The sequence below is a fragment of the Leucopleurus acutus genome (assembly GCF_964270905.1).
Source record: "Leucopleurus acutus genome assembly, chromosome: 2".
Taxonomy (NCBI): Eukaryota; Metazoa; Chordata; class Mammalia; order Artiodactyla; family Delphinidae; genus Leucopleurus; species Leucopleurus acutus.
This window is the reverse complement of record NC_139143.1, coordinates 78,941,064-79,011,965: the sequence shown is the minus strand read 5'-3', so window position 1 is coordinate 79,011,965 and position 70,902 is coordinate 78,941,064. Positions and strand designations below refer to the sequence as shown.

The window sequence follows — 70,902 nt, the reverse complement described above, 5'->3', positions numbered from 1 at the left end:
TACCCACAATCCTGACTCTTCTCTTTGCTATTTAATACTTAGCAGCTTCATAGTTCATTTCCCCCTGTCTTCCCTAGTCTGAACTCAGCCATGTAGAGACAGAAAAGGCCTTGGAGAAATGGTTTCTCCTCCCCTCATTACTTGGGTACTGTTCCTCCTACTTTTTCAATCTCTGACTAAATACTGGCTTAAAGTCTCAGGAAGCGGGGTCATATTTCTCAGTAGATCTTCCCTTACTCAACTGAATTTTGAAAAAGTCAAAAGTTTATGTGAGGGATTTAGAAGGGGTTTGGTGGAAAGAAATATCCAAGCTTCCTATGAGATGAAAAAGAAATGGTTGAAGAATCAAGGGTAGTATACTTGGTTTGCTCTGTTGGCTTTGGTTTTCCTGGGACCCAGCTCTGCTCATTCTTCATCTCTTGTGTAAAGAAAAAAGTGTTGCCTGCCATTCCAGTTCTACAATGATCAAGCTATTAGCCATTGTGGTTCCCCACAGACAGTGTACTCTGAGGAATTCAGGATGAAGAAAGACAGGAAACTTTCTGGGCTTTGGATATATTGGACCTTAGACAGTTAAGATGCATATCTAAGGGAAAGTTTCAAATGACCCCAGATTGTTGCATCTTCCCATACAGAGAAAGGCACTAAAATCGGTGAGATTTCTCTTCTTTGTGATTAGCAGTAATCTTTTGATGCTTGACTACATGTTTTACAAGCAAAAAGTTTATATATATCCTGGCTCCTCCCTTACCTCTTCAGAGCAGTTCCTCAGAGCTATCTGAGAGGCTGTCTTCTGGGCTATAGTCTTCAATAATTTCCCCAAATAAAACTTAACTCAGATTTCACATTGTGCAGTTTTCTTTCAGTCAATAGTTTCGGTGACCACAAAGGGACCCAGAGCAGACTTCACTCCTTTGCCTGAGGATCAGGAGCCTTGGTACCAGCAAGAGCCTCTTGTGCCCATTTGCCTCTTCCATGAGTTTAGACAAATTTGGGTGAGTCTCTCCTGGTTCTCAGATCTCACAATTATTATTATTATTATTTTGGTTTAAGGCCCATGTTCATCATGTCCTTTATTATATCATCCATGCATATTAAGACTACAAATGACTTTCAGCTACTTAAACATATAATCATGATATAATGTCCATGGCTTTATAGAGTCCCAGCATAATGTTTCATATATTCTTTTTTTTAACATCTTTGTTAGAGTATAATTGCTTTACAGTGGTGTGTTAGTTTCTGCTTTATAACAAAGTGAATCAGTTATACATATCCATATGTCCCTATATCTCTTCCCTCTTGCATCTCCCTCCCACCCTCCTTATCCCACCCCTCTAGGTGGTCACAAAGCACTGAGCTGATCTCCCTGTGCTATGCGGCTGCTTCCCACTAGCTATCTATTTTATGTTTGCTAGTGTATATATGTCCATGCCACTCTCACACTTTGTCCCAGCTTACCCTTCCCCCTCCCTGTATCCTCAAGTCCATTCTCTAGTAGGTCTGCATCTTTATTCCCGTCTTGCCCCTAAGTTCTTCTGACTATTTTTTTTTCTTTTTTTTTTTAGATTCCATATATATGTGTTAGCATATGGTATTTGTTTTTCTCTTTCTGACTTACTTCACTCTGTATGACAGTCTCTAGGTCCATCCACCTCACTACAAATAACTCAGTTTTGTTCCTTTTTATGGCTGAGTAATATTCCATTGTATATATGTGCCACATCTTCTTTATCCATTCATCTGTTGATGGGCACTTAGGTTGCTTCCATGCCCTGGCTATTGTAAATAGAGCTGCAATGAACATTTTTGGTACATGACTCTTTGAATTATGGTTTTCTCAGGGTATATGCCCAGTAGTGGGATTGCTGGGTCATATGGTAGTTCTATTTGTAGTTTTTTAAGGAACCTCCATACTGTTCTCCATAGTGGCTGTATCAATTTACATTCCCACCAACAGTGCAAGAGGGTTCCCTTTTCTCCACACCCTCTCCAGCATTTATTGTTTGTAGGATCTCCCAATTATTGGTTGATGATCCTGAGTTAGTTCTATTTTGTGGTGTATAATAGGGATTTGTCTCCCCTCCCCCTGAGCCAGGAGATAGATGGACCCCAGGTTAAACATTTACAACTGGCCTCCCATTTACATTTCATGAGGGAGGAAAACATGGGCTTCGGGCTGGACACTTACAGCTAGACTCCCGTTTGCATTTCCTGGGACAGGAGATAGATGGCCTCCAGGTTAGACATTGAAAATCAGTCTCCTGTTTGCTCTCCGAAATGGAAGCAATGACAGAGACAGTGTAAATAGCCAGGTTTCATCTCCTGTGGACACCTTCAAAAGCTGAGGGGTGATCTGACAAGCCCAACCACACGCCGCCCGGGCTGGGAGTCTCCACTCTGTGTTCAGTTCTGTTCATGTGTACATGTGTGCAAGTGTGTTTGTGTGTGCACGTGTATGCATGCAGGGTGTGTACAGCTGAATAACAGGAGAGGATCTGCTGGGTTCCAGCATCCTGTGTCCCCCTCCCTGGCTGCCCTTGCTCAGGGCCACCTTAAGATAACAGTCATGGCTGGAACAGAGAGGGGCTAAACCTTGTTTGAGTAAAGGGTCAAGAGGTCACATATTTCCCCTTCTTGGGGCAAGGGACACATTGCACATGGGCAGAAAGTCTCCTTGAGGGTCAAAAAGGAGGGCTCACCACCCCATAATATGTGATGCTAAGGCCACCCCATAAGCCTTTGGGCTGAAATCCAACTTGGAAAAAAGTTGCACACACATGTTGGGGAGGGTCTTAGGGCAGGTCAGGTGTGGAAAAAGAAGCCAGATAATTGGCCAAAGGTAAACAAAGACCCGGAAGAACTGCCCTATATAAACGACTTAACTGCCTCTTTATCGCTCTTCTTCTCCTTAGGAGGATGCCCACACCCTTTCTCTCGGGGCATGCATCTCTGCCTTGCTAAACAAACTGTTTCTCTGTGTTGTCTCCCACTTGTGCTATGTCTCTAATAATAAACTTTGTACCTGTTTTTACAGTTTTTACCTCCATGAGAAATGCATTTTTCACTGGGGGCAAGAGCCATGGGGTGTGGTGGCTATGATTCCTGGTTTTCATCCAGGCTACCCGGGTTCAATTCCTGGGCAGGGAATTAAGATCTCGCTTCATGCCACCACTCACTTCTGCCTCTCCAAAATCACCTCCACCCTAGTTTAAAGATACTGGGGGAGCCTGGTTAAAAGATACAAGGATTTATTCAGTTGAAAGACACTGAGCCTCTGGGCTGGGTAAAATGAAGGGCATCAGAAAGCGAGCCTCCAACTAACACTCCAGCCATGTTTATGTACATATGGAATTTATACTTACAAATATTGAATACTTGTTTAATTGGGAATTAAAGGAAATCTTGCCCTAAAATGGCCAAGATAGGGTTCTTTTGACATTCTAAAAATGATTAGAAGAAAGCCAGCTTGATAAAACATCTTTTCAAAATTTTGACCTTAAAGGAACAAAAGCCCTTCTAGGAAGAACTTGCATTTCTCTCCCTGTGCTTTTGAGATGTAAATGTTATATCTGATCTTAGGCATTTTATTCCGTGTTTCGAGAGCTTGGTCTTTGCCATCCAGAAGGTACACATATGGTGTACATTTGGCAGCCAGCTGAATAGATTGGGATTCCAAGCAGTCATCTTCTCTGGCTATGCCAGCTCTCAGGAAAATTTGTTATAAGGAGTCCCAGCCCATAAGGGGCCTTGTCATCTCAACCTTTGTTGTGTCTATCTGCACAAAAAAGACCTTTAGTTTCTTAGACTATTATGGGGAGTAAACTTTCTGTATTTTAAGAAGGCTGCATTCTTTGCACTGTCTTGTGGGGTTGCCTCTTGCGTCTTATTGGTTTGAGTTGCTATTAAGATACTATTCATCAATGGCCAGACATTGGATTTTTAAATTGGAGAAACTTCTAAATTGCTAAATTTTTAGAGAGCTCTCATTTTAAACAGCTGTTTTATTGGTGCCTATGAAAATACCAAATTAAAAGGTAGATGCAAAATATATATATACATACATAAGTAAAACAGGTAACCTTAAAAACTCCCTTAGTTTAAGGGCTTCCCTGGTGACGCAGTGGTTGAGAGTCCGCCTGCCGATGCAGGGAACGCGGGTTCGTGCCCCGGTCGGGGAAGATCCCACATGCCGCGGAGTGGCTGGGCCCGTGAGCCATGGCCGCTGAGCCTGCGCGCCCAGAGCCTGTGCTCCGCAATGGGAGAGGCCACAACAGTGAGAGGCCCGCGTACTGCAAAAAAAACAAAACAAAACAAAACAAAAATACAAAACAAAAAAAAACCTCCCTTAGTTTAAAACTAACAAATAAAAACTGTTTTAGGAAGCCTTATTTGTGGTCTCAGCTTCCCTTCAATGGTTCTTGCAGATGCTAATAAAAACATTAGCTTAATTAATGTTAATTAGGTTGATTAACAGGAGAATAAGAAGAAACTGAGGGGAAAGTCAAGAGACTTCTTCCCAACAAAGTGAAAAATTTAAAGGGACTTATCCCAACAGAATGGAAATCTTTAGATGATTATTAGGAAATGGGATAAATAAAATGGATTTTGATAGGATTAAAACAAAAGTTTTGACTACCTGGGGTTGGATAGACCAAAGAGACCCCCCAATTAGTCCCCCCAACATTAAAGTGCACTCTATTAACCCCTATTTTGAAACAAAATTTAAAGGCTGGAAGAAAATTACACTGAGATACCTGACTAGCATTTGCTTGGGACAACAGTGAGATCAATTAATGAAGTTAAGATTGACAAAAGGGCCTGTGTCCCTTGGCTTGACCCCTCACTGGGGACCCCAAAGCTTTTTATACAAAAATGGATAAAATGGCCAGGGGATAAAAAGGAAAGTTTCTGGACTCCTTGTAAGACCAAGACTTGTTGATGGGGTCCTAATGGAGGCTTAAGTTAAAGGTACAAGAGTTATAAATTTGAAATAAAATCTTATAAAAACTGGTGTATTTGAATGGGATTTATATAAGATGGTTACATCTCTTTTGTCTAATTGTACTGTGGGATAGACATTACATCTCTATGAGGAATGCTTCCCCTGACTGGTATTATAAGACACGGCATATAAATCTGCCCCTTAGGCAGTATTAATTAAACATACTAAAAGAAACCAATAGGGACTTCCCAGGTGACACAGTGGTTAAGAATCCGCCTTCCAATGCAGGGGAAATGAGTTCGATCCCTGGTCAGGGAACTAGATCTCACATGCATGCTGCAACTAAGAGTTTGCATGCCACAACTAAGGAGCTGGAGAGCTGCAACTAAGACTCGGTGCAACCAAAATAAATAATTAATTTAATTAAAAGTTGATTTTTTTAAAAAAAGAAAGAAACCAATATAGTTACCTGTGCCCACATAGTATAAAGTAAAAACTGGGCCCCAACATTCAGGGACTAATAAAGGCAATAATAAATAGTTTTTGCCCCTAGGGTAAATTGCTCTGTTTAATTTGTGCATGCACAAAGAGGGTCTTTGTAGAATACCTTGTGCATAAATTTTTGAAGGCATGATAAATTGAATCCCAAAGTTCTAGAACATATAACTCTTGATTTCCAGTTTAGTGGAAAATCTTCTTGCTGATATTAAAAAAGCAAATGAAAGAAAATGTAATTGGGCAAATCAATCTTTTAATATCATTTAGGCAGCAGACCAGTTCTTTGGGGAATTAAAAGCAACTGTCTTTGTCTTGCCAATCTACAAATCAGAAATGTAAATACAGCCCACAGTGACCTGAGACTGAGCCTAATTAGCTCAATCAGGTTGAACCTGAAGCTGAAGAGGGAAAAAAGGAAAAAAGAGGCCTTTTATCAATAAAACTCAAACTGTTGGTGCTCTTGCCTTCTGAGATGGCCCACATTCTGTCTGTGGTGTGTGTTTCTCCCAGGGCCATCTTGCCTTTTGAGACGCGAATAGCATTCTGCCTATGGAAAGTGTATCTCTCTAAATAAACTCAGCCATAAAAAGGAATGAAACTGGGTCATTTGTAGACACGTGGATGGACCTAGAGAGTGTCATACACAGTGAAGTAAGTGAAAAAGAGAAAAACAAATACCGTATATTAATGCATATATGTGGGATCTAGAAAAATTGTATAGATTATCTTATTTGCAAAGAAGAGAGACGTAGAGAACAAATGTATGGATACCAAGGGGGAAAGGGGTGGGGGTGGGAGGAATTGGGAGATTGGGATTGACACATACACACTACTGACGCTATGTATAAAATAGACAACTAATGAGAACATACTGTATAGCACAGGGACTCTACTTAATGCACTGTGGTGACCTAAATGGGAAGGAAATCCAAAAAAGAGGGGATATATGTATGTGTATAGCTGATTCACTTTGCTGTACAATAGAAACTAACACAACATTGTAAATCAACTATACTCCAATAAAAATTAATCAAAAAAAATAAAAGTAAATAAATAAATCCACTTCTTACCTGTCTAAAAAATAAATAAATAAATAAAAACTAAACAAGGAACGAGGGGAAGATGGTGGAAGAGTAAGACGCGGAGATCACCTTCCTCCCCACAGATACACCAGAAATACATCTACATGTGGAACAACTCCTACAGAACACCTACTGAACGCTGGCAGAAGACCTTAGACCTCCCAAAAGGCAAGAGAGTCCCCACGTACCTGGGTAAGGCAAAAGAAAAAAGAATAAACAGAGACAAAAGGATAGGGACGGGACCTGCGCCAGTGGGAGGGAGCTGTGAGGGAGGAAAGGTTTCCACACACTAGGAAGCCCCTTCGCGGACGGAGACTGCGGGTGACGGAGGGGGAAAGCTTCAGAGCCGCGGAGGAGAGCACAGCAACAGGGTTGCGAAGGGCAAAGCAGAGATTCCCACACAGAGAATCGGTGCCGACCAGCACTCATCAGCCCAAGAGGCTTGTCTGCTCACCCGCTGGGGCGGGCGGGGCTGCGAGCTGAGGCTCCGGCTTTGGTCGAAGCGCAGGGAGAGGACTGGGGTTGGCGGTGTGAACACAGCCTGCAGGGGGTTAGTGCACCACGGCTAGCTGGGAGGGAGTCTGGGGAAAAGTCTGGACCTGCCGAAGAGGCAAGAAACTTTTCCTTTCCTCTTTGTTTCCTGGTGCGTGAGGAGAGGGGATTAAGAGCGCTGCTTAAAGGAGCTCCAGAGACTGGCCCGGGCCTTGGCTAAAAGCGCGGAACCCAGAGACGGGCATGAGACGCTAACGCTGCTGCTGCCGCCACCAAGAAGCCTGTGTGCGAGCACAGGTCACTATCCACACCTCTCTTCCGGGGAGCCTGTGCAGCCCGCCACTGCCAGGGCCCCGGGATCCAGGGACAACTTCCCCAGGAGAACGCACGGCGCGCCTCAGGCTGGTGCAATGTCATGTCGGCCTCTGACGCTGCAGGCTCGCCCCGCACTCCATGCCCCTCCATTCCCCCGGCCTGAGTGAGCCAGAGCCCCCGAATCAGTGGCTCCTTTAACCCCGTCCTGTCTGAGCGAAAAACAGACGCCCTCCAGCGACCTACACACAGAGGCGGGGCCAAATCCAAAGCTGAGCCCCTGGGAGCTGTGAGAACAAAAAAGAGAAAGGGAAATCTCTCCCAGCAGCCTCAGAAGCAGCGGATTAAAGCTCCACAATCAACTTTATGTACCCTGCATCTGTGGAATACATGAATAGACAACGAATCATCTCAAATTGAGGAGGTGGACTTTGAGAGCAAAATTTATTATTTTTTCCCCTTTTCCTCTTTTTGTGAGTGTGTATGTGTATGCTTCTGTGTGAGATTTTGCCTGTATAGCTTTGCTTCCACCATTTGTCCTAAGGTTCTATCTGTCCGTTTTTTTTTCTTCTTCTTCTTCTTTTTAAAAAAGAAAAATTTTTTTCTTAATAATTATTTTTTATTTTAATAATTTTATTTTATCTTTATTTTATTTTATCTTCTTTCTTTCCTTTGTTCCCTCCTTCCCTCCTTCCTTCTTTCCTCCTTCCCTCCCTTCCTCCTTTCTTTTTTTTCTTCCTTCCTTCTTTCCTTCCTTTCTTTCTTTCTTTCTTTCTTTCTTCCTTTCTTTCTACTTTTTCTCCTTTTTAATCTGAGCTGTGTGGATGAAAGGCTCTTGGTGCTGCAGCCAGGAGTCAGTGCTGTGTCTCAGAGGTGGGAGAGACAACTTCAGGACACTAGTCCACAAGAGAACTCCAAGCTCCACAAAATATCAAACAGCAAAAATCTCCCAGAGATCTCCATCTCAACACCAGCACCCAGCTTCACTCAACAACCAGCAAGCTACAATGCTGGACACCCTATGCCAAACAACTAGCAAAACAGGAACACAACCTCACCCATTAGCAGAGAGATTGCCTAAAATCATAATAAGTCCACAGACACCCCAAAACACACCACCAGACGTGGACCTGCCCACCAGAAAGACAAGATCCAACCTCATCCACCAGAACACAGGCATTAGCCCCCTCCATGAGGAAGCTTACACAACCCACTGAACCAACCTTAGCCACTGGGGACAGACACCAAAAAACACGGGAACTACGAACCTGTGGCCTACAAAAAGGAGACCCCAAACACAGTAAGATAAGCAAAATGAGAAGACAGAAAAACACACAGCAGATGAAGGAGCAAGATAAAAACCCACCAGACCTAACAAATGAAGAGGAAATAGGCAGTCTACCTGAAAAAGAATTCAGAATAATGTTAGTAAAGATGATACAAAATCTTGGAAATAGAATGGACAAAATGCAAGAAACATTTAACAAAGACCTAGAAGAACTAAAGATGAAACAAACAATGATGAACAACACAATAAATGAAATGAAAAATACTCTAGATGGGATCAATAGCAGAATAACTAAGGCAGAAGAACGGATAAGTGACCTGGAAGATAAAATAGTGGAAATAACTACTGCAGAGTAGAATAAAGAAAAAAGAATGAAAAGAACTGAGGAAAGTCTCAGAAACCTCTGGGACAACATTAAACACACCAACATTCGAATTATAGGGGTTCCAGAAGAAGAGGAGAAAAAGAAAGGGACTGAGAAAACATTTGAAGAGATTGTAGTTGAAAATTCCCTAATATGGAAAAGGAAATAGTTAATCAAATCCAGGAAGCACAGAGAGTCCCATACAGGATAAATACGCCAAGACACATATTAATCAAACTGTCAAAAATTAAATACAAAGAAAACATATTAAAAGTAGCAAGGGAAAAGCAACAAATAACACACAAGGGAATCCCCATAAGGTTAACAGCTGATCTTTCAGCAGAAACTCTGCAAGTCAGAAGGGACTGGCAGGACATATTTAAAGTGATGAAGGAGAAAAACCTGCAACCAAGATTACTCTACCCAGCAAAGATCTCATTCAGATTTGATGGAGAAATAAAAACCTTTACAGACAAGCAAAAGCTGAGAGAGTTCAGCACCACCAAACCAGCTTTGCAACAAATGAGAAAGGAACTTTTCTAGGCAAGAAACACAAGAGAAGAAAAGACCTACAATAACAAACCCAAAACAATTAAGAAAATGGGAATAGGGACATACATACTGATAATTACCTTAAATGTAAATGGACTAAATGCTCCCACCAAAAGACACAGATTGGCTGAATGGATACAAAAACAAGACCCATATATATGCTGTCTACAAGAGACCCACTTCAGATCTAGAGACACATACAGACTGAAAGTAAGGGGATGGAAAAATATATTTCATACAAATGGAAACCAAAAGAAAGCTGGAGTAGCAATTCTCATATCAGACAAATTGACTTTTAAATAAAGACTATTAGAAGAGACAAAGAAGGACACTACATAATGATCAAGGGATCGATCCAAGAAGAAGATATAACAATTGTAAATATTTATGCACCCAACATAGGAGCACCTCAATACATAAGGCAAATACTAACAGCCATAAAAGGGGAAATCGACAGTAACACATTCATAGTAGGGAACTTTAACACCCCACTTTCACCAATGAACAGATCATCCAAAATGAAAATAAATAAGGAAACACAAGCTTTAAATTATACATTATCCAAGATGGACTTAACTGATATTTATAGGACATTCCATCCAAAAACAACAGAATACACATTTTTCTCAAGTGCTAATGGAACACTCTCCAGGACTCATATCTTGGGTCACAAATCAAGCCTTGGTAAATTTAAGAAAATTGAAATTGTATCAAGTGTCTTTTCCGACCACAACACTATGAGACTAGATATCAATTACAGGAAAAGATCTGTAAAAAATACAAACACATGGAGGCTAAACAATACACTACTTAATAACGAAGTGATCATTGAAGAAATCAAAGAGGAAATAAAAAACTACCTAGAAACAAATAACAATGGAGACACGACGACCAAAAACCTATGAGATGCAGCAAAAGCAGTTCTAAGAGGGAATTTTATAGCAATACAATCCTACCTTAAGAAACAGGAAACATCTAGAATAAACAACCTAACCTTGCACCTAAAACAATTAGAGAAAGAAGGACAAAAAAAACCCCAAAGTTAGCAGAAGGAAAGAAATCATAAAAATCAGATCAGAAATAAATGAAAAAGAAATGAAGGAAACGATAACAAAGAACAATAAAACTAAAAGCTGGTTCTTTGAGAAGATAAACAAAATTGATAAACCATTAGCCAGACTCATCAAGAAAAAAAGGGAGAAGACTCAAATCAATAGAATTAGAAATGAAAAAGGAGAAGTAACAACTGACACTGCAGAAATACAAAAGATCATGAGAGATTACTACAAGCAACTCTATGCCAATAAAATGGACAACCTGATAGAAATGGACAAATTCTTAGAAATGCACAACCTGCCAAGACTGAATCAGGAGGAAATAGAAAATATGAACAGACCAATCACAAGCACTGAAATTGAAAGTGTGATTAAAAATCTTCCAACAGGGCTTCCCTGCTGGCTCAGTGGTTGGGAGTCTGCCTGCTGATCCAGGGGATGCGGTTTCATGCCCCAGTCCAGGAGGATCCCACATGCCGTGGAGCAGCTGGGCCCGTGAGCCATGGCCACTGAACCTGTGCGTCCGGAGCCTGTGCTCCACAGTGGGAGAGGCCACAACAGTGAGGCCCACATACCACAAAAAAAAAAAAAAAAAAATCTTCCAGCAAACAAAAGCCCAGGACCAGATGGCTTCACAGGCGAATTCTATCAAACATTTAGAGAAGAGCTAACACCTATCCTTCTCAAACTCCTACAAAAAATAGCAGGGGGAGGAATACTCCCAAACTCATTCTACGAGACCACCATCACCCTGATACCAAAACCAGACAAGGATGTCACAAAGAAAGAAAACTACAGGTCAATAGCACTGATAAACATAGATGCAAAAATCCTCAACAAAATACTAGCAATCAGAATCCAACAGCACATTAAAAGGATAATGCACCATGATCAAGTGGGGTTTATTCCAGGAATGCAAGGATTCTTCAATATATGCAAATCAATCAACGTGATACACCATATTAGCTAATTGAAGGAGAAAAACCATATGATCATCTCAATAGATGCTAGAAAGCTTTTGACAAAATTCAACACCCATTTATGATAAAAACCCTGCAGAAAGTAGGCAAGGAGGGAACTTTCCTCAACATAATAAAGACCATATATGACATACACACAGCCAACATCATCCTCAATGGTGAAAAACTGAAAGCATTTCCACTAAGATCAGGAAAAAGACAAGGTTGCCCACTCTCACCACTTTTATTCAACATAGTTTTGGAAGTTTTAGCTACAGCAATCAGAGAAGAAAACGAAATAAAAGGAATCCAAATCGGAAAAGAAGAAGTAAAGCTGTCACTGTTTGCAGATGACATGATACTATACATAGAGGATCCTAAAGATGCTACCAGAAAACTACTAGAGCTAATCAATGAATTTGGTAAAGTAGCAGGATACAAAATTAATGCACAGAAATCTCTGGTATTCCTATACACTAAGGATGAAAAATCTGAAAGTGAAATCAAGAAAACACTCCCATTTACCATTGCAAAAAAAAGAATAAAATACCTAGGAATAAACCTACCTAAGGAGACAAAAGACCTGTATGCAGAAAATTATAAGACACTGATGAAAGAAATTAAAGATGATACAAATAGATGGAGAGATATACCATGTTCTTGGATTGGAAGAATCAACATTGTGAAAATGACTCTACTACCCAAAGCAATCTCCAGATTCAATGCAATCCCTATCAAACTACCACTGGCATTTTTCACAGAACTAGAACAAAAAATTTCACAATTTGTATGGAAACACAAAAGACCCCGAATAGCCAAAGCAATCTTGAGAACGAAAAACGGAGCTGGAGGAATCAGGCTTCCTGACTTCAGACTATACTACAAAGCTACACTAATCAAGACAGTATGGTACTGGCACAAAAACAGAAAGATAGATCAATGGAACAGGATAGAAAGCCCAGAGATAAACCCACACACATATGGTCACCTTATCTTTGATAAAGGAGGCAGGAATGTACAGTGGAGAAAGGACAGCCTCTTCAATAAGTGGTGCTGGGAAAACTGGACAGCTACATGTAAAAGTATGAGATTAGATCACTCCCTAACACCATACACAAAAATAAGCTCAAAATGGATTAAAGACCTAAATGTAAGGCCAGAAACTATCAAACTCTTAGAGGAAAACATAGGCAGGACACTCTATGACATAAATCACAGCAAGATCCTTTCTGACCCACCTCCTAGAGAAATGGAAATAAAAACAAAAATAAACAAATGGGACCTAATGAAACTTAAAAGCTTTTACGCAGCAAAGGAAGCCATAAAGAAGACCAAAAGACAACCCTCAGAATGGGAGAAAATATTTGCAAATGAAGCAACTGACAAAGGATTAATCTCCAAAATTTATAAGCAGCTCATGCAGCTTAATAACAAAAGAACAAACAACCCAATCCAAAAATGGGCAGAAGACCTAAATAGACATTTCTCCAAAGAAGATATACAGAGTGCCAACAAACACATGAAAGAATGCTCAACATCACTAATCATTAGAGAAATGCAAATCAAAACTACAATGAGATATCATCTCACACCAGTCAGAATGGCCATCATCAAAAAATCTAGAAACAATAAATGCTGGAGAGGGTGTGGAGAAAAGGGAACCCTCTTACACTTTTGGTGGGAATGTAAATTGATACAGCCACTGTGGAGAACAGTATGGAGGTTCCTTAAAAAACTACAAATAGAACTACCATATGACCCAGCAATCCCACTACTGGGCATATACCCTGAGAAAACCATAATTCAAAAAGAGTCATGTACCAAAATGTTCATTGCAGCTCTATTTACAATAGCCCAGAGATGGAAACAACCTACGTGTCCATCATCGGATGAATGGATAAAGAAGATGTGGCACATATATACAATGGAATATTACTCAGCCATAAAAAGAAACGAAATTGAGCTATTTGTAATGAGGTGGATAGACCTAGAGTCTATCATACAGAGTGAAGTAAGTCAGAAAGAGAGAGACAAATACCATATGCTAACACATATATATGGAATTTAAGAAAAAAAAATGTCATGAAAAACCTAGGGGTGAAACAGGAATAAAGACACAGACTTACTAGAGAATGGACTTGAGGCTATGGAGAGGGGGAAGGGTAAAAGATGACAAAGCGAGAGAGAGGCATGGACATATATACACTACCAAACATAAGGTAGATAACTAGTGGGAAGCAGCCACATAGCACAGGGAGATCAGCTCGGTGCTTTGTGACCGCCTGGAGGGGTGGGATAGGGAATGTGGGAGGGAGGGAGACGCAAGCGGGAAGAGATATGGGAACATATGTATATATATCTGATTCATTTTGTTGTGAAGCTGAAACTAACATACCATTGTAAAGCAATTATACTCCAATAAAGATGTTAAAAAAAAAAGATACTGAAATATTAATTACTGAATATATGCTTCATTTTGCAGAGAAACTAAAGATATTTCGAACTATTAATGAAAATGTTTGATGCCACACTAAAAAATAGTCTATAAAAAAACACATACTTTTAGAAATCATAAATAATATTTGTAAGTTTGCCGATCCACAGAATGCTAATGTAAAAGACAGTGCATCGTTTCTTACTTCTTAGCTTTTACTAGAAATTACAGTACTTAAACATTAAGAATTCTAATTAATATACATAATTAAAACTACTAAAACTAATAAGGGTAACAACTTTGCATGAAAGGAAAAGGACATGAAGAATGAACATTTTGTTATGGGAAAAGAGAGTCATTTTGTTCTGGAGAGAAAAAAAGGAAGAAAAAGCACTGGACTAAATCTGAAAGTAAAAAAGACAGTTACAGAAAGTTTGTGGGAAAGGAACCCTGAGAAAAGAGTTTTGTGTATGGTCAGGACTGGCTAAAATTAAAATAAAATTTAATTGAGTAAATAAGTTTAAATATTAAAAGTAAGCTGGTACAAAACTAGAATTTGGTTTTCTCTCCAAGTTTAGAGAACAAAGTTTTCTTGGAATATTGATCTGCTTTTGATAACAGATTGTAACGTTTCTTTACCTTTTAAATAATTTGTTGTAGCTTCCTGTATTTGCCTTTAAAATCTTTAATGTCACGTTGGTTGAGTGAATAAGTATTGTTTCACACTGACCTATGATCCTATTTGACCAAGTGTTTTAAAAACCTTTTGATATCTTTGACAAACTTCCCAAGGCAAATTCCAAATGAATTCTCTTGACTTCTAGCTGACTTTGTGATGCTTCAAAGGGCCACTGAAACATCCCAAAGAGAGATATTAAACTAATTAGGGTTGTTGAGTATGTTCAATTACATGGGAAATATTGTCAAATAAGTTGTGATAAACTTTCTTAGGCTATATTATATGGGTATATGTCATTAATATAGAGCTTCTAAAAATTATATGAAATTCCTAAAAATCCGATATGTCCTGGTATAGTGTTATTAGTCATAATTCTAATTATTATCTTAAAATGTTGTATGTCACAGAATGTTGTATATTCTTTGTCAGTTATGTTGTAATCAGATATTTAACCATGCCATTTAAAATCTTTTGACTTTTATAGACAGTCATTGTTTTATGCTTTTACAAAATCAAGATCTTCAAGATTCACAGAAAGGACTTTTTGACAAATAAGGTTTCTGATGACTTGTAGATCATACCACTGAACTGGGTAAGAAATTACAAAACTCTAATGGAAAACCTGATGACTTCATCCAGATCAGCAGGAATCAATTTCATGGGACTGAATGAACTAATAAACACAATTTGTATTTTATAACTTTTTTCTGAAATATTATTGACTTTTAATATTTATTTTCCAGAAAACCTTTCCTCTTACACTATGACCTACAAAAAAATGATAAAGTATACCTTTGTAACCAAAGATGAAATATTTAGCTTTTTCTCTCTACCTGATCCCTCCAGAATTTGGCTTTTCCAGCTGGCTCCCCTCTGGACTTTATAGCTTATTGCAATCCAGATTACAACTAGTTATACTCATCATTATTTTAATCTGTTCTCTCTTTGTTGTTTTCAAACTATGCTTTTTGTCTCTCTCTGCTCCACTCTGAGCTATATTACTTATATTCTGTCTATTTTGTAATATTGTTGTTTCTTAAATTACCTGATGTGTAACCAGGCCTCCAACAAAATTAATGATGGCTAAAAGTCTTGAGGCAATGATCACATATATAACTCTATACAGAATAATTGTAATAGTGCAACTCTAGATATGGGAAGAAGTAACAAGGGAAAAACATTTCCTGGATCATAATAGACTAGTAAGACAGATGATCCAGAGAATTTTAGGTTATTAACAGGGCCTAATCCAGATATAGCACATGAATGGCCTATCACTGAGATCTTCGCCTTACTTAGGAATTAGTGTTCTTAGCGCCACGGGACAAATAGGTCATGAAATGCCTCCCAAACCTTGGTCGAATTTATGACCAACAAAGGGCACTGTAAAGAAAAAAATGTTGCCTGCCATTCCAGTTCTATAAGGATCAAGCCATTAGCCACTGCAGTTGCCCACAAACAGTGAGCTCCAAGGGGAATTCAGGATAGAGAAAAACAAGAAACATTCTGTGTTTTGGATATACTGGTCCTTAAATAGTTAAGATGTATATCTAAGGGAAATTTTTATTTTTTGTGGTATGCAGGCCTCTCACTGTTGTGGCCTCTCCCGTTGCGGAGCACAGGCTCCAGACGCGCAGGCTCAGCGGCCATGGCTCACGGGCCCAGCCACTCCACGGCATGTGGGATCTTCCCGGACCGGGGCACGAACCCGTGTCCCCTGCATCGGCAGGCAGACTCTCAACCACTGCGCCACCAGGGAAGCCCCTAAGGGAAATTTTTAAATGACCCCAGATTCTTACATCTTCCCATACAGAGAAAAGCACTAAAATCATTAAGTTGAGATTTCTCTTCTTTGTGATTAGCACTAATCTTTTGATGCTTGACTACATGTTTTTCCAGCAAAAAGTTTGTATATATCCTGGCTCCTCCCTTACCTCTTCAGAGCAGTTCCTCAGAGCTATCTGAGAGGCTGTCTTCTGGGCGATAGTCCTCAGTAAGTTTCTTAATAAAACTTAATTCTCAGCTTTTATGTTGTGCATTTTTCTTTCATTTGACACTTGCTATCTGTCTCTGAACCCCAAGTGGAAGCAGAGACAGAAGCTCCTTGGTCTTCCCTGGATGACATTAGGAGCTGAGGCCCCTGTCCCAGTCCAACCCATCTACTCACCCAGGATCAGCAGTAGCAGCCACAGAAACATGGGGATGTGGCCTGGTTGAGGGCAGGGAAAGTCTGTCTCACCATAAGCCAGGCTTCTTTCTCATCCACGAAAGAGGACAGAAGGGAGGTACTCAGATGAGATCTGCAAGAGTTAGAAAAGGGGAAGTAAAAGAATTATATCTTGCTTTGGGTTCTGAAAAATTAACACAACTACCTTCCTAAATGTTGTTTGTATTTCAACCCCGGCAGTTGTGCAGTTTTAGACGTTGACAGTTATCTTCTAGCAGCTCAACTCTCTCTGGAGAAATGTCTCCAAGGCTGTGCTGGGTTCTCTGAAATGCCACACTATAGATTTGCTAGTATTCAAATAACTTTTTTTCATTTTTCAAATGGAAAAACCCTTCCATTACCTTGAATTTATACAACATCTGGTCTGCATAAGGCTCCTAATATAGACATACCTGGTGACTGTGGTGTCCTGCTATGTTTTATGGTGTAAGTCACAAAAAGTCAAAGGGTCAAAGCAGACACGAAAGCCTTTTGACTTTACATAAACTGGCACAAAGTTGTTGAGGAGGAAAAATTTTTTTAAATTCACCAACTACAAAAGGAGCTGCCCCTAAATTCCTCCCAGATCTGTGCAAATTAGGAGATAAAAGAACAAGCATTAGGTAGGAAACTGTTTTGTGCCCCATCTCAGCCTATAACCAGTGCTGTGCCTGGACAGGCCCTTGTGATTCTTATTATGATTGCAAGACACCCTCAGCAATAACCACGAAGAAACTTTGGGAAAAAAGAGTTTATTACTCATAGGTCCTGGAAAGCTTTTATTGGGGTGGAGGGTGGGGCTTAGTGTTTTGAGGGCTCACTCTTTATTGGTGAATTTAAAACATAAAAGCCAGAAGTTAAAGCACAGGAAGAGAAAAAAACAAGAGGCCCAAATGGTCAGTTATCAAAATCAACCAATATCTCTAAAACAAAGGAGCCTGGGGGGCAAAGGAGGGCGGTGGGGTGGGCTTTGGTGCTGCCTTTTATCTAGTGGCTGGCAATGTGTTTATTCAAAGTAGCTCTTTGAAGTGGATGCCTCAGCAATCAAAGTTTAAGTCCGCACTTGCATTATGAAAGAAGGAACAACTGTTAGGACCCATGTTACAGAACCTCTGTTTTTAAAGCCAGAGCCTTTATCAGAGAGGCCTTCCCTGGCCTTGCAATCAAAGAGGTCTCACCTGATTATTTTCTGTTTCAAGCCCCTGTATGCTTTTTTTTCATAGCATTTTATCATTATTTGTAATTATTTCCTCTATTTTCTTGTTTGTTTTTATGTCTTCTCCTCAGCTATCATTCAAGGGCCCATGTTTAGCTTACCCATTGTTGTATCCCTTGTACCTCTACCAATTTTCTCTTGCAGGGTGACATTAAGTAAGTATTTTTTGAGAAACTATGAAAAACTCTGGACCAGGGTTTCTTGACATTTATTTCATTAGCACTTCCCTAAGGGGCCTTTTCAGATTTTTTTTTCTATCCACCCCCCTCCTCTATGAAACATTAATAGCACAGATATGCTGTATGTATATATATACATAAAAAGTAAGATTTTTTTTTCACCTCCACAAGGATCAATTTTTGCTGCTTTGAGGGTGATATCACCTCTGTTGGGAATGCATGCTTGAGACGTAGAGACAGACCATTCTCAGCAATCTAACTACCAGGATAGAAAGTTATGACCATTCAAAGACATCTTTGTATTAGAAACAGAAACCTCTGATCAAGTTTCCCTTCTTTGTGGAGGCTATCCTGAGGCTATAATGGAAAGAAGTCCTTTCCTTTAACCAGATGGCATTCTTTTGTTCCCCCCCATGACAGTTACCAAATTTTGTTTTTCTGTATGCATTTACGTGGTTATGATGTTCCTTTCTCTCCTTAGACTGTAGTATCACAGGGCTGAAAAGAGTCTGGTGTGTTCTTCATCACGTTTTCTTTCTCTTCTTCCTTCCTCCCATCCCTTATTTCCTCCTAAACTCCTTCCTCCCTTCCTCTCTTTTTTTGTTGTAGAAAGAACAGTTAACATGATATCTATCTTCTTAACAAATTTTTCATTATACAATACATTATTGTTGATTATAGATACAATGTTGTACAGCAGCGCTCTAAAGCTTAACTTAATCTTGTGTAACTGAAACTTCATGCCAGTTGACTAGTAACCCCTCAGTTCCTCCTCCTGGAAACCACAGTTCCACTCTGATACTATGAATTTGATTATTTTAGATAGCTCATGTAAGTGGAATAATGCAATGTTTGTTTTTCTGTGACTGGCCTATGTCACAACATAATTGTCCTCATGTTTCACCCATGTTGTCACAAGTTGAAGAATTTCCTTCCTTTTTTAAGGCTGAGTAGTTTTTCATTGTATGTACATATAACAGGGAAGAGCCAATCCTGTCTCCATGTTGGATCTGTTTCTTTACTTTAACCTTTGCTTCCTGTTGCTTTTGTTCACTAAAAGGACACTGTGTATACATAATGGCCTGCCTTTGGGAACCCTGCCCTCTGCCTGAATGTTAAACCAAAGTGCCTTTGTTTAGGGAAGCAACCTGACCCTGTCCGCCTGGGAACAGCTGCAAGAAAGAAGAAATTAGCATGTCCCCTCTCCGAGGCTGGCCATTCCAGGAGATATTTGCAAGACTTATGGCCTTTTTATTTTACTTCCTCACCTCCTCCCACCCTCTGTTCTATAAAAGAAACTGACATCCAGACCGCGATAAGATGTTTTTTTTTTAGACAATAGTCTGCCATTTTCTCTGTCTGCCAGGTTTCCAAATAAAGTCATTATTCTTTGCCTCAACACCTTGTCTCCTGATTTATTGGCCTGTCATCCAGCGAGCAGAGGGAACTTGGACTCAGTAACATATGTACCATGCTTTCTTTATCCATGTATCTATTGATGGACAGTGAGGTTTCTTCCACATCATGGTTATTGCGCATAGTGCTTTAATGAACATAGCAGTGCTAATATCTCTTCAAGATCCTGATTTCAATTATTTTGGATGAATACACGGAACTGGGATTGGTGGATCATACAATAGTTCTATCTTTAATTTTTGTTAGAAACTTTATACTGTTTAATATAGATGCTGTATCTTACAGATTAATAAATGATGCCTTACTAAAATTGGTGAAACTTATAAGAGGAAAATAAAGTGAGGAGGTGCAACAAAGTCAGGTTTAAGCCTCTGCAGTCAGGGAAATATGGATTCTGGTCTTAGCTCTACCCTCTACTGACTGTATGAACATGGCAAACTACTTCCCCAAGATTGTCAACCATGGACAATATCACACACTTAAAACATACTTTTTTTTTAATAATTCCATATAATATGTGTAAGTTTTCCATACATAATAGACCCAATAATTAGTCATTGGTAACATTTTTTGGCTAGTAGAATATTAGTAGGGATCAGTATGATATATCATTTGGAGGTATTCTCTAAGTTTGGGGTCTTAAAAATTGGATATTGCAAACAGATAAAGTTATGCTGAAAAGGCTAAAAACATAACACCTTTATGAAAGTGTTGGTTATAAAAGGTGGATGCATTTACACTTCCAGTAATGATGGAAGAAGAAACTGAACTAACCTTTCTTTTGAGAATCACTAGAAATGCTGGGCGAAATTCTTTTAAAAGTCTCTTTCAAGGTACTGAAGAGATAATAAGACAGCGAAGAATTCTGAGACACGATTAGAGAAGAAAGGAGCTCAGGGAGAAAAACCTGGCTTCTGAAACCACTTGTTTAAAAGTGCACTTGCCAAGTCCAGAAAGGGCAGCAGGGAGGCTTGTGCTTTAGCACAATCCTGTGGAGTTGGGAGACATGGACTGATATTCATGCTGGTGTGTGTGGAAGTGTTTAAAATATGATTGTAAAATTAAAAAGAATAAAATACTGCCATTTGCAGCAACATGAATGGATCTAGAGAATACTTAGCTTAGTGAAACAAGTCAGGCAGAGAAAGACAAATACTATATGATGTCAGTTACACGTAAGTAATCTAAAAAATAATACAAATGAATAAATATACAAAACAGAAACAGACTCACAGGCATAGAAATCAAACTTATGGTTACCAAAGAGGATACAGAGAGAGGTAGGGAGGGATAAATTAGAAGTATGGGATTAACATATACAAACTATGATACATAAAATAGATAAGCAACAAGAGTTTACTGTATAGCACAGGGAATTATATTCAATATCTTGTAATAACTTATAATGGGATATGATCTGCAAAAAAAAAAAAAAAAACCAGAAGCAGAACCAAATCACTGTACTGTATACCTGAAACTAATGCAATATCATAAATCAGCTATACTTCAATAAAAATATATATATATGGCTGTAAAATTTTTGACAGTTCCTCAATTTAGAGGTGGAGTCTATACTCCCTCCCCTTGTATCTGGACAAGTTTGTTAGGTGCTAAGACCCTATAAAACTGTGGTGGAAGTGATACTGTAATTTTTGAATTAGTTGATGAGATGTTATAGATTTACTATCACATTTTTTTTGAAGCTTAAGCCAACATATAAAAAGTCTGACTACCCTAAGGCCACCATGTTATGAGGAAGTCCAGACCACATTGAAGGGTCACACATACACACTCTAATTGACTGTCCAGGTTGAGGTCCCAACCTATAGCCAGCATCAACCACCAGACATGCAGGTGATGATGGCCCCTTATGATCCATATAATAGATCCAAGAATTCAAAAAGGAGTCACTGTTCTTGTCATGAGTTGGGTAACTGAGAAGAAATGGATAAATAAAAGATAAAATATTATACTAAGTTGTTTTCATTTATTTAAATAAAACTCTTAATTATATTTTACTTCATTGCATATAAACTAATTTTGTCTATTGAAAATTATTAAATTACATTTAATAATTGGACTTTTTATTTAAAAGTCAAGCATGGAGGAATGTGCTAATGGTTTTAGTCTCAAGTGACTACACACAGGGAAAAATGACAAATTGTAAAATTAGTAATATGGCAACGTTGCCCACTACATGGAGCCTTAGAAAATTGTGAAGCATGAAAATAAATGATCAGATTTTTGAAGGTTTTCATTTTTCTCTCTTTTTTTTTTTCAAATCCAATCTATAGCAGTAATGGGTCCTGGAATCCTTGCCAATACTATGCAGAAACAGTAAATATAAATTCATGTAAATTTAAGCATAGTGTGTACTTTTCAGGTTAGTGTGGAGAGAAGAAAAGCAGTCAGGCATTGAGGGAGCTCACCTTCTCCAACTCCCCCCATAGAGCAGACATCACCTAGACCTCCACCTATTTTCTGAAACCCAAGTATGGTACCAATAAAAAGCCATTGACTATAATACTACTCCTGTATCCAGGGACCATCAACCCACCTGAGATGGAGAGTGGCACCAGTTCACAGAACTGGGCCCCCAGGCCATTGTCAGCCTCACAGGAGTAGCTTCCAGAATGCCCTGCAGTTAGAGAGAGGTTGAAGGATGCTCCTTCTCCAGAGGGCACTGAGCTGCTACCCAGGTTGATGTCCTCATGATAAAACCGGTACAGGATTGGGGTGGGGGATGTAGGGGCAGCTCCAAGCCTCACAGCAAAGCTCTACCATATCCACCATGACAGCCTGGGTCCTGGGACCCCTGAGGGTGAGGACAGGACAAGATGTTGGAACTAACAGACCCAAAGGGGGCTATCAGAGAGGATTTGTGATGCTGCATTAGACTCATGAATTCCCATACCAGGATCTCAGCATCGGGCCTGGCTCTTGGTCATTGTGTATTCCTTCCATTCCTGTATCCCCATTAGAGCAATCAGAGGTTGTTTTTTCAAAGTGTCTTTAGAAATTTGAGGAAATATCAATTCTGGGTAATTGTCTAGAGACATGATCATTTGTCGTTCTCATCTTATTTACTTCTAATGCCAACCCAACCACCTTTGTGTTTTCTGCTATGAAAAAAAAATATGTCAGCAGTTTAACTTGTGAAGGTAACCCATCCTCAAGTTGTTGGTGGTTCTCCACAACACTGATCACTGGGATCTCCTGGAATTTCCTCATGACTCCTGGCTCTTGGTTTGGGGATTTCTGTCTGAGATGAATGGGAGTGAAATTTACTTCTCACAGAAATATTCACCACCTTGTTCTGGATACGATTGTGGCCATTGTCAGCTCTATAGTAATATTGGCCAGCATTGTACTCCTTCACAGCTGGGATCTCCAGGTCTGCTGACAGGAAATGCTGGGCTTCTGTCCCAGACTGGTTCCTGTGGCCTCTCTGTGCTAGGAAAATGTGATGTCTCCTGTGCCCTCAGCCACTGAGCAGAGTAGGGTGAGATCCCCTCCTTCAGTCTCTTGTCCCCCAGGGATCTGGGTATCTAAGCTTACATTAGAGCCCAGGACTTCTAGCTGAATAGAAGATGACATATGAGAACCCTGACTATGAAAGACTCTGGGAACAGAAGGTAGACTTATTTCAGCCTCTAATACAAGGAGTGGGAATATGGGTATTGCTTATGTAACATATTACAAGTATACAATGGTAAGGAATCCATGGTAATTATCCTTGAAGAATGTGGATACAGATACTTTCAGGTCCTAACCCAGATCTGGGCTAATTTCATGGGTAGCAATCATTAAAGAATCATGATGAATCATCCACTACATGAGAGAAGAAACATTTTTTTTGGATGAGTCACTGTGCAGACACATACCTTTTGCATAGAATTAAGAAGTTCACTGGTAGCATCAGTCTACCTTGAAAAAGGCACTGTTCCTAATAATGTCAATAAAAATTCCTCCATTATTCCCAATTTCAAGGATCAACACAAATTGTCACCCTCTCCTCTGACCACTCCAGTTCACTTTGATTTCTGCTCTTCTGACTCTTCATTTTAGCCCCATATGTGTTGCAATCCAGCATGTGGAGACATTTGGAGAGCAGGAACCTTGTCTTTTAAAGTTCCCAACCCTCTACTAAATGCCAATGCACACAGTTGGTGATCAATGAAGATTTGATTGATGATATTACTTTAATAAGAAGAGAAAGATTATAAGGAGCTTAGTCCATTTGTTATTCTTATGAAATGCCAAGAGCAATTTGGAGAGTTTCTCTAGTCCAGCTCCTACTTTCCACAAGAACAGAAGTTGAACAAAGAAACAAAAGACTAGCCATCCATGCTGAAGCTACAGTGTTCATATTTTTCCCCATGCTCAGCCCCACTGATACTTATTCTGCCCGTGAATTTAAGATTGGAGGCTCCAGTTTCTGACACTGTGAGTCACTGTCTCTGCATGGCACCAGTAAGACCCTGAGTCTTCACTCCACATGGTGGGGAACTAGAGCTCTGGGGAGCTGCTCTAGCCTAACCCCAGGATCCTGCTATCTCTGAATAAGCAAACTGGAGCTGGGCATCTGAGCTCTGTGGAGAGGGATGGGTCTTTCAAGAGAGATCAAGGTCACTGGGACCTCCTCAATGGGCCCAGAAGAGCTGACTGTCAGCCCAGGACATGGAAACAGCTCTGGAGAGAAGGATCACAACAGTTTTCAGAGCAGTAAGATTTACAGTTCCTGCTGAAAAGTACCTGGTGAGAAACAACCCCAGCAAACAGGACATTCAGAACCAGACATGCCACGTACCATGTCTCCCTTACATGGTCAAACCACAAGCACTCCAGTTCATGTTTGGTGTATGGGTAGCTTTCCCCTATGAAGTACCCACCTGCTCTGCTACCACTGTCTCCTATCCACCCCAGCTCCCACAGGAGTGACAGTTTTACTTAAGACTTCAATCCTTACTACTCTTTACTATTTCTGTTTTTAGAGTTTTCTTCCAGTAACAGTACAGTAATATTTGCCACTGTCACTCAAAATGCATTTTGGATAGGAAAGCTTGAGACTTCATCTGTAAAAGCAATAATGCTTTTCTATCTTTGTAATAAGTCACTGTCTTTATTTTCCAAGCCTTTTCTCTCTGGCATATCAGAACTACACTGTTTCATTCAAAGACAGAAGAGGGAGCCAGGACAGTGAACCAGTCTGAAAGAGAGGGGAGGGGGGAACTGGATTTTTCATTTCTGCAGAGAATCCAATGTCTGACCATCTCCCTTATTCTTAGGCAATGAGATGTGTCAGGTGTAACCTCTTCATCTTTAGACAAGATAGAAGTTTCAACCCATTCCTTAGTCACTCAGAGATGCATCTTATTTTTCCTGAGGAGATATCTTATTCAACTTGGGCTGCTCTGACAAAATGCCATAAACTAGGGGGCTTACCAACAGCACAAATTTATTTCTCACAGTTCTGGAGGCTGAAAGTCCAAGATCAGTGTGCCAGCATTGTCCAGTTCTGGTGAGGACCCCTTTCCAGGTTGCAGACTGCTGACTTGTATTCTCATACAGCAGGAAGAGACCCAACTAGTTCTCCAGTCTCTTCTTATAAGGGCACTAATCTCATTCATGAAGAGCCCACCCTCATGATCTAATTACCTCACAAAGCTTCCACCTCCAAATACTATCACATTGAGAATATGGTTTTAACATATGAATGGGTAACAGGCTAAAACATTCAGTCCATTATAGGGAATGTCAAGGTAAACATAACTTTTTACATGGATACAGGGTGTTCTGCTAAATCTCCTACTCCTTAGCTCACTCCATTGGTGACTTCACATAGGGGACCCTTGTCCTCGGTGGACATTTTGCTTTCCCACCCCTTATGCTTTCATCCAGTCTTTAACGGCACCACATTGTATTGTAAAATCATGTTCTGTTCCTTCTTCTGAGCTTGCTAGATGAAACAACCAAGTGGCCTGGATAACGGGAATAAGCTGGTTACTGGAATAAGATCTAGTATCTTTGTTTTTTATCTTCTTTTAACATCTTTTTTGGAGTATAATTGCTTTACAATGGTGTGTTATTTTCTGCTGTATAACAAAGTGAAGCAGCTATACATATGCATATATCCCCATATCTCTCCCCTCTTGCATCTTCCTCCCACCCTCACTATTCCACACCTCTAAGTGGACTCAAAGCACTGAGCTAATCTCCCTGTGCTATGAACTGCTTCCCACTAGCTATCTATTTTGCATTTGGTAGTATATATATGTCCATGCCACTCTCTCACTTCCTCCCAGCTTATCCTTCCCCCTCCCTGTGCCCTCAAGTCCATTCTCTACATCTGCATCTTTATTTCTGTCCTGCCCCTAGGCTCTTCAGAACTTGTTTTTTTTTTGTTGTTTTTTTTTTGTTTTTAGATTCCATACATATGTGTTAGCATACGATATTTGTTTTTCTCTTTCTGACTTACTTCACTCTGTATGACACTCTCTAGGCCCATCTACCTCACTGCAGATAACTCAATCTCATTTCCTTTTTTGGTTAAGTAATATTCCATTGTACATATGTGCCACATCTTCTTTATCTATTCATCTGTCGATGGACACTTAGGTTGCTTCCATCTCCTGGCTATTGTAAATAGAGCTGCAATGAACATTGTGGTACATTACCCTATTTGAATTATGGTTTGATCAGGGTATATGCCCAGTAGTGGGTTTGCTGGGTTATATGGTAGTTCTATTTGTAGTTTTTTAAGGAAACTCCATACTGTTCTTCATAGTGGCTGTATCAATTTACATTCCCACCAACGGGGAAGAGGGTTCCCTTTTCCCCACACCCTCTCCAGTATTCATGGTTTGTAGATTTTTTGATGATGGCCATTCTGAGGTAATACTTCATTGTGGTTTTCATTTGCATTTCTCTAATGATTAGTGATGATGAGCATACTTTCATTTGTTTGATGGCAATCTGTATATCTTCTTTGGAGAAATGTCTATTTATGTCTTCTGCCCATGTTTGGATTGGGTTGTTTGTTTTTTTGATATTGAGCAGCATAAGCTGCTTGTATATTTTGGAGATTAATCCTTTATCAGTTGCTTCATTTGCAAATATTTTCTCCCATAGTGAGGGTTGTCTTTTCATCTTATTTACGGTTTGATTTGCTGTGCAAAAGCTTGTAAGTTTCATTAGGTCCCATTTGTTTATTTTTGTTTTTATTTCCATTTCTCTAGGAGGTGGGTCAAAAAAGATCTTGCTGTGATTTATGTTGAAGAGTGTTCTTCCTATGTTTTCCTCTAAGAGTTTTACAGTGTCTGGACTTATATTTAGGTCTTTAATCCATTTTGAGTTTATTTTTATGTAGGGTATTGGGAAGTGTTCTAATTTCATTCTTTTACATGTAGCTGTCCAGTTTTCCCAGCACCACTTATTGAAGAGGCTGTCTTTTCTCCATTGTATATTCTTGCCTCCTTTATCAAAGATAAGGTGACCGTATGTGTGTGGGCTTATCTCTGGGCTTTCTATCCTGTTCCATTGATCTATATTTCTGTTTAAATGCCAGTACCAAACTGTCTTCATTACTGTAGATTTATAGTATTATCTGAAGTCCAGGAGCCTGATTCCTACAGCTCTGTTTTCCTTTCTCAAGATCGCTTTGGCTATTCGGGGGTCTTCTGTGTTTCCATACAAATTGTGAAATTTTTTGTTCTAGTTCTGTGAAAAATGCCATCGGTAGTTTGACAGAGATTGCACTGAATCTGTACATTGCCTTGGGTAGTATAGTCATTTTCACAATGTTAGTTCCTCCAATCCAAGTACATGGTATATCTCTCCATCTATTTGTATCATCTTTAGTTTCTTTCATCAGTGTCTTACAGTTTTCTTCATACGAGTCTTTTGTCTCCTTAGGTAGTTTTATTCCCAGATATTTATTCTTTTTGTTGCAATGGTAAATAGGAGTGTTTCCTTAATTTCACTTTCAGATTTTTCATCATTATTGTATAGGAATGCAAGAGATTTCTGTTCATTAATTTTGTATCCTGCTACTTTACCAAATTCATTGATTAGCTCTAGTAGTTTTCTGGTAGCATCTTTAGGATTCTCTATGTATAGTATCATGTCATCTGCAAAGAGAGACAGTTTACTTCTTCTTTTCTGATTTGGATTCCTTTTATTTCTTTTTTTTCTCTGATTGCTGTGGCTAAAACTTCCAAAATTATGCTGAGTAATAGTGGTGAGCGTGGGCAGCCTTGTCTTTTTCCTGATCCTAGTGGAAATGGTTTCACTTTTTCACCATTGAGAATGATGTTGGCTGTGGGTTTGTCATATATGGCCTTTATTATGTTGAGGTAAGTTCCCTCTATGCCTACTTTCTGGAGGGTTTTTATCATAAATTGTTGAATTTTGTTGAAAGCTTTTTCTCCATCTATTGAGATGATAATATGGTTTTTCTCCTTCAATTAGTTAATATGGTGTATCACATTGATTGATTTGCATATATTGAAGAATCCTTGCATTCCTGGAATAAACCCCACTTGATCATGGTGTATGATCTTTTAATGTGCTGTTGGATTTTGTTTGCTTGTATTTTGTTGAGCACTTTTGTTCATCAGTGATATTGGCCTGTAGTTTTCCTTTTTTGTGACATCTTTGTCTGGTTTTGGTATCAGAGTGATGGTGTCCTCCTCCCTCTGCTATATTTTGGAAGTGTTTGAGAAGGATAGGTGTTAGCTCTTTTCTAAATGTTTGGTAGAATTCGCCTGTGAAGCCATCTGGTCCTCAGCTGTTGTTTGTTGGAAGATTTTTCATCACAGTTTCAATTTCCATGCTTGTCATTCGTCTATTTATATTTTCTATTTCTTCCTGGTTCAGTCTTAGAAGGTTGTGCTTTTCTAAGAATTTGTCCATTTCTTCCAGGTTGTCCATTTTATTGGCGTATAGTTGCTTGTAGTAATCTCTTATGATCCTTTGAATTTCTGCAGTGTCAGTTACTTCTCCTTTTTCATTTCTCATTTTATTGATTTGAGTCTTCCTTTTTTTCTTGATGAGTCTGGCTAATGCTTTATCAATTATGTTTATCTTCTCAAAGAAGCAGCTTTTAGTTTTATTGATCTTTGCTACTATTTTTTCCTTCATTTATTTTTGATCTGATCTTTATGATTTTTTTCCTTCTGCTAACTTTTGGGTATTTTTGTTCTTCTTTCTCTAATTGCTTTAGGTGTAAGGTTAGGTTGTTTTTTTGAGATGTTTCTTGTTTCTTAAGGTAGGATTGTATTGCTATAATGTTCCCGTTTAGGACTGCTTTTGCTGCATCCTATAGGTTGTGGGTCATTGTGTTTTCATTGTCATTTGTTTCTAGATATTTTTTTATTTTCTCTTTGATTTCTTCAGTGATCTCTTGGTTATTAAGTAGTGTATTGTTTAGCCTCCATGTGTTTGTATTTTTACAGATTTTTTTTTCCTGTAATTTATATCTAGTCTCATAGCGTTGTCGTCAGAAAAGGTACTTGATATGATTTCAATTTTCTTAAATTTACCAAGGCTTGATTTTGACCCAAGATATGATCTATCCTGGAGAGTCTTCTATGAGCACTTGAGAAGAAAGTGTATTCTGTTGTTTTTGGATGGAATGTCCTATAAATATCAATTAAGTCCATCTTGTTTAATGTATCATTTAGAGTTTGTGTTTCCTTATTTATTTTCATTTTGGATGATCTCTCCATTGGTGAAAGTGGGGTGTTAAAGTACCCTACTATGAATATGTTACTGTCAATTTCCCCTTTTATGACTGTTAGTATTTGCCTTGTGTACTGAGGTGCTCTTATGTTGGGTGCATAAATATTTACAATCGTTATATATTCTTATTGGATTGATCCCTTGATCATTATGTAGTGTCCTTCTTTGTTCTTGTAATAGTCTTTATTTTAAAGTCTCTTTTGTCTGATATGAGAATTGCTACTTCAGCTTTCTTTTGGTTTCCATTTGCATGGAATTTCTTTTTCCATCCCCTCACTTTCAGTCTGTATGTATCCCTAGGTCTGAAGTCGATCTCTTGTAGGCAGTATATATATGGGTCTTGTTTTTTTATCCATTCAGCCAGTCTGTGTCTTTTGTTGGGAGCATTTAATCCATTTACATATAAGGTAATTATTGATATGTATGTTCCTATTACCATATTCTTAATTGTTTTCAGTTTGTTACTGTATGTCTTTTCCTTCTCTTGTGTTTCTTGTCTAGAGAAGCTCCTTTAGCATTTGTTGTAAAGCTGGTTTTGTGTTGCTGAATTCTCTTAGCTTTTGCTTGTTGGTAAAGGTTTTAATTTCTCCATCGAATCTGAATGAGATCTTTGCTGGGTAATCTTGGTTGCAGGTTTTTGTCCTTCATCACTTTAAATATGTCCTGCTAGTCCCTTCTAGCTTGCAGAGTTTCTGCTGAAAGATCAGCTGTTAACCCTATGGGGGTTCCCTTGTATGTTATTTGTTGTTTTTCCCTTGTTGCATTTAATATTTTTTCATTGTATTTAATTTTTGATAGCTTGATTAATATGTGTCTTGTTTCTCCTTATCCTGTATGGATTTATCCTGTGTTTCCTGGACTTGATTAACTATTTCCTTTCCCATATTAGGGAAGTTTTTAACTATAATCTCTTCAAATATTTTCTCATTTTCTTTCTTTCTCTCTTCTTCTTCTGAGATCCCTATAATTTAAATGTTGGTGTGTTTAATGTTGTCCCAGAAGTCTCTGAGACTGTCTTCAATTCTCTTCATTCTTTTTTTTTATTCTGCTCTGCAATAGTTATTTCCACTATTTTATCTTCCAGGTCATTTATCTGTTCTTCTGCCTGAGTTATTTTGTTATTGATTCCTTCTAGAGAATTTTTAATTTCATTTTTTGTGGTTTCATCATAGTTTGTTTGCTCTTTAGTTCTTCTAGGTCCTTGTTAAACATTTCTTGTATTTTCTCCATTCTATTTCCAAGATTTTGGATCATCTTTACTACCATTGATCTGAATTCGTTTTTAGGTAGATTGCCTATTTCTTCTTCATTTGTTCTGGTGGGCTTTTACCTTGCTCCTTCATCTGTTGTGTGTTTCTCTGTCTTCTCATTTTGCTTAACTTACTGTGTTTGGGGTCTCCTTTTTGTAGGCTGCAGGATCGTAGTTCCCATTATTTTTGGTGTCTGCCCCCAGTGGGTAAGGTTGGTTCAGTGGGTTGTGCAGGTTTCCTGGTGGAGGAGAGTAGTGCCTGTGTTTTGGTGGATTAGGCTGGATATTGCCTTTCTGTTGAGCAGGACCTCATCTGGTGGTGTGGTTTGGGGTGTCTGTGAACTTATTATGATTTTATGTAGCCTCTCTGCTAATGGGTGGAGTTGTGTTCCTGTCTTGCTAGTTGTTTGGCATAGGGTGTCCAGCACTGTAGTTTGCTGGTCATTGAGTGGAGCTGGGTCTTTATATTGAGATGGAGATCTCTGGGAAAGCTTTCACCATTTGATACTATGTGTGACTGGGAGGGCCCTGGTGGACCAGTGTCCTGAACTTGGCTCTCCCACTCAGATGTTCAGGACTGACATCCAGCTGGAGCACCAAGACCCTGTCAGCCACATGGCTAAGAAGAAAAGGGAGAAGAAAATAAATAAATAAATAAAGTAAAATAAAATATAAAGTTATTAAAATAAAAAATAATATTAAAAATAAAACAGTAATTAAAAAAAGGAAAGAAGAGAGCACCGAAACCAGAAAACAAATCCACCAATGATAACATGCACTAAAAACTATACTAAAAATAAAAAACAATTAAAAAACAGTCACACAGAATCCTAGGACAAATGGCAAAAGCAAAGCTATACAGACAAAATCACACAAAGAAGCATACACACACACTCAGAAAAAGAGAAAAAGGAAAAAATATATATGTATAAAAAGAAAGGAAGAGAGCAGTGAAATTAATAAACAAATCTACCAATGATAATAAGCTCTAAATACTAAACCAAGATAAACATAAAACCAGAAACAAATTAGATGCAGAAAGCAAACCCCAAGTCTACTGTTGCTCCCAATGTCCACTGCCTCAATTTTGGGTTGATTTGTTGTTTATTAAAGTATTCCAGAGATGCAGAGTACATCAAGTTGATTGTGGAGATTTAAGCTGCAGCTCCTGAGACTGCTGGGAGAAATTTCCCTTTCTCTTCTTTGTTTGCACAGCTCCTGGGGTTGAGCTTTGGATCTGGCCCCTCCTCTGCATGTAGGTCACCCTCTGGCATCAGTTCCCTGCCCAGACAGGACAGGGTTAAAGTAGCAGCTGATTAGGGGGTTCTGGCTTTCTCAGGCTGGGGGGAGAGGGGTACAAAATGCTGGGTGAGCCTGTGGTAACAGAGGTTGGTGTGACATTGCAACAGCCTGAGGCACGCCATGTGTTCTCCCCGGGGAAGTGTCCCTGGATCACGGGACCCTGGCAGTGGGAGTGTGCACAGGCTCCTGGGAGGGGAGGTGTGGATAACGACCTGTGCTTGCACACAGGCTTGTTGGTGGCTGCAGCAGCAGCCTTAGCATTTCATGGCCATCTCTGGTGTCCACACTGTTAGCCGCAGCTCATGCCCATCTCTGGAGCTCGTTTAGGCGGTGCTCTGAATCCCCTCTCCTCACGCACCCTGAAACAATGGTCTCTTGCCTCTTAGGCAGCTCCAGACTTTTTCCTGGACTCCCTTCCGGCTAGCTGTGGTGCACTAGCCCCCTTCAGGCTGTGTTCATGCAGCCAACCCCAGTCCTCTCCCTGGGATCTGACCTCCGAAGCCTGAGCCTCAGTTTGCAGTGTCAACCCACCCCAGCAGGTGAGCAGAGAAACCTCTCAGGCTGGTGAGTGCTAGTCGGCACTGATCCTCTGTGTGGGAATCTCTCTGCTTTGCCCTCTGCACCCCTGTTGCTGCACTCTCCTCCTTGGCTCTGAAGCTTCCCACCCACCCACCCCCTGTCTCCACCAGTGAAGGGGGTTCCTAGTATGTGGAAACTTTTCCTCCTTCACAGCTCCCTCCCAGAGGTGCAGGTCCAATCCCTATTCTTTTGTCTCTGTTTTTCCTTTTTTCTTTTGCCCTACCCAGATAGTTGGAGAGTTTCTGGCCTTTTGGAAAGTCTGAGATCTTCTGCCAGCATTCAGTAGGTGTTCTGTAGGAGTTGTTCCACATGTAGCTGTATTTCTGATGTATCTGTGGGGAGGAAGGTGATCTCCATGTCACACTCCTCCACCATCTTGAAGGTCCCCCCAAGATCCAGTGTCTTTAATTTTCAGAACTTTCTACTGAAATGTTTCAAAATTTTTTGTCCATTTATTCAACATACAATTAGGTGGAAATGAGTTTAAATCCAGGGTTCAGTTCTTAGGTGACTGATTATAGTGAAAAAAAAAATCATTGCCAAGGACAAATATCCTCCCCTGGGGCTGCTCTTCTTAGATTGGTCACAGATTCTCTAGTTTCTACCTTGTCTTTTCACTTATTTATGGTACCAGACTATGTTCTATCTGTGACATCTGTATTATATTTTAGGATTATAGTTGAGGGTTTTGACCTCAAGGTAAGGAACTAAGTTATATCTCAGATGAAAATATTCTATCACTGTTCAATTATACCATGATTACCAGAATTTGGATATGTAGTATCAGGAAGCAGAGGTCAGTCATATAAGAGAAGCGATAACTCCAAAAATATCACTGCAAAGCCAGAGCCAAATGCCACAGGAAGTGTCGGGAGCAGAAACTGTGTGATGCTGGAGCAAGTTGGCCCAGGGAGCAGTAACATGTAGATATCTCTCCAGTCTTTCTACATCCATCTCTACAGGACCTTGTGGTAGCTGGGTGGCTGATATACCACAGATCAAAACCAACAAACACAAAGTGTGACTCACCTGCCTGTTCACTGAGCAGAGCTGTGAGGGGATCAAAAATCCAAGGTTAACACAGAGCATTTGCATCACAATTTAGAAATTTATATTACTCTGCTAAATTGCTCAAAACATTCCATCTTTCCCTCCTTTTCTATTCCCCTACTCCATTATCACCAACAATTCAATCTCCCTCAAACATACAACCAATCCGCATTCATTTTATTTTTTTTAATTAATTTTTGTTGGAGCATAGTTGCTTTAACCCTCATTAATTTTACAATCATGAGGCAAATTGCAAACCTTCTCTTCCCCAAAGGGATTGCCAGAAGCAAGTCCCATGGATGTTGGATGTTTAGTGATCCTCTCCATTTCATTTTGCTTCCCCTCTTCCCCACCAACTGCCTTCTCACCCATACTTTTCAAGGGGTAGACACACTGCTACATGATAACATGGTCTCAAGTCACAAAGAGTTCATCAGGAAACATACCCAGTGAGAGTTTATGAGAGTTGAACCCACCCTGAACTGATGTTTTCTCTAGTCATATTTTATGTGAGAGTCCTTTTACTCAATTAACAAATATTTATTTAGTGCCTACTGTATGTAGCGAAAGGAATCTTGTTTCTCAGCAGCAGACTTCCTCTCCCTCATAGCCCATGATTAAGCAAAAGGACATTAGCAAAGGGTCTCAATTTATCTTTTAAGCCAAAATCTTGTAGATAACTATCTAAATATTTTTCATGGAGGACTATTAAGCATTGAAATTATGAAAATTTTATTTATGAGAACGTATTACTCTCTGAGATCTAAGAGAATCAGATTCATTCATTCATTCAATTCATGATCAACAAATGGTAAAGTGACCTGCCTTAAACATTAAGAATTAGGATGTATGGCAATATGATTTTCCTGGGGCAACTGTTTTGTATTTGACTATGAAATCTAAGCAGGAAGCAGAGAACTGAGCATTTCTACTGGTCCCTGGGCTCTGATAAATCCTTAGGCCTTTCAAGAGTTGGAGATCTCATCTTGCTTCCACCTCAGTTCTAACTCATATTAACTCACTGAAGATGATTAGTAATGACCATAAGAGCGTGAAGGCTTAGTTTAGCTATTTGAGAAGATGTTTCCTTAGCCACCTGTTGAGTCCCATGTTCAGGAAATGAAAACTACTTTTTAAAGTAAGTCTTGCACAACTAGCAAGAAAAGGAAGTAGAAGAGCTCTTCAATGTCTCATCACTATCTTCTTTTCCATAGGTGCTATAGAGTTAAAGATGATCCTCTCAATGCCAGAGAAATTCCACATCTTGACACTGGTGATAACTAACACTTATATATGGCTGTTAATAAGTTGAATAAGTTCAAAGTGCTTTATGCCCACAAAGTCATTAATACCCTCAGTAAGCTTGTGAAGTCAGCACTATCCCTTTCACACAATTGAGGAAACAGGCACCAGAAAAGGCAAGTAAGTTGATCAAGACCAATATGGTCAATTTCTAGTAGTAACAACTGGGCAAACCTAGGCAGTCCAGTTCCATAGTCTGACTCTTAAACACTTTGATGTCTTGCTATGATATAGCGTCTCTCAATGTTTCTTAAGATAACAGGGCCATTGTTGCAATGGCTCAGGTTTCTTAGGTGAAATTTTTCCTTAGTCAATTTTTAACTTCGTAGAATGGGATTTTTACTAAGATTCAAAGCACTTGCTCTATCTCATTGCATTATCCCCTTCCCTATTCCTAATCCATACTGCTTTTTATATCATGAGCTGGTCTTAATACGGCTACACCCTGCAAAGCATGCATCATGTCAAAGCCTATTGTCACTCTCATTCTGATAGTATGTAGTCCTCAGAAATGTTATACAGAACAATCTGCTCAGATCAGGCTGTCCAGGCAGATGCAAGTTGCCTTTTTGGACCTTTTGCTGCATGAAACTTTAAATCACAAAATCACAGGTGTTTGTAACCTGGAGACTGATAGTGAAATAATAATCATAGACTCAATGTTATCTGTTCAGGTGAATACTTAACAGTATCATTCACTATAAACTTAGTTTTACTTTGGGAAATGCTGATGTATGTATATGATGTGATGAAGCATTATAATCATGTAAAAAGAAAAGGCTAAAAACACCTAACAAAGGCAGTTTGAAAATAAATTATGTATGGATTACCAAGCTGCCATTAAAATGCTTCTGTAGAAGAATATTTAATAGCAATAAAAGATGCTCATGATATATTGCTAAGGGGAAAGTGGCTACTAAATGCAGTTTATCTGCTGCACACCACTCTCTTGCTCTCCAGTAAAAAAATGTCTGAGACAATAAACATCAAGTCTTTACTGTAATTATATCTGAATAATGTAATTAAAGGTGATTTTTATTTTCCTCATTTTGCTTATTAGTGTTTTCTAGTATTCCTACAATAAACATATGCTATTTATATATTTTTAAAAGATTCATTTAAAAAATGGCCTGAGTTTTTGACCTTTCTAACCTTAAAGTATATCAAGCAATGCTACTTTAACTTTCTGCATAAATGGCTTATTTATGTTTAGAAGAGGGGCCAGAGCTGATCTTCAAGTCCTTGCCTACTGGAAAGGTTCCTAGGTGGCCTGTAAATTCCTCCGCATCCTGGCCAGCCAGGAAGTCATAGGATTCTGATGGATGGAAGCAAATTAGGGAAGAGAGTAGAGAGAGAAGACCAAAAGTTGGTGGAGGAGTTCATGGTAGGTATAAGTTTTTCATAAACATCTGAGGAGATTTTTCAAAATATTCACAACCTTTCATTGATTCCAATATGTCTTCTATGGAAATGTATCCTGTTAGGTTGGAAGTTAATATTTCCTAAGGTATTACCAAATGGTGTGGGGCGGAATTCATAGTTTGTGTGAAAGTGAGTGTTGCAGGTAGAAAAGAGAAATAACGGGTCGTTAGAGACAAGTGTTGTCATAGTGAGGTTGATGGGTCACAGTGGTGACAACAAGTCCTCTGAAATGATTGACATGCTCCATCTGGGTGCTGCTCTGTATTTGACAGATGGTAGGCATTTACATATGGATAGACATAGACTGGAAGCATACCTAAAGTGGGAAGCAAACTAGGGATCACATTCAGAGATTAGGAAGCTAAATGGTTCAGTGGAGGGAAAGGTAACAATGTTTAAGACTGTAATGGCAAAAGTGAAATGGTGTGTATATATGTTTAACCAAAGTGAGAGATAAAACTATCCCTCTGCAAAGATATTTAGCTACCAGTCAGATGGAGTCACAGGTATCACAGGGAAGCAGAGTTACACATAGATATAAAAGCCTCTTGGCACAACCATGTAGACTCTTGACTTAGAGATTCCACAGGTAGCAGCAGGCAGAAGGATGCTATCTTGGACGCAGAGCAAAAGCAGTCTCTGCAAATTCTGTTCAATGTCTTGAATGGGACACAGAGCATAGTGCCAAGATGGGGGATGCCAGGATTGAAACAGAGAAGAAGAGAATCTTCATGAAATACAATTCAGAAGAAAATAAATAACATCTCCCATTTGAGGAAGTTGACTACTAGGACAGTTAGGGTAGAAAAATGAGGCTGGTAAACTTCAGAGATCTCTGAATATATCTGGTTGAACTTGGGGCTCCAAGGTCACTATGGCAGAATAAGTGTCATAATGTATATAAATATGCTGCATACATGGCCATAGAAGTAGTCATTGTCATGGTCATCATCATTGTGTGGTAGTAGTTATAGCAGTAATTTTAATAGTTACTGTAATTATCTTGAACAACATATGTCTCTCTTGAGTGGGGCTTGACCTAGGAATTTTATGTCCAGGGTAATAAATATATACTTTTGGAGGTGATAATGTTTGTTGGAGACCTTCTGGAGCAGAATTGGCTAGTGGAAATATTGATTTTGTCTTAATAGACAACACCTAGACGTTATTTAGGCAGAACCAGACCCTTCTGCCCAGCAGATTCTCTACAATGCAATCAATTAATTTCTAAAAGTCTACTGGGGCCCTGCATAGGCCAAACAGCATGACATGGAATTCAGACTGAGTAAGAATGCCTGGGGCTTCCCTGGTGGCACAGTGGTTGAGAGTCCGTCTGCTGATGCAGGGGACATGGGTTCGTGTCCCGGTCGGGGAAGATCCCACGTGCCGCAGAGCAGTTGGGCCTGTGAGCCATGGCCGCTGAGCCTGCGTGTCCGGAGCCTGTGCTCCACAATGGGAGAGGCCACGACAGTGAGAGGCCTGCGTACCGCAAAAAAAAAAAAAAAAGAATGCCTGGAAGCTGTTCTCTATCACCTCCCTGGCAGATATAAAGATGGAGATGCTCCAGAGACACAGTTTCTAAAAGAAGTATCCCCATATTTGCTTAATTAGAGAAGGGCATGAGGAAGTTTTAGTTTCAGATAGTGATTGTTTTTAGAGACTGGAATTTTACCAAACTCAAATTTTTCTTCTTCATGAGGAGTACCAGTTTCTTCAGTATTAGTAGAAGTTTCTATAAACCCCTTCTAAAGAAGGCATTGCTATTCCTGGGGTGGGGAGTAGAGGTAAACCTAGTCTTGGAGAGGAGGGGAGACAGAGGCACAGGAAGACTTAGTGAGTCTCCTGGCAGATATCTGAGCAGCATCTGCAACAAGGAACCATCCTCCCTCTATGTGTGAAAATACCGCCCTGTAAGTGACCTAGACTCCCTGGGGACGGCAGGTGCAGAGGGGCCCCCACGAATCAGACAAAATTCAATCTGAAGCTTTCTATTTTCTGTTTTAATTGTATGTTTGTGGGGTTTCCAGAAATGTGGATGGGATATGACTTTCTATGGAGGAAGGACAATTACCAAAAAGAACTGTGGACCATGGGTCATTGACTATACCAACCCTTAATAGCATCACCCAGAGCAGCTTCCTGTGCATATCTTCCTGGCAGTTGAACATCAGTTGTTGGTGACAGAAAATAAACAAGTACCACAAAATTATACCCTGGCTTTCAATCTCAATTTCCCTTCAGAGGTTTTTGCTCACTCTTCTAACATGCTCTCCTAGCAACTCTTTCCCAGTTCACAAAGGTATAATTCCCAGTCAGAAAAAGCATTCATACATTCATTCAGGGATGCATAAATTTTACATAATTTTTAAAATGCATAGCCAAATAGGTAAGAAGGGAAATTCCCCTATTACAGATAAAAAAGGAAGTGAAAGCAGAGTGTTAAACATGTAAATTACATTACTGTTCCCCTAGGAGGAGTGGGAGATAAAATACTACACTAAATAATTTGTATGAGCTTTGCACTTAAAGTCTATGTGGAATCAATAGACAAAATTTTGGACCTACGAAAGGCAGAAACTTGAAACTAAAACATCACAAGACTTTCTTTTTAATAAATGAGTGGTTTGGTGAGGAAAAAAAAATTACCCACAAGCACAGATAGATGCCAAGTAAGCTTGTGTTTGTACAAGCTTGGGGAAAATAGAAAGTTTCCTCTGAAACAACAAAGCCCAGGACTGTGCCATGCTCCTGTGTGTGCCCTGGGAAATCCCAAATAAAGAATTATTATAAAAATTGGTCCTGGGCCAGTGACCACCCAGGGCTTAGAAGTCAATACAAAATGGCTTTTGAGGGACACAGTCAGAAACCCAGGTCACATGGAATTCCTACACTGCACAAAAAGCTTCTTAATCTAAAATCACAAAACTCATCAACTTATGAAGAACAAGATTCAAAATATACAATAAATACAGGCTTTAAATACCTAAAACTTCAGAAGAACTATCTAAGAATTATAGTATATTAAATGTATTTAAACTATTTTAAGGTTCTTAAAATAATAAAGTACAGTTGACTCTTGAATAACACAGGTGTTAAGGGTTCCAACTCTCCATGCAATCGAAAATCCATATATAACTTTACAGTTGGTCCTCCATATCTGTAGTTCTGCATCTGCAGATTCAACCAATTATGAAACATGTAGTAGTACATGTATTGAAAAAAAAAAGATATATAAGTAGACCCATGCACTTTAAACCCATGTTGTTCAAGAATCAATTGTATTAAGCACATAACAGTAAAATACTATAAATAATAAAAAGACAAATTTGAAAAGTTATAATAATAATATTTTTGAAAACTTAATGTGTGCCAAGTATACTTTTAAGCATTTTAAACAAATGATTTTACATAATTAGCAAAACAACGTCATATATTAGATACAATTGCTATCCCAATTTTAAGCATGAAAAACACACAAAGGTTAATTAAGTTGACCCAAACTGCAGGACTAGTAAATGGTGAGACCAAAATGTAAAACCAGACAACTCTTCAGAAACCGTGCTTTAAAAAGTTTGCTACTAATATCTCTGAGAAGAAAAAAAAAGGGGGGGCTTCCCTGGTGACGCAGTGGTTGAGAGTCCACCTGCTGGTGCAGGGGACACAGATTCGTGTCCCAGTCTGGGAAGATCCCACATGCCGTGGAGCAGCTGAGCCTGTGAGCCATGGCTGCTGAGCCTGCATGTCCAGAGCCTGTGCTCCACAATGGGAGAGGCCACAAGAGTTAGAGGTCCACGTACCGGAAAAGAAAAAAAAAATGTAGTCATTGAAATAAGAAAGAAATTGGTTAAACTGATATAGCTGAAGAAACAATTAGTAAACTGAAAGATAGAGATTAAGAAATTGCCCAGAATGCAACAGGGCTAATAAAGAAATGAAAAATTGGAAGACTAATTAAGAGTCATGAGAACAAAGTCAGAGGGTCCAGAAAACTTCTAATATGAATTTCTGAAGGATAGAATTAAAACAAAGATGAGGCAATATAATAACAGAGATAATAATTAAGTATTTTCTAAATTTGAAGAAAGCCATGAACCCTCAGGTTTAAGAAACACTTATCTTAAGCAAAATAAATTCATATTTAGACACAGCAGAGTGAAACTACATAAGACCAAAGATAGAGAGACTTAAAAGCAACCAGTGAGAAAAGACAGATTAACTACAAAGAAACAACAATTAAACTGAGGGAAATTTTCTCAAAGGCAACAATAGAAGCAGGAAGACCATGGAATAAAATATTAAAACTATTGAGAGCAAATCTAAACTATCAGTCTTAAATTCTGCTTTTGAACCTTCTGGACAAATGAACTCACAGATTGTAGCAAAAAGAACTAGAAAGTAAAAGTTCATAAGGAAAGAAATTGGACCACAGTGACATTATCATCATAGCAGAATAAGAATTTTCTTCTGTCTTTCCTCCAAGACCACCAGTTTAGACAATCACCAAAGAACAAGAGAGTCTTGTGGAAATCCAGGAGTCCAGCAGAGAATTTCTGACACACTCTCAGAGCAAAAAACTCAGATATTGGATAGATTGAAGGGGAATATTGAGGTGTGCTGTGTGACTGAGTGGTGGGGAGCAACTGGGAAAGTGGCAGATAGGGCTCTCAGAGAGGACCAGAGGGACATGAGTGCTACTAACTGCATCACAGAATCCATCAGGATGTCTGCCTGTGAATCACAGGGGATGCCTCACCTGCAGATCCCTCCAACTGGCCCACAGGCACCAATAGCACTCCACAGGTCTCACTCACACATTCCCCTGCTGCAGGAATGGTTCTTTATGTATGTTCCCAATAGCTGCAAGAATCATCCTTTGAAGATGGCTAGTGAGCACACACAGAAAGCTGAACCAGCTCTGTGGACTTGGGAGAAATGACACAACTTAAGCATTCAGGACCACCCTAGAGAAAGCAAAAAGGAGTCTGGCAGCACCCGGCCTGGCAGATCAAGAGAAGTCATACAAGCTTAAGAATTCTCTTACAAGAGAGAACACGAAATGTGGATCAGGTGCACCCATAGAAAAGTTCTAAGAAAGCCTTAGAATTCCTAGCGGGCTGACAGAAAGTATTTTTCTCCCAAAGTCAGCCAGTAAAGACTGGAGAAGGAGACTGCTTCCTCAAATGTGAAGACAGCAATGCAAGACCCCAAGAGATATAAAAATAAAGGAAATATAATACTACAAAAGGAATACAATCATTTTTTTCAATAACCAGCTCCAAAGAAATATGGATCTGTGATTTATGCAGTAAAAAATTCAAAATAACTATTCTAAGGAAGTTCAGTGAACTATAAGACAACACAGAAAGACAATTCAATGAATTCAGGAAAATAATACATGAGCAAAATGCAAAATATAACATAGAGACAGAAATCTTTAAAAAGAACCAAACAAAAATCCTGGAGCTGAAGAATACAATAAATGAAATAAATACAACAGAGAGCATCAATAATCGACTAGATCAAGCAGAAGAATCTGTGAAGTATAGAAGACACATCCTTTGAAATTATCTAATTAGAGGAGAATAAAGAAGTAAAGAATGAAAAAGAGTGAAGAAATGCTATGTGAACTATGAACTACCATTAAGAGAAATAATCTATTCATTATTGGAATCCCCAAAGAAGAAAGGGAGAATGGGGCAAAAAGCTCATTTAAAGTAATAATGGCTGAGAACATCCCAAATCTGGGGAGAGATTTGGACATCCAGTTCATAAAGCTAATAGGTCACCCAAAACTTCAACCCCAAACAATCTTTTCCAAAACACATGATAATAAAATTGTCTAAAAGCAAAGGCAAAGAAAGAATATTTAAATAGCAAAAAAAAAAAAAATCTCATACATAGGAACACCCATAATATTACCAAACCCTAGAAGAAAGTGGGATGATATATTCAAAATACTGAAAAGAAAAAACAACAACAACAACTAAGAAAACTACTGGGAAAAGTTGTCCTTCAGATACAAAGGTGAGATAAAGACTTCAACAAACAAAAGCTGAAGGAGCTCATCACCCACTAGACCTGCCTTATAAGAAATGCTGAAAGAAGTTCTTTAAGTTGACGTGAAAGGATGCTAATAAAGAATATAAAAGCATATGAAGACATAGAACACATTGGTAAGGGTAAATATATAGTTAAATTCAGAATACTGTAATACTACAATATGGTGATGTGTTAATAACTTAACTCTAGTATAAAGTTTAAGGGACAAAAGTATAAAAATAAATATAATGATAATAATTTGTTAATAGCTACACAATACAAAAAGTGGTAAATTGTGACATCATAAACATAACGTGGAAGGAGTAAAAGGGTATAAGTTTTGTATGCAGTTAACTTGTTATCAGCATAAAATAGACTGTAATATCTATAAGATATTTTATGTAAGCCTCATAGCAACAACAAAGCAAAAACCTACAGTAGATACACAGAAGACAAAAAGAAAATCTAAGCATACCACTATGAAAAATCATCAATTCAGAAAGGAAAACAATGAGAGGAAGAAAAGAATAGGAAGCTACAAAAAGGCAGAAAATAATGAATAGGATGGCATTAGTAAGTTCTTACATATCAAGAATTATTTAAATGTAAATTAATTCAATTCCTCAATCAAAAGGCTAAGTGGATAATAAAACAAGGCTCAACTATATATGCTCACAATAGAAGCATGTCACCTATAAGGACACACATAGGATCAAAATGAAGGAATGAAAAAAATATTCTGAGTAAATGAAACCGAAAGAGAGAAGCTATATTTATATCAAACAAAACAGACTTTAAGTCAAAAGCTATAACATGAGACAAAGAAGGTCATTATATAATCTAAAAGGGGTCAATTTATCAAGAAGATATAACAATTGTAAATATCTACGTACCCAACACTGGAATGCCAAAATATGTAAAGTAAATGCTAACAGAACTAAAGGAGAAAAAAGCACAAACACAATAATAGTGGGGGGCTTAACTATCCCATTTCTACAGTGGATAGATCATCCAGAGAATCAATAGGGAAACAGCGAATTGGAACAACACTACAGACCTAATAGACCTAACACACATATATAGAACATTCCACCCAACAGCAACAGAATACACACAGTTATCAAGTACACATAGAACTTTTCCTAGGCTAGATAATATGTTAGGCCTCAAAACAAGTCTCAACAAACTTAAGGAGAAATAAATTATATCAAGTATTTTTTTTCCTACCACAATAGTATGAAACTAGAAATCAATAACAGGAGGAAAGCTGGAAATTTTACAAATAAATGGAAATTAAACAACACACTTCTGAACAACAAATGGATCAAAGAAGAAAGCAAAAGAGAAGTCAAAAAATATCTTTAGACAAAATAAAATAAAAACATAACACACCATTACTTGGGAATGCAGCAAAAAGAGTCTAATGAGGAAAGTTTATGGCTATAAAAGCCTACATTTAAAAAAACATAAAAGAAAGACCTCATATGAACAACCTAGCAGTGTACCTCAAGGAACTGGAAAAACAAGAAAAAACTAAGTTCAAAGTTAGCAGAAGTAAGGAAATAATAAAGATTAAGCAAAAATAAATGAAATAGAGAATAGGAAAACAATGGAAGAGAATAAGAAAGCTAGAGCTGGTTCTTTGAAAAGGTAAACAAAATTGACAAATCTGTAGTTAGATTAATCAAGAAAAAGAGGACTCAAATAAATAAAATTGTAAGTGAAAAAAGGAGACATTACAATTAATACCACAGAAATACAAGGGATCAGAGGAAACTACTATAAACAATTATATTCTGACAAATTGGACAACACAGAAAAAATGAATAAATTCCTAGAAACATTCAATCTATGAAGACTGAATCATGAAGGAACAGAAAATCTGAAGAGATCAGTAATAAATAGGACATTGAATCAGTAATCAAAAACTTCCCCAAAAAGAAAAGCCCATGACTGTATAGTTTCACAGGTTAATTCTAGAAAGCATTTAAAGAAGAATTAAAGCCAATTCTTCTCAAGCTGTTCAAAAAATGGAAGAGAAGTAAACATGTACAAAAAAATTTTATGAGGCCATAATTACCCAGATACCAAAGCAAAACAAGGGCACTACAAGAAAAGAAAAGAAAAAAAAACCTACAGGCCAATATCCCTGATGAATATAGATGCAAAAAAAAAAAATCCACAAAATACTAGCAAATTGAATTCAACCACACATTAAAAGGATCAAATATCATGATCAAGTGAAATTCACTCCTGGGATACAAAGATGGCTCAACATATGCAAATCAACAACTGTAATATATCAATTTAATAGACTAAAAATTAAAACTATAAGATCATCTCAATAGATGCAGAAAAGACATTTGACAAAACTTTTCATGATAAAAAAACTTTCAAAATTGAATATATAAGGAATGTATCTCCATATAATAAAGGCCATATATGACAAATCCACAGCTAATATCATACTCAAGGGTGAAAAGCTGAAAACTTTTCTTCTAACATCAGGAACAAGCAAGAGTGGTCATTCTCACCAATCCTATTCAACATAATACTGGAAGCCCTAGCCAAAGCAATTGCACAAGAAAAAGAAATAAAAGGTATCTGAATCAGAAAGGAAGAAATAAAATTTTGTATGTGAATGACATGATTTATATACAGAAAACCCTAAAGACTCCACAAAAAATCTTCTGGAAGTAATAAAATACAGTTAAATTTCAAGATAAAAATAAACACACAAAAAATCAGTTGCATTTCTACACATTAACAACAAATTATCTGAAAAGGAATAAAGAAAACAATCTCATGTATTATAGCATCAAAAACAATAAAATACTTAGGAATAAATTTAACCAAGGGGGTGAAAGGTCTGTATATTTAAAACTATAAGACCTTGATGTAAGACATAGAAGAAGACACAAATAAATGGAAAGATATCTCTTGTTCATGGATTGAAAGAATTAATATTGTTAAAGTGTCCATACTACCCAAAGCCATCTATACATTTAATGCAATCCTTATCAATATCCCAATGATATTTTTTCACAGAAATATAACAAAGAATTCTAAAATTTGTTTGGTGCTTCAAGAGTCCCCAAATAAGCAAAGCAATATTGAGAAAGAAGAACAAAGCTGGAGACATCACATTTCCTGATTTCAAACTATATTGCAAAGCTATCATAATAAAAACAGTATGGTATTAGTATAAAAACAGACACATAGACAAATGAAACAGAATTGAGAGCCCATAAATAAACTTAGGCATATATGGTCAATTAATAATTGACAAGAGAGCCAAGAATATTCAGTGGAGAAGGGATAGTTTCTTCAAAAAATGATATTGGGAAAACTGGATACTCATATTAAAATAATGAAACTGGACTCCTATCTTACATTACTCACAAAAGCAAGACAAAAACAAACACATAGATACAAAGAACAGATTAGCAGTTACCAGAGGAAAAGAAGGTGGGGGAGAGCAAAGTGGGTAAAGGGAGCCAACTATATGGTAGTCGACTGAAACTAAACTTTTGGTGTTAAGCTCACTGTAGTGTAAATGGAAGTCAAATTATAATATACACATAAAATTTATATAATGTTATAAACTGTTACCTCAATTTAAAAAAGAGAAAAATAGAAGAAACACAAATGAGGAAAAAAAATGAACAAAAGGAATTTAATAACTGGAAAATAAAGAAAAACATGGTTAAAATGGTAAATTTTATGTTATTTATATTTTAGCAAAAGAAAAAAAGAAAAAATATATTATGATTTATCATATAACAGGATACTACACAGCTTTTAAAATAGTACAATAATCTACATACAGACTTTAAAATATTTCATGATATTTTATTAAATAGGTATACTTCTAAATACCTATATATTCACATGTATGTAGAAGTGTTTCTACAGAAAAATAGAAAAATATCTGCAAAGGTAAGATTTTAACAATGCTAAGCTTTTAACAATGGGTACCACTTGTGGTAACTTATAGGGAAGACTTTAACTTTTACATTATATACTTTTAAAATGTTTTAATTTATGTGTTAGCTTATGATTGTTTTAAAATTAAAATACAGACTTCAAACCATATTATCACGTTTTCAAAAAGTTTGTGAATTAAGGAAGAAAACATATTCCTAAAGCTTTCAGAGGTTGCAACAAATACAGAACTTTGGATGTAGTGAAACCTACTGAGATTATATCTCCTTATAAATATGGGGGCGTCTAGATTGGCACCTAGATTGGCCTGACATACAAAATATGTCATTAAAATTTAGTATAACTGCAATGGTATTTTATGTAACTTTGCTTTAATTTTAGTTTGATAACAAATTCACTGAGTCACATATTTTATGTAGAAACAGGATGATTAACATAAGGGGCAGGGCTGGAACTCTGTACTGTCTAAGCAGAGAAAGCACTTGGACAAAAAATTATGGACACAGCTTTCTGTATGGAGCAGTCCCACACAATCACTAACTTTGGGTTCATGCTTTCTAAGCTTCACTGTCCCTCTACCCCATGACCTCAAGTTCTTTTATTCCTGTCCTGTTTCCTCTTGTAAAAAGAACTCAGAGCAGAGTTTGACCTGTACCTGAAAGAACCAATAGGAATCCGGTTCTAGTAACAAAGTTCTTCCCACTCCTGAGTTCATGTTGGTTCTCCTGGGTGATCTCTTCAAAGCTTGAGCCAACTTCACTTCACAGTAGATGCAGGAATAATCTCATGGAGGTAAGCACCTGGATGAGGTGTACTGGAACGCTGATTCTCACAGGATCTCTGAAGGACATATTAGTTCGGAGGTATAGGGTCATGTATGGTTTCCCAAGAGCAGAATCTTCTATAACTTTACATAGCATCTTCATAGTCCACATCTGTAAGATCCGCCTTCTTCAGCCTAGAATAGATGGCTGAGGAGTTCTAAAAGAAAGATACATGGATAGGACCTGAGCAGGGAAGACAAGTCGAACATGTTTCCCACAGGTCCTCTTCCCCAGTCCTCTTCCAGTCAGCCTGGATGCACCCTATCATGGAGCACCACTCAAGACAAAATTTGGAGCCTCTTGGAAGACTGTGGCCCTAGGCCACCATTTTCAAAGGGCCTGCGTCCCACTGTTGGGCTACTGAGACGCTCCTGATGAGCTGCAAACTGACCCATACAAAGCCTTCTCTCATTTTTATGAGTCATTGTTAGGCTGTTCCATGGACTATAATTTTTCAAGGATGTCATAATTTTGTATTCATAAACTAAATTTAGCCTGTTACTGGAGTTTATCAAGGACTTGAACTCTGTCCTGAGATATTTGGCTGCCACACCATACTAGACTCAAATACAAAGCACCTACTCTATTTGCACATGTGCAGAGTTGGAATTTATGCAATTTTCTGAAAGCATTTTTTTTTTTTTTTTTTTTTTGCGGTACGCGGGCCTCTCACTGTTGTGACCTCTCCCATTGCGGAGCACAGGCTCCGGATGCGCAGGCTCAGCGGCCATGACTCATGGGCCCAGCCACTCTGCGGCATGCGGGATCCTCCCAGACCGGGGCATGAACCTGTGTCCCCCGCATCGGCAGGCGGACTCCCAACCACTGCGCCACCAGGGAAGCCCCAAAAGCATTTTTGTATCATCAGTGAAGTCTTGAATTGATCAAGGTTCAGAAATTACTGATTTTTTAATCACTTAGGTTAGCTTTATTCAATATTAATTTAGTTTTTGACACGTTGTTTGGTTAAACACAAAATGATGTGTGTATGGTTCAACAGTATTTCAGGATAAAGATTTTCAAATCTATAGAATTTTTAGACTAAGCATGCACTACAGTTTAGCTACGAACCTTCCATATGTCCATTGTTAAAAAAAGTATACGTGAGCCTCTAAAATTACCTTGTACAATGACACTTTACTGTTATAATAAAATATTTTTATCCCTGTGGTATGAGGAGATAAGGTAGGAGATAGACCATGAGATATCTTGTTTTTCCTAAGTGGCCATAATTTAAAAAATTTGAGCACCTGTCCCTAGAAGAAAGAGAGAAAGAGCATGGAGGAAAGAACAGGGATTCTAACTCACCTTATCCCCAGTATGCATCCCAGGAGGTTCTTCTGTGGAGACAAACATATGTGAGATTCCATTTAAAGTCCTTCATTAAATTAGTGTTAAAGGCTTCTTTCTGTCCTGTCTATTTCCCATGGACTTACTTCCATTAATATTTTCTGTCTCACTTTTCTGCCTATCACAAATATGACTCCTTACTGTACAGAGGAAAACTAGTACCTAGGGGGAGTGAGGGTCCGCCAGCCCCTCCTGGCATTTGTACCTCTCAGCATTTCTGTGCCTACCAGGTACGGGATGGGACAACAGCCACAACTAGGCAGCTGTATTGGGGTGCTACAGGGAGTACATAGCTGGTACCGTCTCCAATGCTGCCATCTGACTGGGGAGTGAGATATACAGGAGGCCAAGTTAGCATCAGCACTGGCATCTACTCAAGACAGCAACCAGACCAAAGGCCAATCTTCATATAAGGCACAGCAATGCTCATAGTCAGCTCCAAGAGCAGAAGCAGCAGTGCCAAAGAACAAGCCATGTTGCCATACACAGTCACTGATTATCCTCCCGGTTCCAGGAAAGACAAAAGTCAGAGACAAATTCACTCCCTCATGTCTCACCTGCTGCCGGTTGCTGTTCCTGCTGCACACAGTACACCAAAGAATAAACCTCATCCCCACTTACAACATTCACTGAAAGAGAAAAAAGGAGGCATCGTGACATGACACAGTCCCTTCTTCCTGCCATTTAACTCACTTAATACCTACCACCTATCACAGCCATGAAGATAGATGAATCATTTATTTGTAGAGGTGGCTGGGACACAGCAGGGTCAGATTTGGTTAATAGACATCACCTTATTGCTTCTTCCCCAGCTTGGTCTGCCTACTTTGGCCCAGGTCATTTGGGAAGCCTCACCACTTTCATAGTTAGGGTGTAGTTGCTCTGGGGCTTGTGAGTTGAGGTAGGTGGATTCTTGGGGTACAGGGCTGGGAAGGCTCCTGCAAACACAGAAATACATGCTATCTATCTGGGATAGCATCCTAGATGTCCCAGACACAACTATCTGGGATTATGAGTAAAACACTGAAGGAGAGAAGCATGTTACAAAGTGTCCTGAATAGAATGCTAATTTATGGGGAAATCAGAAATCAGCACAGCTGTCTGATACAAGCCCTATACTTGCGCTGAGCAGGGCATTGCACAGTATCACTGGAGTATGTATTCCACAAATGTATGGTTCTTATTTGACAGCTTACTGTGGTATTGCCCACACCCGGAATAGTGCCATTCACATCATAAGTGCTCGGTAAATATTGAATGAAAAATTATTGATTCACCCCAGATGGAAACCGGTTGCTAAGCAGAACAAGCAGCTTGAGGAAGGGAAAGAAGAAAATGCTCTTGCATGTGCATAACTGAAAAAGTGCTATTCTGATTTGGAAAAAAATCTGTTTTTTGTTGGCAAAAATAATAACACAGTATAAAATGTATCAACTAAACACTGATATCCCCCGATGGAAGTATTTTAAAATTTTTTTCCTTTTCTAACCAACAAGGACCTATCACATAGCACAGGGAACAATACTCAGTATTTTGTAATAACCTATAAAGGAAAAGAATCTGAAAAAGAATATATAACTAAATCATTGTGCTGTACACCTGAAACTAACATGACATTGTAAATCAACTATACTTCAATAAAATAAAATCAAAAATAAATTGTAAAAAATCTTTTCCTCTTCTAAGGAACTTGATCAACAATTTTCCAGTATGTTTATTACTTATTCTCTGGCCTGCATTATGGAAATGTGTGTATATCTTAACTACTCTAGGATACTTAAAACTCTCAAGATCTCTCCATATTTTCATGCTTTCTAGCACTCAGCAAAATGACTTACAGGCTCTCAGATATTGGTTGATTGAATAAATGCACGAAACTGGTCAATATAATAGAACTGTCTTATTCTGCAGATTTAGTGAGGGAGACAAATTAGGAAAAATGATTTAAATTAATTAGTTAATATATAAAAGAAGAGGAATAGCAAATGAAGTTACCAGTGGAAGAACACTGGAGTAGCAATTTTGCATATGACAAAATATGGAAAAAGCTCATGAGAGAGAACAATTCAAAAAATTGTTTGAAATAGATTTTTCTACATTAACTGTGCACACAGAGATAGCAGAGGTCTCACCTGAGTGGATCCCTGGCTGAACGACTTCCTGCAAGTCAAACAAATGAACATACATGACAATGAGGGAACTCTCTTTCTCAGTGCTTTCATACAGCCCCTGTGCAGGGAATGTGCCTTGTTCCAGGATGCCCATTGCAAGATGTCACTGTGTGCTCAGAGGACATCCTGGCAATTATTTGGGCAGATCCTTCATATTGCAGATGAAGAGATTTAGGTCCAGAATAGTTAAACGAGCTTCCCAAAGACAGTTAATACCAGAATTGGACTTGAGCCCAAGGCTCTGTACCCACACACCTATAACATTTTTTGGTTTTGGTTTTAGAACCATACGACCTAATCCTATCATGACAAAAGGCACTTCCATAGACACAGTATAGTTGGGGTGACGTCTCCAAAGATGCCCAAAAAGCTTGGAATTTAAGTAAGAATCTCACTTTGTCCTCTCTTGCCCCATCTCCAACTTGCTCAATGGAGAACAGGAAACCAAGATTAAACATACAAATAAATAGGTAATAATCAATTGTAATAACGTGTGAAGTTATTGGTACTCTGAGGAAGAATAATAGAAGAGAATTGTAAGCTGTGTGGTCAGGTGAAGCCTCTTGGAGAAAATGACATTTAAGCTGAAAAGTGAGAAACATTCAGCAAAAAGCATATGTCTGGATGTGTGGGTAAATATTTCAGGGAGAAGAAAAACCATGTGACAATATTCTAAGGCAAATAAGAATTAGCGCAATGACTTTACCTGGGAGATTGTCAGTATAGCTGGAACTGCTAACTGTATTTCTCTTCTAAGTGGCTGATTAGTTATTTCAAGTAGTTACATTTTTGTATAAAAATTAAACCACAGAAGTACAAGGTATCAATTTAACCTCAATTGATAATATGTGGGGATGAAGGGTTTTACTAAAAACTTTTACTACTTTAATAGGTGCCATTCCATGTGCTGGGGCAGTGGGGATGGCTATAAGCAGATCTATAGGCAAGGTGGCTAATGGGATATATTCATCCTTATTAGTATATATGTCACAAATCTTGCCTTATCTCAGTGAAAACAAAGGTCACAGTAACAAAATACCAATCTCTATAAATACAAACCTATTTTTCTCTTGAGCCAGCAGCAAAATAATAGGGCAATAGTGGTGGGACCAGAGATGCCAAGCAGCACCTCCATGACTCCTGAAGTAAGAACTTCTTTTCTGTCCTCCGTAGGCACTGAAGGGAGAGACCTATACATGAGCTGCCAAGGAGAAGGGCTTGGGTTTGGAGAGCAGATATCTTGAGTGTGGGTTGAGGAAAGGTCTGCTCTTCCTGGGGGAGTTGGGGAGGTAGGACTTACTATGCACCTAGGGACTTGCAGCTTATCACATTGTTGAGAGAAGAGAGGCACCAGTTTTGGTGTCCCCCATGCCCCCTCGGATATATCTCCCAGGACAGGACTACCCATAGAAGCCTCATCTTGGGTAGCACACCACCAGAAACTTTGTGGGGTCAGCAAAACTCTCCCAGAATGCTGAGAAAGAGACATTGACCGAAGTAGTTCCACAGCATGAGCTATACTTATGATATTGAGTGGTACCACCTCACTGCGCTGGGCCACCAGGTCATTGTTGGCCTCACAGTAGTAGTTTCCATAATGTTCTGCAGTCAGAGAGAGGTTGAAAGTCACTCCTCCTCCAGAGGGAGCTGAGCTGCTCCCCAGGGCGACATTCTCATGATAAAACTGGTACAGGATCGGGGAAGAGCCTCTCCAGACCTCACAGTGAAGCTCCACCACATCCCCCAACACAACCTGGGCCCCAGGAGCACTGAGGGTGAGGACAGGGTGAGACACTGGAACTGAGAGAGACAGTAGACTGTCAGAGGGGTCTCTGATGATGACAGACTCACAATCCCTTCCCACAGAGGCTCAGCGCCAGTTAACTTCCTCAGGGTGCCCCAGGGGAACATGCTGGCTGAGCAGAAAGGCAGTGGAACTTACTTCTGACAGTGATGCTCACCAGCTCACTGAGCCTGTGGCCATAGCCATTGTCAGCCGCACAGTAATATTGCTCAGAGTCACTCTCCCTCACCACAGAGATCCCAAACGTCACCGTCAGTCTTCATTTCCAGGTTTAAACCCAGGGCCCCTTTGTACCAGAAGAAGGTGATATCTCCTGTGCCCCCAGTGACCAAGCAGACAAGAACCAGCTTTTCTCCCTCCATCATGTATCCACCTGGAGGTTGTATCTCCAAGCTCACATTACTGATGGGGAGTCCTACATGAACACAAGATGACACAGGAAGGCCCTGAGTAGGGAGGGTTTCAGGGACAGGGTATGTGCAACAGTCCTGAAAGCAAAGGCCTCTGGTGAAGTCAACAGCTTATATTGTTTAAAGGTGGGGCAGGGAGCTAGTGGGCAAAGGGGGTCCTGCTGATTTGGAATTGGCATTGGTTGGGTTGATGGTGGTAGGGTAAGAAAGACACCATAATATTCCCATGGAGGCTACAGTGTCTTCTCCCTGCCTAGGACAGTGTGATACCCAGAACCCTGATCTCTCAGACTCCCATTTTTCAAGGCACAATAGTGTAATTTTTACAAGTCTAGGTTACAAATCACACTGCCTGGGTTTGAATGTTGGTTCCAACTCTTCTTGTGCATGCTTGATCAAATTACTTAACTTCTCTGAGACTCAATTTCCCATCTGGAAAATGGAGAAGATAATGACAGTTATCTCCTACAGTTGTGATGCTTCAATTAAACAACATGTGGGTCACATTGGTTCAAGATGATGGAGTAGAAGGACATACACTCACTCCCTCTTGCAAGAGCACTGGGATCACAACTAACTGCTGAACAATCATTGACAGGAAGACACTAGGACTCACTAAAAAAAATACCCCACATCCAAAGACAAAGGAGAAGCAACAATGAGATGGTAAGAGGGGCGTAATCACAATAAAATCAAATCCCATTACCCTGGGTGGGTGACTCACAAACTGGAGAAAAATTATACCACAGAAGCCCACCCACCAGAGTAAAGGTTCTGAGCTCCACATCAGGCTTCCCAACCTGGGGTTCTGGCAACAGGAAGAGGAATTCCCAGAGAATCAGACCTTCAAGACTAGTGGGATTTGATTGCAGGACTTTGACAGGACTGGGGGGAAAAGAGACTCTACTCTTGGAGGGCACACACAAAGTAGTGTGCTCATCAGGACCTGGGAGAAGGAGCAGTGACCCCATAGAAGACTGAACTAGACCTATATGCTAGTGTGGGAGGGTATCTTGCAGAGGCAGGGGGTGGCTGTGTCTCACTGTGGGGACAAGGACACTGGCAGCAGAAGGTCTGGGAAGTACTCCTTGGCATGAGCCCTCCCAGAGTCCACCATTAGCCTCACCAAATAGCCTGTAGCCTCCAGTGCTGGGTTGCCTCAGGCCAAACAACCAATGGGGAGGGAACTCAGCCCCACCCATCATCAGACAAGTGGATTAAAATTTTACTGAGCTCTGCCCACCAGAGCAACACCCAGCTCTACCGACCACCAGTCCCTCCCATCAGGGAGTTTTCACAAACCTCTTAGATAGCCTTATCCAGCAGACAGCAGAAGCAAGAAGAACTACAATCCTACAGCCTGTGGACAAAAAACCACATTCACAGAAGACAGACAAAATGAAAAGGCAGAGGGCTATGTACCAGATGAAGGAACAAGGTAAAACCCCAGAAAAACAACTAAATGAAGTGGAGATAAGCAACCTTCCAGAAAAAGAATTCAGAATAATGAGAGTGAAGATGATCCAGGACCTCGGAAAAAGAATGGAGGCAAAGATAAAGAAGATGCAAGAAATGTTTAACAAAGACCTAGAATAATTAAAGAACAAACAAACAGAGATGAACAATACAATAACTGAAATGAAAAACACACTAGAAGGAATCAATAGCAGAATAACTGAGGCAGAAGAATGGATAAATGACCTGGAAGGCAGAATGGTGGAATTCACTGTCACGGAACAGAATAAAGAAAAAGGAATGAAAAGAAATGAAGACAGCCTAAGAGACCTCTCGACAACATTTAATGCACCAAAATTCACATTATAAGGGTCTCAGAAGAAGAAGAGAGAGAGAAAATATTTGAAGAGATTATAGGTGAAAACTCCCCTAACATGGGAAAGGAAATAGCCACCCATGTCCAAGAAGTGCAGAGAGTCCCAGGCAGGATAAACCCAAGGAGAAACATGCTGAGACACATAGTAATCACACTGACAAAAATTAAAGACAAAGAAAAATTATTAAAAGCAACAAAGGAAAAATGACAAATAACATACAAGGGAACTCCCATAAGGTTAACTGCTGATTTCTCAGCAGAAACTCTATAAGCCAGAAGGAAGTGGCATGATATATTTAAAGTGATGAAAGGGAAGAACCTACAACCAAGATTACTCATTCAGCAAGGATCTCATTCAGATTCGATGGAGAAGTCAAAAGCTTTACAGACAAGCAAAAACTCAGAGAATTCAGCACCACCAAACCAGCTCTACAACAAATGCTAAAGGAACTTCCCTAAGTGGGAACCACAAGAGAAGAAAAGGACCTACAAAATCAAACCCAAAACAATTAAGAGAATGGTAATAGGAATATACATGTCGATAATTACCTTAAATGTAAATGGATTAAATGCTCCAACCAAAAGACACAGGCTCGCTGAATGGATACAAAAACAAGACCCATATATATGCTGTCTACAAGACACCCACTTCAGACCTAGGCACACACACAGACTGAAAGTGAGGGGATGGATAAAGGTATTCCATGCAAATGGAAATCAAAAGAAAGCTGGAGTAGAAATACTCATATCAGATAAAATAGACTTTAAAATAATGTTACAAGAGACAAGGAAGGACACCACATAATGATCAAAGGATCAATCCAAGAAGAAGATATAACAATTATAAATATATATGCACCCAACATAGGAGCACCTCAATACATAAGGCAACTGCTAACAGCTATAAAAGAGGAAATAGACAGTAACACAATAATAGTGGGGGACTTTAATACCTCACTTATACCAGTGGACAGATCATCCAGATGAAAATTAATGAGGAAACACAAGCTTTAAATGACACAATAGACCAGATAGAGTTAATTGATATTTATAGGACATTCCACCCCAAAACAGCAGATTACACTTTCTTCTCAAGTGCACATGGAACATTCTCCAGGATAGTTCACATCTTGGGTCACAAATCAAGCCTCAGTAAATTTAAGAAAATTGAAATCACGTCAAGCATCTTTTCCAACCACAATGCTATGAGATTAGAAATAAATTACAGGGAAAGAAAATGTAAAAAACACAAACACATGGAGGCTAAACAATATGTTACTAAATAACCAAGATCACTGAAGAAATCAAAGAGGAAATCAAAAAATACCTAGAGACAAATGACAACAAAAACAAGATTATCCAAAACCTAGGGGATACAGCAAAAGCAGTTCTAAGAGTGAAGTTTATAGCAGTGCAATCCTACCTCAAGAAACAAGAAAAATCTCAAATAAACAATCTAAACTTACAACTAAAGTAACTGGAGAAAGAAGAAGAAACAAAACCCAAAGTTAGTAGAAGGAAAGAAATCATAAAATTTTAAAGATCAGAACAGAAATAAATGAAATAGAAACAAAGATCAATAAAACTAAAAGCTGGTTTTTGATAAACAAAGCTGATAAAATTTAGCCAATAAGAATTAGATTAGAAATGAAATAATTTCTAATAATCAATGATTAGAAATGAAAAAGAAGTTACAATGGACACCACAGAAATACAAAGGATCATAAGAGACTACTACAAGCAACTCTATGCCAATAAAATGAACAACCTGGGAGAAATGGACAAATTCTTAGAAAGGTATAACCTTCCAAGACTGAACCAGGAAGAAATAGAAAATATGAACATGCCAATCAAAAGTAATGAAATTGAAACTGTAATTAAAAATCTTCCAACAAACAAAAGTCCAGGACCAGATGGCTTCACAGGTGAGTTTTATCAAACATTTAGAGAAGAGCTAATATCACCCTTCTCAAACTCTTACCAAAATATTGCAGAGCAAGGAACACTCCCAAATTCATTCTACAAGGCCACCCTGACCCTGATACCAAAACCAAAGATACTACCAAAAAAGAAAATTACAGACCAATATCACTAATGAATATAGATGCAAAAGTGCTCAACAAAATACAAGCAAACAGAATCCAACAACACATTAAAAGGATCATACACCATGATCAAGTGGGACTTTTCCCAGAGATGCAAGGATTCTTCAATATATGCAAATCACTCAGTGTGACACACCATATTAACAAATTGAAGGAGACAATCCATATGATCATCTCAATGGATGAAGAAAAAGCTTTTGACAAAATTCAACACCTATATATGATAAAAGCTCTCCAGAAAGTGGGCATACAGGGGACCTACCTCAACATAATAAAAGGCATATACGACAAACCCACAACAAACATCATTCTCAACAGTGAAAAACTGAAAGCATTTCCTCTAAGATCAGGAACAAGACAAGGATGTCCACTCTCACCACTATTATTCAACAGTTTTGGAAGTCCTAGCCACGGCAATCAGAGAAGCAAAAGAAATAAAAGGAATACAAATTGGAAAAGAAGAGGTAAAAGTGTCACTGTTTGCAGATAACATGATACTATACATAGAGACTCCTAAAGATGCCACCAGAATACTACTAGAGCTAATGAATGAATTTGGTAAAGTTGCAGGATACAAAATTAATGCACAGAAATCTCTTGCATTCCTATACACTAACAATGAAAGACCAGAAAGAAAAATTAAGGAAACAATCCCATTCACCATTGCAACAAAAAGGATAGAATACCTAGGAATAAACCTATCTAAGGAGGTAAAAACCCTGTACTCAGAAAACTGTAAGACACTGATGAAAGAAATCAAAGATGACACAAACAGATGGAGAGGTATACCACATTCTTGTATTGGAAGAATCAATATTGTGAAAACGACTATACTACCCAAAGCAATTTACAGATTCAATGCAATCCCTATCAAATTACCAATGGCATTTTTTTACAGAACTAGAACAAAATACCTTAAAATTTGTAACACCATACACAAAAACAAACTCAAAAGGATTAAAGACCTTAATATAAGACCAGACACTAAAACTCTTAGAGGAAAACATAGGAAAAACACTCTTTGACATAAATCACAGCAAGATCTTTTTTGACCCACCTCCTAGAGTAATGGAAATAAAAACAAAAATAAACAAATGGCACCTAATGAAACTTAAAAACTTTTGCACAGCAAAGGAAACTGTAAACAAGAAAAAAAGGCAACCCTCAGAATGGGAGAAAATATTTGCAAATGAATCGATGGACAGAGGATTAATCTCCAAAATATATAAACAGCTCACGCAGCTCAATATTAAAAAACAACCAACCTAATCAAAAAATGGGCAGAAGACCTAAGTAGACATTTCTCCAAAGAAGACATGGCCAAGAGGGAAAATCTGCTCAACATCACTAATTGTTAGAGAAATGCAAATCAAAACTACAATGAGGTATCACCTCACACTGGTTAGAATGGGCATCATCAGAAAATCTACAGACAACAAATGCTAGAGAGGGTGTGGAGAAAAGGGAACCCTCTTGCACTGTTCGTGGGAATGTAAATTGCTACAGCCACTATGCAGAACACTATGGAGGGTCCTTAAAAAACTAAAAATAGAACTACCATATGACCAGCAATCCCACTACTGGACATATACCCAGAGAAAACCATAATTCAAAAAGACACATGCACCCCTATATTCTTTGCAGCACTATTTACAATAGCCAGGTCATGGAAACAACCTAAATGCCCATTCACAGAGTGGTAGATAAAGAAGATGTGGTACATATATACAGTGGAATAAAAAGGAACGAAATTGGTTCACTTGTAGAGACATGGATGGACCTAGAGAGTATCATACAGAGTGAAATAAGTCAGAAAGAGAAAAACAAATATCGTATATTAACACATATATGTGGAACCTAGAAAAATGGTAGAGATGAACCAGTTTTCTAGGCAGAAATTGAGACACAGATGTAGAGAACAAACTTATGGACACCAAGGGGTAAAGCGGTGGGCAGGGTGGGTGGGTGGGATGAACTGGGAGATTGGGATTGACATGTATACACTGATGTGTATAAAATAGATAACTAATAAGAACCTGCTGTATAAAAAATAAAATAAAATAAAATTCAAAAAAAAAAAAGTAAAAACAACATGTGTGAATCACTAGAACAGGGCCTATGGCATATGAACTGTCCAGAGGTTTTTTGTAGTGGTCTAGGTTCACGGAGTTGAGTTTTGAGGAAGTCTGGGAAAGCCCAGCTTTTGGAATGTATTAGCAATTGCTTTATGGTATCATGGCTACATCTTTGTCTGAGAGTGGGAGAGGATGTCAGAAACGTCAACCATGTTATATGGAATAACACGGTTCAGAATCACAAAACACCCTCATTCCTTTTTATCCGTCAAAATCAGACCTCAGCTTCTCTTCCATAAGCCCTTCCCCCATAGCCTTTTCCTCAAGGCCTCCTCTTACCGCCTCAGTCAGATTTCTCCCTTCTTTGTAGTTTCTATTAACAGTCGACCTTTATGTGACACATTTCACCCTAGTTGTTTAGGAGGCCAGTTAGGCATCAGCTTCTCATAGTCAGGGACAATATATTATGCAGCTATTTCCTCCACACCCTCCAGCACAGTGATGACACATGGTAAGGGCCTCCTAAAAATTCTTTTGTTTTCTTGAATGCAAATAGCAAGGATAAGGGAAGACCCCTTAAGAACTCTGATAAAAAGAAGCTCAGGTACATGTCTCAAACAGCATCCATGCATGCAGGAGCAGAACACAACAGTCAGGGAAGACCAGCCTCGTACCTCTGCCCTCCTCAGCCCACCCCAGCAGAGGCCCCCACCGGAACTCACCGTGTACTTGGATCTGGACTCTGCGGCTCCTTTTGACTCCAAGTGGTGTTGCCTTTGCTTGACACCAGTAGGACCCTGAGTCTTCCCTCCATACAGCAGGAATCCAGAGCTCTGGGCTGCTGTCCCAGTCCAGCCCTAGGGCCTGCCATCTTTGTAGAAGTGGAACTGGAGCTGAACATCTAACTTCTGTGGAAGGGCTGGGTCTCACAGGCCAGGGTCATTGACTTCCCCTCTACGGGCTGAGAGGGGCTGAGTATCAGGAAGAGCTCTAGAGGGAAGAGTTAAACACATATTCTAGGGCAATGGGGTTCAGAGATCCTGATGGGTGGCACTTTGTGTTCTCAGCATTTGCTCTCAGCAAGACTCAAAGGTCCAGCTCATTGGACATGCAGACCACTTCTCACATTACCACCCTGCCTCGACATGGCGCACGGGCTTTCAACTGCTCATCCCCAGCACCTCCTGCCCCTGTGCAGCATCACTTCCTTCTACAAGGCAACCCTTACCTTTGACTTGGTTAATACTCTTTGAAGTTTCTATCCATGGACTGAAAACACTTTTGGAGACAATGCAGGGATACTGATGACTGTCACTAGAGTTGGCATTGGAGATGGTGAAGCTTGAAGTTTTAGGAAAATATATTTCATTCATCCTTGTTATAAGCCATATTGGTCATTTTCTTCTGTTCCCATTCCCCTGATGTCTCAGACCCATGCTATCTCTTTCAGAGATAGAATATGAGACATGGAGAATCAGTCTGGGAAATACTCAGAGGAACTCTATTTGTTCCGTACTGTTTCTCTCCTGCCCCTTTTGTTGCTATTCCTAATGGAAGGAAGAGGCATGCATTTGTCTAGAAATACCCTGCATCCATACATCCACATGGCCCAGATCCCTTGATCTGGGACCTCTATACAAACCCCTATAGGAAGCATGTATCCCTTTTTGGCCATAGGGGTTCTTTTCCGGATGGATTAAAGATGAGTAAAGTTGTGTTCTGCTTTCATCTCATCTCCTTATCTATCCCAGTTGCAGCAGACCATGAAACATTGAAAGCCCTGATTGCATTTGCTCTCGGGGCATTTGTTTATCCAACCCTCAGAGCCTCTGTTCTTTTGGAAATTTTAAGAGTATTCCTAAGAAAAGCCTCTTTGTCTCCTCATCAGATGAAAATGCTAAGTGTTCTAGATCACTGAGGGGTGATTCCTAGTCCAGTATCTATAATCTCCAAGCCTTCCAACTGGAATGCTTTACCCTAGGACTTTTACAAATTCAGTTCAACTGTGGTACCAAAATATTTGCCCTGTGCTGAGGCCTGGAATACCCTGTACATTAATTACTTTCTCTCCTTGGAAAACTGTAGTCCCCAGAGGACTGAGGAGCAGCACAGCTTTGGGTGCATAGCAGAAAAAGTGAATAAAAGAGGCATCTAGGCACCTGTAACCCACTCTTTTGAATGGGTCTGGGATGGGGATGGAATAGGACACTGGACAGGGCAGTTTGCACGGGTCCAGAGCTCAGTCTTGCAGCTTGGAGCTTGTTTCAGAAAATTCTCAGGCACAGAGACTACCTGGCAAATTCCTGGTGGCAGAAGCTTTGTTTCTTCATCCTGGATGTGGCTTTGGACTTTTGCTTAGGCTATGACTGGTCAGGCACATTTACAGAGTAAAAGCAGAGCCAAGCACAAGGTATCATGGAATTAACATAAGGCATGAGTTACACTTGGACAAACATCAGGTGAGGAAACCAGAAGCCTGAGTTAGTTCTGAGTATCTCTTGTCATAGGAATTCCAAACCCTGTGTTCCTAGTTGCACATGCAGCCTGTGTTGAAGTAGCAGGATAATCTCTTTTAACCCTGTGCTTATTATTTTAAGCACAAGACAGCAGTCCTCATATATATTAGATTTAAACATACTTCAGTGGAAGATTTCTTCTGGGGGAAAATTTCCTCCTCTCCTCATCTGGTACAAGTAAGACTGAATCAGGAGCAAACTAATGAAGTAAGTTTGCATAAACCAGAATCTAAGAGAGAAAACGCACTGGGGTAACAGTTGTGGCTGCAGAGCAAGGCCGAAAACAGGAAGAAGGCAGCAGTCTACAGTTTGTACTTGGCCCACGCATTGACTGTAATGTTGTTCTCCGTGGAGGCGTGACTTTGGCATTTTTTCCAACACTTCTGGTGGAGTACCCAGCTGGGACTACACAGGGGTCTTGGAGCCCTTCTGCCAGAGGGCAGAGATTTTTCTATAACATCAACCTTCGGCACCCCCTGACTTCCTTGTGCAAATAACATTACCCTCCCTAAGCTGGGACGTCCCAGAAAAAAAAGATTGTGATCTTGAGAAGGTCAGAGCAAGACTTGCTCCATCAGCTGAGCATGTACATGTCACGTCCAGAGACTGCTGTGAACACAAGCACCCTGGGCCCAAGGGGGCTGCTGTCATCTGTATACTGGATATCAAACAGCCATCCACAGGCCTCCTGCACTGGCTCAAGTGACAAGATACCTGCAGACCTTGAAGAAGAAAAGGAAGTGCAACTCACCAGTTGCTTCACAGAGTGGAGCTGGGAGAGAATTTAGCAGAGATCAGTACAGGGCAGCAAATCCCAAACATACCCAAAGTTTAACTCCCACGAAGGCTTTCCCAACAACGCACCCTCCTTCTTTTGTGCCCTTCCTCTCTTTTTTCTCTCTTTCCCTCTCTTTTTTCTCTCTTTCCCTCTCTTTTTCTCTTTTCCCCTTCCTATCTTCTTATTTTCTCCCCCTTCCCTACCCTGCTTCCTTCCTCCTTTCTCTCCGTTCCTTTCCCCACATTCCACATCAATCACCTGCCTACAAAATGACACAGAGTTCTGTTTTATGATTGTAATTTCCAATAACTTCTCTCACCGTGGTTATGAGATGGTGCCTTTGTTGTACAACTACTTAGCCGCTCCCTTCCTCAAGCCCATCATCCTCATTCCCTCTCTCAAAAGTCTGATGATCCAGCTCTAGACTTGCTGACTCATGGTAACAGCAGTCAGGCAAGGAGAGTGGACAGGCTTATGCTCAAGACATGATGCCCCTTTATTTAACAACTTCAGGGCAGAGGAGGCTTAGGTCCAGAGAAGGACTTCAGATTTCTCCAAAGATTCTCTATTATCCCAAGGATTTGACCATAATATTATGGCATAATGGTCAAGAACAGAAAATCCTGGGGAAAACACAGCCTTTGTAGCCAGATGACATAGACTTGAATCCTGGCTCTTCCTCTTACAAGCTGTGTGACTCTGGGAAAAATGCTTTACCTCTCTGTGCTTTAGTTTTCTGTAAAATGGAGATAATAATAGACCTACCTCACATAGTTTTGTGAAGATTAAATGAATTGATATCCACAAAATGCTTAGAAGAATGCCTGAAATTTATCTAGCATTTAATAAATATTATCTCACTATTATTATCTATTTTAGTTCAGTTCAGTCTGAGATGCCTACTGTTTATATTAAATGTTTATTTGAATAATCAGTTCCTCAGGAAGGAGAAGGGAATCAATGAGGGTTAGCATGAAAATCACATTTTATTTTTTCATCCATACCACAAATAATTTTGAGTGCCTACTATATGCCAGGCATTGTACATCACACTTAGTTTGCAGGAATGAACATGAATGATAATCTTTTCTGTCAAGGAATTTACATTATAGTGGGAGAGAGCCAATCAAAAAAATATATATGTAACATGAGTTTAGAGAATGTTCAGTGCTCTAAGAAAAATACGTAGAAAAATAAGTTACAGAATATCTTGGGATGGTCTTGACTATTTAGATATATGTCAATTGAGTAGAAACATGAATGAAATTAGAGAGCAGGCCTTCTGAATATTTGGGAAATAGCATTCCTGGCAGAGAAACAGCAAACACAAAGACCTTGAGAAGGAATGAGCTTGTCCAAGGAAGAATCAGAAGGCAGGTGCACTGGGAATTGACTAGATGAGGGGAACAGTGGTTGATACTGGTGTGTGAGAAGTAAGCAGGGGCCAGTCACAGAAGGCTTTGTGGGCTTGGTAATAGCTTTGGATTTTGTTCATGATGTAATGGAGAGTGATGGACAGTTCTGACTTAATTTGCATTTGTAGAATCATTCTTCCACTGTAGAAAGGACAGACTACAGACATGCAAGAGTAGCAGGGAGAACACTAGTGGGAGTTTAGTCTGGAAGAGTGAGGATGGTGGCTCAGGCTAGGCAGTATTGGTGCTGTGAAGGGGACAGATCTCAGTATATATTCGGAAGTAGAATCAATAGGAATTACTTATGGATTGGATATAAAGTGTCAAAGACAGAGAGGGATTAAATATAACTCCTAGATTTTTGGCCATAGCAACCAGAAGAATGGTGGTGACATTTACAAAAATGGAGAAGTGGTGGGGAGAAATAGGTTAAGTCCTATGGTGATGGTGATTCACGTGGAAGATCAAAGGATCTGTTAGGACATGTTGAGTTTAAAATGCATATTAGACAGTTGAATGGCAGTTGAATATATGAAAGGTGTTCAAAGGTGGGATCGAAGTTGGATAAATAAGCTTGATTTTAAGCTGTTTAAACTTAAAGTGACTAAAGTGTATAACTTAGGGAATGAGTATGGATGGAGAAGAGAAGTCTACGTCCCAATCTTGAGAAACTCAAACATTTCAAGGTCAGTAAAGCAGCAGGTATTAAGTTAGAAAGAATACCAGCAGAATACAGTATTTAGAAGCCAAGTGGAAAAGTATTTCCAGGAGAGGGAATGATCAACTTATGTCAAATACCCCTGAGATGCTGAATAAAATGAGAAATAAAAATTGAATCCTGGGTGAGGCAACATAGAGGTGGTTGATGATATTAACAAGAGCAGTTTCAGTGGAGTGGTGAGGACAAAGATTGATTGAAGTGGATTCAATAAAGGATAAGGAAGAACAATAAGGACCTAAAACAGTTTAGCAGTTTCCAGGGGTTAGGAATGAGGGAGGAGTTGACTCTAAAGGGATTGAGGGCATGAAGGAATTTTTGAAGTGATGGAAATCTTTATTTTGATCGTGGTGGTAGTCATATGACGCTAAATCTTTGTCAAAAATCATAGACGTTGCATCAAAAAAGTGTATCTTACTGTAATGTAAATTAAAAATGAATTTTAAAAAGAAAGGATGGGAGGAGATCAAGTAAAGATAATGACTCACTGAAAACTATAAAAGGATGTGCAGAATGGTGAAGCAAATGGAGGTCACATTTCTATTATTTTAAGATAGAAGATATTATGGCATATTTGTATACTCATAGGAATAATCCAGGATGGAGAAATATTTTGATGATGGAGCAAGGGAGTCTGGGACCCAATGCACAAGTGGAGAGTCCTGTCTTCAATTCGGATGAGGAAAAATATATCCATAATAGGGAGAGAAAAGGCAGAGTATGTAAATGCAGAGGTGGACAGGTTGATAGATACAGCCGTATAAAGATGAGGAAATTTTCTTTCAATTGCTTTTATTTTTCTCACGTTATAAACTAAGAGTAAGAAGAGAAAAGTTTGAGGAGAAAGGAGTGGGTATGAGGAAGTGGTCATCAAGAATGGAAGAGCAGGGCTTCCCTGGTGGCGCAGTGCTTGGGAGTCCGCCTACCAATGCAGGGGACAGGGGTTCGTGCCCCGGTCCAGGAAGATCCCACATGCCGCGGAGCAGCTGGGCCTGTGAGCCATGGCCGCTGAGCCTGCGCGTCCGGAGCCGCAACGGGAGAGGCCACAGCAGTGAGAGGCCCGCGTACCGCTAAAAAAAAAAAAAAAAGAATGGAAGAGCATTGACTCTGAAAGAATAGGAGGATTGCACGGCACCCGAGATTGGTCGTCCTACATTTAAAGAAAGATACGTCAGCAGGATTGTACCTTTTGCTTAGAGTCACATTCAGCTGCTTAGGCACAGGTGTGAAGCATGCAGAAAAGTGTGTTAGTCAGGAAAGTGCTATGGGGAAGAGGGATGAAGGTATATCCAAGGGGAGTATTGTGATAAACTACAGAATCTAAGTACTGTGAGAAGTGAGGACATGGAGTGTAGTAATTTGATAGTGGAAACCTAAGCCTGGGGAGGGGAAGGCATGTTGAATATGGAGCATTAGAGAAAGTGAGCTGGAAATACAATGTAGTCGGGTAGGGAGGTGGATGCTGAAGTCAAATATTTTGGAAGTGGGACCGTCGTTGGTAATGATAAGTTCTAGGGTTTGATGGTAGAAATGGGGAAGTCAAGGAAGGATATAGGAAAATCATGTTGATTATAAGAAGGGCAAGGAACTGAGAGGCCAATTTGTTGTTTGAATTATCTTTGTGGCTATCGAAGCCACCAAGAACAAAGTCAGAATCAAAAATGGAAAGAAAGAGAACACTTCCTATGAGATAAAAACTAAAAGGATAGTTTTCTTCCAAAATCTGGCTTTCCAGTATCTATGACTTTCTGCCCAACTCTAAGCCCTCAGTGGGAAGTAAAGATCTGAGCGTGCCTGACCATTGCCTGGCAGAAACTTAGTCCTGAGAAGTCTCAATGCTCTTCAGGAAGCCGGGCGCCAGGGAATGGAATCCCATACCCTTTTCTGAGTTGTCCTACTCACCACAGATCAACAGCAAGAGCCTCAGCAGCATGAGGACCGGGTCAGGGGACTGGAACTGGAGGTGCTCTCTCATCGAAAAAAGAATTCACCTTAGAATCAGGAGGCAGTGGCTTGTCAGAGGTTTGAGGAAGTCGGGATCAGAAGTCACACAATTGAAAGCACACATTTACAGAAATAGAAGAAGGAACAAGAGCCTTCTGATGGCCAATCTCTATTTCCTCAGCTCTGGAGGCCAAGAAAATTAAATATAATCCTGTTTATAGTTTGGTTCTATTTCCAAAATGTGAAGATAATGCATGTTAGTACGTCAGCTCCTTCTTCAAGAACACAGGTAGCTCAAAGGAAGTTTCCCAAAGGCAGTTTCTGACTTTGATGAACATCTCATCAGGCAGTGGTTCTGCTGAAATTCAGACGGCATGTCTGTCATCTTTGATACAGATGTCTCCTCGACCATATCTAATCAGCACATCCTTTTGTCTCACAGCAGCCTCCATCGTAGTCACGCTATGTACAAGAGTCAGTAAGGCGGGGACCAATGGGCTGTCACCCAGGTTATGTGTAATGTCTGACAGTTGTTACACAGGATGATTTTCAGGGTCAAGCTATCCATAAAATACTAGCTTGCATATTTAAACGTTCACAGTGTACCAATAAGTGAGCATGAAACAGCTGAAAAATAAAATCATGGGAAATTACAACCTGGGCAACATTTATAAGTGAAATACAGGAAACAGGCATATGCAAATTATCTTCTGGGCATTTGGGGTCAGTTCACCATTATCACTAACCCTGGCGCTTGCAATATTGTTCCCCCCCTCACCTGAAATCAGGATATTTATAATCTCTTCCATTTCTTCCTTGAGCACCTGTGGCTACCAGTTCTCCACACTTGAAGCCTGTATTTAATTCAGATTGTGGATTAGAGGGGAATAAGACATCTTAATTTTCAACATTTCTTGAATCTGAGTATCTAGGCATAAGAATGTGTAGAAGCTAAGATATTAAGGACCTGGGAAGAGACTATTCAGTAATGACTTCCAAGTCCAGGTATCCAGTCTGAAGAGGAAGACTGAGAAAAGAAACAAACGGTCTTGTAATAACCTAAATGAGAGAAGAATTTGAAAAAGAATAGATATATGTTTATGTATAACTGAATCACTTTGAAACTAACACAACATTGTAAATCAACTGTAGTTCAATATAAAATAAAAACTTTAAAAAAGAAAGAAACAAATGGTCAGTGATGTGCAAAGCTGGAGGGAAGAGGGAGCAATGTTCGTGACCAGACCAAAGACCCCTAGGAAATTGCCAAAAACAGGAAAAGTGTGCCACAGCTTTGTTTATTGACTTGGGAAAGCCTGTGTGGGGACGAGTTTGACTGGTTTAAAGTTTCAGGGCCAAGGCATAAAACTCAATGAGAAATGTGGAACCCTCTAAACTCAGAGCATAAGGGTATGTTTCTGCATATACTGTGCTGTTTAACACCTTTTCCTGTGCTCATGTGTGTGCCTTCACAATTTCTTCGGATTAAAATATCTGTTCCAGTATGAAGGTTCCTTAGAAAACTACAAATAGCACTACCATATGACCCAGCAATCCCACTACTGGGCATATACCCTGAGAAAACCATAATTCAAAAAGAGTCATGGGGCTTCCCTGGTGGCACAGTGGTTGAGAGTCCGCCTGCCGATGCAGGGGACACGGTTTCGTGCCCAGGACCGGGAAGATCCCACATGCCGCGGAGAGGCTGGGCCCGTGAGCCATGGCCACTGAGCCTGCGCGTCTGGAGCCTGTGCTCCGCAACGGGAGAGGCCACAACAGGGAGAGGCCCACGTGCCGCAAAAAAAAAAAAAAAAAAAGAGTCATGTACCAAAATGTTCATTGCAGCTCTATTTACAACAGCCCAGAGATGGAAACAACCTAAATGTCCATCATTGGATGAATGGATAAAGAAGATGTGGCACATATATACAATGGAATATTACTCAGCCATAAAAAGAAACAAAACTGAGCTATTTGTAATGAGGTGGATAGACCTAGAGTCTGTCATACAGAGTGAAGTAAGTCAGAGAGAGAAAGACAAAAACCGTATGCTAACACATATATATGGAATTTAAGAAAAAAAAATGTCATGAAGAACCTAGGGGTAAGACAGGAATAAAGGCACAGACCTACTAGAGAATGGACTTGAGGATATTGGGGGGGAAGGGTAAGCTGTGACAAAGCGAGAGAGAGGCATGGACATATATACACTACCAAACGTAAGGTAGATAGCTAGTGGGAAGCAGCCGCATAGCACAGGGAGATCAGCTCGGTGCTTTGTGACCGCCTGGAGGGGTGGGATAGGGAGGGTGGGAGGGAGGGAGACGCAAGAGGGTAGAGATATGGGAACATATGTATATGTATAACTGATTCACTTTGTTATAAATCAGAAACTAACACACCATTGTAAAGCAATTATACTCCAATAAAGATGTAAAAAAAAAAATCTGTTCCTCTTTCTCCTTGGGTTTAAAGATTGCATTATTTATCAAGTTCTCACACTTTTATTTTTATAACATTAATACATACATATATACCAAGAAATGGAACACGCCTTTAAGTCATGCAATACTATAATGAAATGAAAAACCATGAACCCACTCACAAAGATTCTAGTGAAGTAAATGGGGATAAGAGCTGATTCAGGAGGTGGTAAGTTAACAGGTGCACCACTAGAAAGGAGAGGAATGTGAAATCCTCTGGGGGAAATCACTGGGGCTCCAACATCAGGATACGAATTTACACAAGAAGATGCTTCTGTTGGGAAATCAGCACCTTTTGCTCCATGGAGCAGTGATGAGGGCACAGAGGTGATTTGAACTCAAATGCAATAGTTTGGAGAGTGAAGTAACATAGCACAATGCAGAGAAAAGATCTACAATGCTCATGGGTCATATCTAACAAACCCCACTTTCTGCAGGGGAAACTGTGATGGTTCATGTTCCATGTCAACTTGTCTGGGCTATAGTGCCCAGATGCGTGGTCAAAAACAGGAATCTTCATTCCCATATATTACAGATGAAGAAAATGTGGTCCATAGAGGAGAAGAAATTTGTTTCAAGTCACTGTAATAGATTGGATTACTACTTCCAACTATTGGCTCCCTACCTATAAGAGAATTATATATGCTTTCTCATTGTCAGGTGATTTGCTCAAGTATCCTTTGGGAGAAGTGGACATCCCTGATTCACTGGCTTTTGGCTTGGCTATGGACATGCCAAAGTGATGTAAATGTACAAGGTATTTGCTGCATCCATTCAGACACTTCATTGAGGTTTCATGGTTTGATTTGACTGCTCCTTCAAAACACTTCCTAGAATGAGATGACAGAGGAAACTTGAACCCAGCCCACAGCCTGTAGCTAAGCCCAGCTGAGCCCAGAAAAACCTCAGCTGACCTGCAACCCTCAGTTAGCCTGGGCAAGAAATAAAAGTTTACATTGTAAGTCATGAGATATCGATATGGTTTATTACCATAGCAAACGCTAACACAGTCACACAACAGATTTGTGGCTGGGTACTAATAATATGCATTGTCAATTTGATTTCATCTTCAAATTAATATCACTCATTTACTTATTGGATCTCTGCTCTGGACTGTTAGGAGTACACACCGTTTATTCCTCTGTTTTCATAAAAGGAAGAGATTTTCTGTCCATACTTCAGGAAGAATATTATCAAGGAGATGTGATTTATTTGATTGATAAATTTAGGAGAAGCAATTGAGCGAGCTTGCCCTAGTGCCACCTGGGTTTTCTCTTTGTGCTACCAGGCTTCTCCATGCTCTAATCTGCCACTGTCCATACAAAAGGAGTCTGTCCCTGTTGCAGAGGCCGATAAGTGTCTAGACTGCCTGTGGCTGGCATGGTAAATCTGCCTAGTACAGCGGTGAGTTATCAGAGAACCCACTGAGGTCACACAACTGAAGCCACTTCCTCCAAAGTACTTTTCATTGGTGAGAAAGCTGATGTTTGATTCCCTCTGCATGACTTGCTACTCTCAGTTTGTTCCAAAGTTGGGTGAGTAAGAAAGGGGTATTACTTATTGGTCTCTAAAAACGGTAATATGTGCCAAGCACTGTACTGCATGCTGGGTTTACAGTGATTTTTTTTTTAAAGACATGTTTTTTAAGTGCCAGGAACCCACAGTATAGTAGAGAAGAGAGATATATAAGCAAACAAAACACAATGAAGTGATTAACATGATGACTGGAATAGTCATGGGTATAGAGGTAACAGAGTGGAGAGTCTAACTGAACTTATATCAGGAAAGGGGTGGGATAAGGGAATTAAGCAAACCTTTCTAGAAGATGTGATGTGTAAGCTGAATTTCCAAGGATGAGTAGTAGTTCAGCTAGCTTCTAGGTAGGGAAGAACATTCTAAACACACAAAATTATCAAGTCATGGGTAGTGAGGCATTTTTGCTGAGATATTTGTAGTTTGATTTTTATTTATTTATTTATTTATTTAATTTATTTTTGGCTGTGTTGGGTCTTCATTGCTGTGCACGGGCTTTCTCTAGTTGCGGTGAGCGGCGGATACTCTTAGTTGTGGTGCGTGGGCTTCTCAACGCAGTGGCTTCTCCTGTTGCAGAGCACGGGCTCTAGGAGCACAGGCTTCAGTAGTGGTGGCACGCGGGCTCTAGAGCACAGTCTC

At 39.4% G+C, this 70,902-nt stretch overlaps 2 protein-coding genes across 2 annotated transcripts; both read right to left on the bottom strand.

Annotated features, from left to right (window-relative positions):
- Positions 1 to 20,346: 20,346 nt before the first annotated feature.
- On the bottom strand, positions 20,347 to 47,021 carry LOC309974152 (Fc receptor-like protein 2; the record flags this gene model as incomplete). The annotated part of the gene is given in 6 exon segments (XM_082858603.1): positions 20,347 to 20,360; positions 22,235 to 22,454; positions 22,973 to 23,094; positions 23,097 to 23,130; positions 23,134 to 23,256; positions 46,962 to 47,021. Coding segments are annotated over 6 exon segments (573 nt in total).
- A 194-nt stretch (positions 47,022 to 47,215) lies between these two features.
- LOC309974142 (Fc receptor-like protein 1) lies at positions 47,216 to 66,699 on the bottom strand (the record flags this gene model as incomplete). The annotated part of the gene is given in 16 exon segments (XM_082858595.1): positions 47,216 to 47,287; positions 48,439 to 48,470; positions 49,038 to 49,109; positions 49,336 to 49,418; positions 50,613 to 50,640; positions 51,711 to 51,827; positions 52,173 to 52,451; positions 52,594 to 52,706; positions 52,708 to 52,870; positions 59,599 to 59,739; positions 59,742 to 59,792; positions 59,795 to 59,866; positions 62,144 to 62,164; positions 66,206 to 66,251; positions 66,253 to 66,294; positions 66,688 to 66,699. Coding segments are annotated over 16 exon segments (1,344 nt in total).
- Between the last annotated feature and the right edge of the window lie 4,203 nt (positions 66,700 to 70,902).